At 50.7% G+C, this 63,838-nt stretch overlaps 3 protein-coding genes across 8 annotated transcripts in view; 2 read left to right on the top strand and 1 right to left on the bottom strand.

The window, feature by feature from the left end:
* ZSWIM9 (zinc finger SWIM-type containing 9) overlaps positions 1 to 21,192 on the bottom strand; it is a 25,662-nt gene extending 4,470 nt beyond the window's left edge. The window contains exons 1-3 of one of the 4 annotated variants that reach the window (XM_082437363.1): positions 20,461 to 21,192; positions 19,163 to 19,438; positions 10,529 to 10,841 (exon numbers count right to left, since the gene is read on the bottom strand). In XM_082437363.1, the coding sequence (XP_082293489.1) occupies positions 10,529 to 10,841; positions 19,163 to 19,438; positions 20,461 to 20,645 (774 nt within the window). In that variant the 5' untranslated portion in view covers positions 20,646 to 21,192. Of the gene's footprint in view, positions 1 to 10,528; positions 10,842 to 19,162; positions 19,556 to 20,460 lie in introns of all 4 variants that reach the window. The other 3 variants (XM_082437362.1, XM_082437365.1, XM_082437364.1) reach the window with 3 other exon arrangements.
* A 9,597-nt stretch (positions 21,193 to 30,789) lies between these two features.
* LIG1 (DNA ligase 1) lies at positions 30,790 to 60,361 on the top strand. Of its 2 annotated transcripts, XM_082437369.1 has the most exons (27): positions 30,806 to 30,863; positions 33,052 to 33,141; positions 35,587 to 35,725; positions 36,802 to 36,928; positions 38,731 to 38,832; positions 40,386 to 40,493; positions 41,561 to 41,677; positions 41,884 to 41,959; positions 42,669 to 42,749; positions 43,041 to 43,097; positions 43,891 to 44,063; positions 46,959 to 47,125; positions 47,547 to 47,623; positions 48,478 to 48,569; positions 48,797 to 48,896; positions 49,901 to 49,986; positions 50,469 to 50,584; positions 51,598 to 51,693; positions 53,818 to 53,928; positions 54,491 to 54,562; positions 54,987 to 55,131; positions 55,286 to 55,368; positions 56,959 to 57,111; positions 57,238 to 57,291; positions 57,921 to 58,064; positions 59,844 to 59,936; positions 60,096 to 60,361. In XM_082437369.1, exons 1-27 carry the CDS (start codon positions 30,847 to 30,849, stop codon positions 60,177 to 60,179), a joined length of 2,760 nt encoding a protein of 919 aa, XP_082293495.1. In that variant the 5' UTR covers positions 30,806 to 30,846; the 3' UTR covers positions 60,180 to 60,361. The 2 variants fall into 2 exon arrangements, with proteins under 2 accessions (XP_082293494.1, XP_082293495.1); XM_082437368.1 differs by lacking the exon at positions 41,561 to 41,677 and having other exon boundaries at positions 30,790 to 30,863.
* A 3,305-nt stretch (positions 60,362 to 63,666) lies between these two features.
* The window catches only part of CABP5 (calcium binding protein 5), a 12,151-nt gene continuing 11,979 nt past the window's right edge, over positions 63,667 to 63,838 (top strand). For both annotated transcript variants that reach the window (XM_082437484.1, XM_082437483.1), the window contains exon 1: positions 63,667 to 63,838. This exon is cut by the window's right edge. The gene's annotated coding sequence lies outside the window, so the exon portion shown is untranslated.

The following is a 63,838-nucleotide window of genomic DNA, read 5'->3' on the forward strand; positions in this document are numbered from 1 at the left end:
CCCCAACCAGGGATCAAACCCAGGCCCCTGGCAGTTGAAGCGTGGAGTCCTAACCACTGGACCGCTAGGGAATTCCCTCCTCTGGCATTTTAGCTTCAGTTTCCTTTTATGCAAAATGGGAATATATGTCTATTTGACGCTTGTGGTGAGGCTAAATAGAGATTATCCGTGTCCAAAGCTTGGAATGATGCCTGGCATGTATCAAATCCCAGCTATCGTTACCATCTTACTTGAGTTCTCAGCAGCATTCAGTAGTGACCCTGTCCCCTTTCTGGAACGTAGGTCTCTTTTGGCTTCTGTCACCCTGAAAAACTCCTGGCTTTCCTCCTTCCTCCCAGCCATCTCCTCTGCAGTCTCCTTTGCTTGCCCCTCCTCCTCTGCTCCCTCTAAATGTTGCTGCGCTGCAGGGCTCGTCCAGGCCCTCTCCTCTCCTCTCTCGTGTCTCTAGGCTCAGCCAAGGTGATCTCATCCAGTTACATGGCCTTTAGCATCTCTAAGCTGATAACTCCCAGTTCTGTATCTCCAGGCTCCAGACCCACCTACTTACCTGTCTCTGCAGCAACGTGGACCCTTAGACAGCTCACGTGTCCCTTGAGACTGATGGCCCGAAGGCACCCTTGATTCTCACTTCCCACCAACCTGCCCCTCCTTGGTCGGCTGCCTCTTCCGCAATGGCTTCACCATCCACTTTATAGCTCAGGCCCCAGCACTCAGGGCTGATTCTTGGCTCCGCTGCATGCAATCCATCCCCAAATCCTAGCAGCGACCTTCAGAATCTGACCCCTTCTCCCCACCCCCATGGCCACTGGTCAGAGCCATCACCACCTGTCACCTAGATTATTGCAGCCGCTTCTGCCTGGGCTCCCTGTCTCTCCCTGTCCCCCACACGGCTGCTGGGGGGCATTTCCAAGACTCTGACCAGATCAACCCCTCCCCTCCTTAAAAACCTTTCCCAGAATTTCCCATCACCCTTCAAGTCAAATCCAGAGTTCAGGCCACAGCTGTGCACTGGGCGATCAGGCCCTTGGACCTCATCTCTGTCCCTCTCGTCTGCCTTGGCCTCAGCCGCTCTGGCCTCATTATTTTTGCACAAAAGCCACTTAATGGGGTAGGGAGATTAGCAGCGATGAGCTAGGGTCCCCTATACCAGGCAGACGGCTAGACTGTTTCAGCCAGGCCCTGCAGAGCTGACCCACGGCTGCAGAACCAGGATTGGAATACAGTTTAAACACAGATCTCTCCACAAACCATTCTGCCATAATCTGACCTCGTCCTATGAAACCAGTTAAAATGCAATGCACAGTTCTCCACTTTCAAGACCAAAAAAAAACAACAAAAACAAAAAACAAAACCCAAAAAGCCAACAACAACAAAACAACTCTATTAAAAAAAAAAAAAAAAGTCTAGTGGAGTCTAAAAAGAGCAAGAAAATTGCTTTCCTCACCCTAAAATTATACATTCAGCATCTTAAATAGAAGAGGCATTCAATAAATTTTATGGCAAAGCCTAGTCAGCTTACCACTGAATTGGTTACAATACCACTATCTTTTTTTTTCAACCATCATTAATTTTTACACCTACTATTACTTTATCATTTAATTTATCTTAGCAGATGTTTCCATCTAGGACAGTTCTGTCCAATACAGTAGCCATTTACATTTAAATTAAGATTTAAAAAGATATAAAAATTCACTCGCTCAGTCACACAGGTCATATTTCACTGCTCAATAGCCACGTGAGGCTAGTGTCTACTCTATGGGGCAGTGCAGATAGAGGACACTTCCATCACCACAGAAAGTTCTATTCGACGGTGCTGGTCTAGAAACTAACGTAAAGATAAAAGTCATCGGATATTAACTAGACTTACTGGGGTGATCATTTCACAATATATACAAATATCAAATCATTATGTTGTACACCTGAAGCTAATAGAATGCTATAGGTCAATTACATCTCCAAAAAAAAAAAAAAAAAAAGGATAAACAACAAGGTCCTACTGTACAGCATAGGAAATTATATTCAACATCCTGTGATAAACCATAATGGAAAAGAATATAAAAAAGAATGTAGGGCTTCCCTGGTGGCGCGGTGGTTGAGAGTCTGCCTGCAAATGCAGGGGACACAGGTTCGAGCCCTGGTCTGGGAAGATCCCACGTGCCGCGGAGCAACTAGGCCCGTGAGCCACAACTACTGAGCCTGCGCATCTGGAACCTGTGGACCGCAACAAGAGAGGCCGCGATAGTGAGAGGCCCGCGCACCGCGATGAGGAGTGGCCCCCACTTGCCGCAACTAGAGGAAGCCCTCGCACAGAAACGAAGACCCAACACAGCCAAAAATAAAAATAAATAAATAAATAAATCTATTTAAAAAAAAAAAGAATGTATATGTATGTATAACAGAATCACTGTGCTGTACAGCAGAAATTAACACAACATTGTAAGTCAACTATACTTCAATTTAAAAAAAAAGAAAATTTTTATAGGCATAATGGGTTAAAAAAAAAAACCTTACATGTTTCTATAGTATTAGGTAAGTTCTTACCTTTTTCTCCTTGGGAAAAGGAAGAAGAGAAAAGTTAAAACAGCAAAACTTATTTGCTTTGAGAATTTTCTGGACCTGGCCAGCACTTGCCTAATTAGAAACTGACTTTCATTCTTAAAGAGAAAACTTAGATTTCTGATCTTGAGTTTTCTTTCTAAAGAGGGCACGTAAGCTTTTCTTGCACAGCCGTTTGTTCATTAAACGGCATTTACTAAGCACCTACTGTGTGCTTGACACTGTGTTAGCCTTGAGGAGACAGAAGAGACTGAATGAGGCAGGCACAAGTCCTGCCCTGTTGGACTGGCCAAGTCTCCATGAACAATAACACAACTAGTGTTGCTTTCAGCCGAGAGGCCCAATGACTGGATAGTTAAGGGTTCCTGGACCCTGGAGCCAGACCGTAGGGATCCAAATCCAGGTTCTTCCTCTTACTAACTGCGCAGATTTATGCATCAGCTGTGTGACTTAGGGAAAGTGTCTGAACTTCTCTGTGCCTGAGCTGTTCCCATCCGCAAAGGTGGGGAGTGTGACTGCATTGGCCTTATAAAGTTGCTGTGAGGATTAAATGGGTTAATCTGCATGAAGCATGGAGATCAGTGCCCGGCACGAGGTCAGTGTGTATTGAGTGATAGCTGTTATTATTATTATTATCATCCTCTGAGTGTGGAGGACATGCTAAAGAGAAAGGCTACTGGGGCAGAGGTTGGTGTGTGGTTGCTTGTGGGATCTTAGTTCCCCGACCAGGCATCAAACCCAGGCCCACGGGGCAGTGAAAGCGCCGAGTCTTAACCACTGGACCGCCAGGGAATTCCCAGTGTGGGGTCCTCTGATTGAGCGAGGATGATTGCTGAGAGGGGAACATTATTTTCCTTATATGGCAGATAGGGAAACTGAGGCTGAGAGATTCCAGGTTTGCAGTAAAGGATTAACTCAGCAGGTCTGGGTTGTCCAAACCCCACATCTTCCAAAGAAAGGTCTGGCTCTTTCCTGACTCCTAGGAGACAGCCTCTAAGCCCTTGGAATGTCCTGCCCGATAGAGTGTCTTTGTTCACTTGGGGGCCTTGGGCCACTCTAAATAGTCTCTTGCTAACAACTGGTTTATAGTGGGGGCCTCGGGCTTGACCTCCAGCGGGGCTGGAGACTGAGGTCAGCCACCCAGGCAGTCATATCTACATGACCAAACCCCCAAAAAAACCCCTGGACTCAAGGCTCGGGTGAGCTTCCCTGGTGGGCAATACTCCGTGCATGTTGTCACACATTGTTGCCGAGAGGAATAAGCACTGTCCGTATACCTCCACTGGGAGAGACCACTGGTCTCTCCTGGACTCCACCCCATGCGCCCCTTTGCTGATTGTACTCTGCATCCTTTAACTGTAATAAACTGTAACCGTGAGTATAATGGCTTTGCTGAGTTCTGTGAGTCCCCATTGAACCTGAGGGTGGTCTTAGGGTCCCTGACTACACCAGGGAGGTGACTTGTTCCAGATCATGGTGCTAACAAGCAGCAGGGCTGGGATTCAAGTCGAGGTCATACAGGATGGTGGTGGGGGGAAAAAACAAGGTGTGGACGGAGATGTGTGGGTGACACTGGAGGGCTGTGGTGACGTGTGATGAAGGTGGGAGGGGGATACATGAATGAGTGAATTTCTCTACCAAATATTTACTGAGCAAATCAGACATGCCAAGTGCTGCTCAAGCACTGAGGAGGGCCAATAAGACACCTCTGAGCGGGAAGAGAGAGCCTGCAAACCAAAGGTGAATAAATAGGAACGGGAGATTTCACGTGTGTAAAGTGCTGGGGAGAACTAACCCCCCAGTTCCAAGGCATTAACTCTTTCAACCTCCACAACAATCCTGCACAACAGGTCCTGTTATTACTATCCCCATTTTTCAGATGGGGAAACTGAGGCACAGAGAGGTTCAGTTGCTTGCCTGGGGTCACACGGGTAGTAAACGGCAGAGCTGGGATTTGAATCCAGGCAGTTTGGGCCCAGGGCCTGTGCAACTGACCACCAGACTCTTCACAAAAGTGATCGCACGGGCCTGACACACAGGCTTCTGGGTTGAGGCACAGAGTGGATGGCGGGGCACAAGTGGGGATGGAGCAGCCCAGGGAGGAGCAGACTGGAGGATGGGAATGATCGTGGGTACCGTCTTAGACACACAAATCGGTGGCACAGGGATGCATTAACCATAGGCCAGATTCCACAAACACGGACATCAGAAACCATGCCACGCAACACTACCTACCCACACCTCTTCCTATATTCAGGCACACAGCCTCCTTTTTCATGTAAACAGAATAATACTATTCTCTAGACTGTTCCCCCGCGAAAAACGAGGGAATAAATATAATAGCTAAATAGCTAAACCATACAGAGCTTCCTACTTTCCGGGCACTGTTCCTTACACACACACACACACACACACACACACCCTCACACACAAACACACCCTCACACAACAACCCTAACAACTATGAGGTAGTGTCTATTATTATCCCCATTCTATAGATGAACAAACCAAGGTCTGGAGAAGTTACACAACTTGTTCACAACTTACTGGATATTACCCAGCCAGAAAACGGCACAGCTAGAATGTATATAAAGTTTTTAGTGTATATCTGTACAAATAAAATCAAGTTTTTAGCTGTTACTGTATCACCCCCAAAGTGGCTGGTCTGATGTAAAAATAGGCTATTGGACACAGAGAAGATTCCCTTGGGGAGCCAGGAAGAGGCAGAAAGGCTGAGACTGAGCCAGGGTAACTACAGAGCAGGGGAAACACAAGCCCCAGATTCAGATAGGGCTCTGGGAGACCCTCAGTGAAACAGCTCTATAAGCCTGTGGTTGTCTTTTTCCCTGTGCCAAGTAATGGTGGGTTTCTCCTGTCCGGGGCACTTGGCCGGACTGCATCTCTCTGCCCCTCTGCAGTTTGCCACAGTCATGTGACTTGCTTTGGCCAATGAGCAAGAAATAAAGTTCAGTGAGGTAAGCCACTGAGATTCCAGGGCTGGTTGTTACTAAGGCAAAACCCAGGCCATCCTGACTGTCACGTCTTAGGACACTCATGGCTCATCCCGAATTTTTCTTTTCTAGAGAGAAACAGATCAGTGTGGCACATTGGGACTATTGTCTATTTTTTATCTTCTCTTTTAAAATGAATTATTCAAATGTGCCAAAATGCACAAGGTCCCAAAGTCAGATAATATAAAGCTATCCAGCATTGGGTCCTCTTCCTACTTCTATTTTCTAACCACTCGGTTGCCATTCGCTATTCTTATGTCCATCCACATCTCTTGTTGTTCTTCCAGATTTTCTTTATGTGAATACAAGCAAGCCACCTTTATATTCTTATTTGCTCCATTTTATACATACAACATACCATGTACATTGTTTTGCTCCTTGCTTTTTTTTTTTTTTGTAACTGAGAAATCTGTTCAGATCAGTTCCTAGAATTGTGCTCACTCTTGTTTAAAGCTACATAGTATTCCAGTTATGTAACCATTACCCATGGGTGGGGTTTGGTTGTTTCCAATCTTTTACTTTCACGAACCCCAATGATTAACCTTGCTTGGAAATCATTCGGCATCTGTGCAACTACATCTGCAGGATAAATTCCCAGCAGTGGGAGAGGGAGTGGTCAAAGGGTGAGTGACTTGGTCGTTTTTACAGATATTGACAAAGAGTCCTCTGTTGAGATTGTACCAGCGGACCAGTTAGTATTCTTAAAAGTAGCACACTCAGAACAACTTTCACCTTTCTCAGAAGGCAAAGCGTACACGTGACAGAGGGCTGCAACGTTTCTGTGCAAGATCCATCTTCACCCAGAAAGCCAGCTTGCTTGCTGGTTACTCTGGAGCCTGCCACAAAGGAGATGGGATTAGATACCTCAGCCCATCATCACGGCCTCAGGGCAGATTATAAAAGGTCTTAACACCTCCTTGGTTGAAGCGGCTACTCAGTCTTGCCCACAAACGGTGGTTGTGGCTTTGGGGTACACTCTTCTTGTCTGACCCCCTCCCAAGACCAAGTGAACGACCTCAACGCAGGGGGTCCCTGGCATTCAGCTTCTCAAATATAATCGCTCCTTCAGGAAACTGCTGGAAGCAGAGAGAATAATATCCAGAACTCTTTTGCTATATCTTATAAGTGAAAAAAGCCAGGCGAAACTTCCGTGTAAAGGTGACAGACTGAACACATCCTGCTAATTTCACTCCTTCCTGACCTTCAAGTACCTCTAGAGAAGAGGGATTTTTTTTTTTTTAAGTTATAGAGGCATTAGGAAAGGAGACAACAGGACCCAAACTTCAGAAGTTGGAAAGCAGATGGACAAGCTGACCGCCGCTCCCCCCAACAAAAAAGAAAACAAAACCAACCCCCCAAAAAAACCCCATCAGTTGGGACCAATAGCAGAGCCCTCAAAAGGAACTGGCAAATGCTGGCAGTGTGGGGAGGTTAAAACGAAGGTTATGAGGGCTGTTTTAGAAGCAGTTAGAGCTGTTAAGCTCATGCTTTTTCTCACCCCCAGGTGGCTGGAGATTTATTCTGTGGAGGCGGTAAAACAGAGAGGGTTGCTGGCCCCGGGGACATCGGGCCCATCTGCTGGCAGGGCAGGGGGGAGTGGTAGTTCCGTGCATCTTGCTGGTGGAGGGCCAGCTCCCCAGCCCTCTTCCCCAACATGGCTCCCAGAAGCTGGCAGCCTGGCCTTTACCTGCCAGCCAGACAAGTGGTTGGAGTTTTCTCAGGGGGATTTGACCGGCCCCAGAGGAAGAACAAAAGATGCTAACATCTGGCACGCCCCAGTATACAAAGCAAGATGCAGAAAAGTGGGTATAACGTGCTACCTTGCTGGGGGAAGGGACAAGGGGAAATAAGGTTAAAAATAAAGACATGCAAATGTATCTGTGTATAGAGCTGTGCCGTTCCATCCAGAAGCCACTAGCCACATGGGACTGTCGAAATTTCCATTAATTAAGTTAAATTAATAATTCAGGGGACTTCCCTGGCGGTCCAGTGGTTAGGACTCTGTGCTTCCACTGCAGGGGGCGCGGGTTCGATCCCTGGTTGGGGAACTAAGATCCTACATGCCGTCCATTGCAGCCAAAAAAAAAAAAATTAAGAATTCAGTTCCTCAGTCATACTGGCCATATTTCAAGCACTCAATAGCCACACGAACTACCCTACTGGACAGCGCAGACACACATCATTTCCAGCATCACAGAAAGTTTCACTGGACAGCACTGGGCCATAGAACAGAAAGATATATAAAAGATGGATAAGCCACTGATACTCCAGCGGCCTCTGAGGAGGGGACCTGAGGGGCAGGAGGTGACAAGGGTACTTTTCACTACATACCCTTTTGTACCTTTTGAATTTAGGACCAGGTGAATGTCTTACATACTCAAAAAGCCAATTTAAATTTTTTAAAAAAGGAATAACCCTTTCACTTGGTCTGTCTCTTGGTTTTCTAGAACGTCTTCATTTCTTCTAAAAATATTAAGGTGGGCCAACATATGACTCTGCAATCCCACTCCTGGGCATATATCCTAAGAAAACTCTAATTTAAAAAGATACATGCACCCCGATGTTCATAGCAGCACTATTCACAATAGCCAAGATGTGGAAGCAACCTAAATGTCCATCGACAGAGGAATGAAGAAGATGTGGTATGTATATGCAATGGAATGCTACTCAGCCAAAAAAAAGAATGAAATAATGCCATTTGCAGCAACATGGATGGACCAAGAGATTATCATACTAAGTGAAGTAAGCCAGACAGAGAAAAACAAATACCATATGATACTTATATGTGGAATCTTAAAAAAATGATACAAATGAACTTATATACAAAACAGAAATAGACCCACCGACATAGAAAACAAACTTATGGTTACCAAAGGGGAAAGGCAGGGGGAGGGATAAATTAGGAGGTTGGGATTAACATATACACACTACTATATATAAAATAGATAACCAACAAGGACCTACTGTATAGCACGGGGAACTATACTCAACATTTTGTAATAACCTATAACGGAAAAGAATCTGAAAAAGAATAGATATGTTTATATGTATAACTGAATCACTTTGCTGTACACCTGAAACTAACACAATATTGTAAATCAACTGTAATGCAATTAAAAAAAATTAAGGTGGGGCAAATCACAGATCCAGGAGCTAAACTTGGTTTAGGCTAGATTTCATGACAGCGTCCAAACTGGGCGTTAAAAGGATGATCCCTTGACATTGAAAGCTTTCTATTGTGAATATGCTGCTTCTTGCAGGGGCGACCCTAAATAGGGTGTTTCCAGGGTAGAGCTAGAACTGACCAGGAGGGGCCTGAACCTCGTTTCCAAACTGGGGAATAGCAGAGTGGTGAAGAGCATGGCCTTGGATCCAGACTGTGCGGGTCTGAAGTCCAGCTCTGTGGTTAAGTAGCTGTGTGACCTCGGGCCAGTTACTTGCCCTCTCTGTGCTTCAGTTTCCTTATTTGTAAAGTGAAGATGAGAATGGTGGATTCCTTTCTCATAGTGTGCTAGTGGGATTTAAATGGATTACAATTTATAAAGCACTTAGGGTAGTGCCCAGCACATAGTAAGTGCCTGATAAACGTTTCCTAAATTATTATCAATACTATGTGTGGATAGAGGGCTGGGTTTCTGTTGGTGGCTTGAAAGAGGGCTGGCTACTGGGCATGAGATGGCGATGGGGGAGTGCTCTGGACTTGATTCTGCAGAGTGGGTTCACACCTCATCTCTACCCTGAGTTGGGACCTCTTCCATGCATGAGAGAAAAGCACAGCCCGAAGGAGAAACCAATTTTCTTTCTTTCCTTCCCTTCCTTCCTCCCTCCCTCCCTCCCTCTCCTCCTTCCTTCTTTCCTTCCTCCCTCCCTCCTTCCCTCCCCTCCTTCCTTCTTTCCTTCCTCCCTTCCTTCCTTCCTTCCTTCCTTCCTTCTTCCCTTCCCTCCAAGTCCACCCTGGCCCTGAAGTTGGATCAAAGCAGCAGAAAGATTCCTCGTGGAGGAGCAGTATTCTCACCGTTCCTCCAGCACATGAATCTCGCTCCAGCCTCTGAGCCTTCGCACTGGCTGTTCTTTCTGCCTGGAACTCACTTCCTTCTGAAGACAGAACGGGGGATCCCTTCCCTCCAGTCTGTCTCCTTTGCTTCACCATCATGTCCTCACTGAGGCCTTCCCTGACCACTCACATTAAAATAGCACCCTTACAATTGTCCACGCCCTCGCCCTCTTCTTCTTCACCATTCTCCTCCCCAATCCATCGTATTATGTCATGTAGCACCCTCCCTACTAAGACGTGATCTGGGTGGTGGGCACAGGGGTGTTTTTAACTTTGTGAACACTCACCAAACTCTATACTTATCATTTGTGCATGTTCTATGTGTGTCGTTTCAGTTAAAAAAAAAATTTTTTTTTTTTTAAATAGCACTTTCCATCACTCTGGACCCTCTTCCTCCTAGCCCCAACCCTAATGACCTGATATCATATTTGGATGCATCTGTCTATGATTGGTTTCTCCCCCGACAACTGCAAGGTTGTAGTAGCCAATCGCTGCAAGTGGCTATTTACATTTCAATTCGTGAAAATGAAATACCATTTAAAAATTCTGTTCCTCAGTCCTACTGGCCGCAGGGCAAGCGCCCAATAACCACGTGTGGCTTCGGGACTACCATACTGGACAGCGCGGAATCACAAGGCATTCGCATCACCGCAGAAAGTTCTAGTGGAGGGCGCTGCCTTACGGGATGAATTCTCTGAGGGTAGGGACGGGGCCATACCTTGCGGGCGGCCGCCCCCGACCACCACCCCGTGCCTCGATACATCTTGAATGAATACGCGAAGGAATGAATGAAAGGCGTGAATGGATGAGTGGGCGGATGGATGAATGAATGAACGGCCCGCGAGTCTTGGGCGTGGCTCTCCCCCGCCGCGCCCCGCCCCCCGCCCCGCCTCTCCCGAGACCCCACCTTGGCCTCGGGGTCGGTGCGGAAGAGCCCCTCGAGCACGTGCAGGGCGTCCAGGACGCCGTGGTCGCGGCCCTTGCAGTAGGAGAGCAGGCGGTGCACGTCGGCCGGGGCCACGAACTGCTTGGAGATCTTGTTGGTGGTGCGCACGGGAAGGCAGGCGTTGGCCAGCAGGTGGCCCGGGCGGAAGTAGTAGGCGAACTCGAGCGGGCAGGCCGGGTGTGAGTGGGTCAGCTGGCACTCTGTCACCACGAGGCGGTCCCGCAGCGGGCTCAGCTTGACGATGATGAAGGCCGGGCAGCCGGGCTGGGGGGACCTGCGGGAGGAACGACCACGGCCGCCAGTCACATCACCCTGCTGCCTGCCCTCTTCTGCCTTCTCTCTCCTCTCTCCTCTATTCTTATTATGATTTTTTAACATTAAGAATTGTTTCAAGGAGGGGAAGGGATTCATTAGGAGTTTGGGATTAAAATATACACAGTACCATATATAAAATAGATAACCAACAAGGAACTATACTCAATATCTTGTAATAACCTATCATGGAAAAGAATCCAAAAAAAAGAATACATATATAACTGAATCACTTTACTGCACACCTGAAACTAACACAACATTGTAAATCAATTATATTTCAATAAAAATTTTAAAAAAGTTGTTTCAAGCATAGAGAAGAGTAGAGGGCCTTAAGAATATGCCAGCTCTGTGACCTTGGGCAGGTCCCTTCAGGTCTCTGGGCCTCAGTTTCCTCTTAAAAGGGAGCAATAAACATCATACCTTTCTCATAGGGTTGTTGTGAGGATTAAAAGAATTGATACCTGGAAAGCACTGAAAAACATTGTCTGGAACATGGGGGAGCTCTGTACGTTTGCTAGAATTCTGCACCCACCACCCCCAGCTCTATTAAAAGTGAATGCATAGTTTATTATACTTACCTCAATCAACTTTAAGAAATAAAACATTTCATATACTCCTGTATCCGCTTTTGATTTAGTGATAACAACATTGCAAGCTGAGGCCTTCTGTGAACCCTGTCCCAACAAAGTCCCCTCCCTCCTTCTGACCCCAGAGGTAGCCACTACCCAAATTAGGTATTGAGCATTCCCACATATGTTTTAATGTATCTATAAACACGTGCCACGGAGCAACTAAGCCCGTGTACCACAACTACCGAGCCTGCGCTCTAGAGCCCGCGAGCCACAACTACTGAAGCCCGCGCACCTAGAGCCCGTGCTCCGCAACAAGAGAAGCCACCTCAATGAGAAGCCCGCGCACCGCAACGAAGAGTAGCTCCCGCTCACTACAACTAGAGAAAGCCTGTGCGCAGCAACGAAGACCTAATGCACCCCAAAATAAATAAATAAATAAATTTTAAAAAACACACGTTTAAAAAATAAAACAGTGGAAGGTATGTTACCAAGTTTTAAAACTTTGTACACATGAAAAGGGGCTCAAACTCATTAGGCATCAAGGGAACACATATCAAAACCCTAGGGTGGTATATATACACAATGGACTATTACTCAGCCATAAAAAAGAATGAAATAATGCCATTTGCAGCAACACGGATGGACCTAGAGATGATCATACTAAGTGAAGTAAGTCAGACAGAGAAAGACAAATATCATATGATATTGCTTATATGTGGAATCTAAAAAAATGATACAAATGAACTTATTCATGAAACAGAAATAGACTCACAGACATAAAAAACAAACTTATGGTTACCAAAGGCAAAAGGGGGGAGAGGGATAAATTAGGAGTTTGGGATTAAAATATACACGCTACTATACATAAAATAGATAACCAACAAGGACCTACTGTATAGCTCAGGGAACTATACTCAATATCTTGTGATAACCTATAATGGAAAAGAATCTGAAAAAGAATATATATATATGTGTGTGTGTGGGTAACTGAATCATTTTGCTGCACACCTGAAACTAACACAACATTATAAATCAAGTATATTTCATTAAAAAAAAAAAACCCTAGGAAGAGGCCACTTTACACCAGCAGATAAAAGAGACTGATAACATCAACTGTTGGCGAGGACGTGGAGCAACTGGAACTCTCAGATGTCGTTGATGGGAGTGTGAAATGGTACAGTCACTTTTGAAAAACTGAGTGGCAGTATCTACTGAAGCTGAGCATGTGCCACCTCTGTGAATAGCATTTCCACTCAAGATAAACGCCTGCAGATGAGCACCGAAAGATGTGCACTAGAATGTTCATAACGGCACCATTCATATTAGCCAAATACTTGAAACAACCCAAAACAACCCAAACACAGAATAGAATAGGAAAACAAGTTGTGATATATTCCTAAAAATAACATACTAATCAACAATAAGAATCAGCAAACCATTACTCTCCCCCCAAACATGGATGATCTCACAAACCTGCTGGATGAAAGAAGACTGACAGAAAAGAAAACCCACCACATGGTTGTAGTTTATAGAAAGTTCAACAACAGGAAAAGCTAACCTCTGCTGGCCAAAGAGTGGACAGTGGTTACCCTGAGTGGTTATGGGGGGCATGGTGGAGGGGGGCTTCTTGGCACTGGATGTATTCTGTCTCTTGTACTGGGTGCTGGTTACATGTGCATTTTACTTGGGGAAAATTCATCAAGTTGTACATGCAGGATGTGTGCACTTTTCTGAATGTGTTACACTTTTTTTAAAAGTATACTTGGGGGACTTCCCTGGTGGTTCAGTGGTTAAGATTCCATGCTCCTAAAGCAGGGGGCCTGGGTTTGACCCCTGGCCAGGGAACTAGATCCCGCATGCCGCAACTAAGACCCGGCGCAGCCAAATAAATAAATAAATATTCAAAAATAAATAAGTAGAAGTTTACTTGGGAAATTCTTGTTTTCCAGCATGATGTCGGGCGGAATGACAGCCCCCCCAAGGATAGTCACATCCTAGTCGCAGGAGCTGGGCAATGTTACTGTACCCGTCAAATGGACTTTGCAGACGTGATTAAATTCGGATCTTGAGATGAGGAGAAGATACTGGGCCCAAGGTAATCACAAGGGTCCTTATAAGGGGAAGAGGGAAGCAGAAACGTCAGAGTCAGAGAAAGATTGAAAGATGCTACGCTCTTGGCTTTAAAAGTGGAGGAAGAGGCTGCAAACCAAGGAAAGTGGGTGGCCTCTAGAAGCTGGAAAAGGCAGCAAAACGGATTCTCCCCTCAAGCTTCCAGAAGAAACGCAGTCCTGCAGACACCTTGATTTAGCCCAGTGAGACCCGTGTTGGACTTCTGACCTTCAGAGGTGTTAGGTCACGCATTTGTATTATTTTAAGCCGCTACATTTGTAGTTATTTGTTACAGCAGCAACAGGAAACAAATATAAGCATCCCACTCAATATATCCTTTTGTAGCTTGCTTTTTCACTCCTCAGCGCTTCAAGACTTTTATGTTTCATTACTTGCTGCCTAATATTCCACTCTGCAACTCCGCCAACTGTTATGTCGTCTCCAGTTCTCCCTTCTTACAAACAACACTTGAGCGAACACTCTCTTATACATCTCTTCGTGTGTGAGCAAGAGTGTGTCCCGGACAGTGGTTTTCAAACTGAAGGGCATGGCCCATCACCTAACATCAATTTAGGGAGTGACATCCAGTATGGTAGAAAATGAAAGAGCGCCGCAACTACTGAGCCCACGCGCCACAAACAGAGAGAAGCCCGCGCACTGCAACTAAAAATCCTGCGTGCCACAACTAAGACCTGCAACCAAGACCCAATGCAGCCAAATAAATAAATAAATATTTTCAAAACAAAAACAAAACAAAAAAAAGAGAATAGGGGAAAAGAAAATCAGAGTATATTTCCCTGATAATATTTAAATTGACATCTGCTGTCTGAAAGCGGGTCCATGTTTCTCCAAGGGGAGGTGAGCTCAGCATTTTTGGTAGATTTCATGTTTATAGAGCAGGGGTCAGCAAACTTGTTCTGCCAAGGGCCAGACGGCAGATATGTCCTGTTGCTATACTGCAGACACAGCCATGGGTGATATGTAAACGAATGGGTGTGGCTGTGTGTCAATAAATCTTCATTTACAAAGATGAGCTGCAGGTTGCATTTGGCCCAAGGGCTCCTAGTTTGCCAACCCTTGTGACATAGACCATCTGGGGCCTGGCATATAGTTAAGAAGCCTGGCTCCCAGGGGGTAAATGCCAGTAGCACACCCCACCCCCAAAATGCTCCTACGTTCTTTCTAAACAGTCCCTGAGGAGGGGGGCCCTTTTTAGGATCCACCCTGAGAACCTCCAGTCTAAATACTTAGGAATTGTCTTTGTTAAATCAGAAGGGGATCCTTGACACACCCCTTCTCTCCTCTATGCACGAAGTAAAACCCTGGAGCCGGACAGATTTTAAAAATCTACATGAGCATTTGAGACTTTTTGCCTAGCTTAAAGTAACAAAAATAATGCAAATTCAGAAAAATCGAAAGTGTAAAATCATTCTAAGTAAAATACAAATGTGGAGCCACCATGATGGTATCAGATGCAACTCAAACAAATTTCCAACACACAGCCATTTCTGACCTACCAAAATGGCAAGTTCATGGGGTTCTACCCAGTACATTTGTCTAGAAGAATTCACGGGCTTTGGGGAAACTCTCTGGTTTGACCTCTTTGGGCCTGGGTGTTTCAGCCCCTAGAACAAACCCCCGCTCAGGGGAGGTTACCTCTCCTGGGAAGCCGTGCATCTTACCAGAGAATGGCATGTCCCCTCTGCGGGTTCCCAGTATCCCACACAATGGTCTACGGCAGCCTCAGCAGGCCATTTCTCTCCATCTATCTGGGGGAATAATACCACCACCGCCCTGTAACTGTAAACTCCACATGGGCAGGAATTTTAGTCTGTTTTGTTTACTGCTGTATCCTCAGCACCTAGAACAGCTCCTGGCCCCTGGGAGGTGCTCAGTTCAGTAAACAAATGATGAGTGAATGACTGTATCCCCTTTTCTGAAACCCAGGTACCCAGGCACACCACTCATCACTCGTCCCACCAAAACCACCCATCACAAGTCCTGCCCATCATGCCTTTTAAACTCTCCAAATCATCCACTTTTTTCACATTTCCATTGCAACCAACTTACTGTAAGTTTTCCCTCTTCAAGAAACATCCTTCTCCCTTCATCTAGTTAACTCCTACTCATCCTTCACAACTCAGGGCCCACGTCACTCCTCCAGGAAGCCTTCCCTGACCATCCCCAGGCAGATTCCATCACATATTGGGGGTGATGATTTGATTGATGCCCATCTGCAATGAATGCTCCCCACTGAATGTGGAGCACTCCCCCTGAAATCCCAGCATCTAAAACATACACACCCTGCACATAGTAGGTGCTCAAAACGACCCTCTTGGATGAATGAACAAACACATGGTACCAAGGACCAAAATGTCCTTAGGGTGTCGGCACATTCAACTCTCATATTAACGATTCATGATTGAAATAAAGAGAGAGGAGAGGGAGGGCGAGAGGGAGAGGGAGATAGAATGGTAATTAAAAACATGGGTTTTGTGGTCAAACTGTGTGGGTCCAAATCCTGGTTTTCCTTCTTAGCAGCTGTGTTATCTTGGGAAAGTCCTTTAACCTCTCTGTGCCTCAGTTTTCTGGAAATTGGGGCTAATAATAATACTGACCTTGCAGGGTTGTTGAGAGGATTCAATAAGAGGATTAAATTATGTATATGGCTAGAAAAGGGGCTGGCGCCTGGTAAACAGTTAAAAAAGTCACTGCTATGTTCAAACATCTTTTTTTCTTCTAAAAGTACCATTGCTAGGACTTCCCTGGTGGCCTAGTGGTGAGGATTCCGGGCTTTCACTGCCGCGGCCTGGGTTCAATCCCTGGTCCGGGAAGATCCCGCAAGCCACACGGTGCAGCCAAAACGACTTAAAAAGTACCATTGCTTTGTTTTGCACTCCACTTGTCCATTTCTTCTGGATCTTTCAGGTTCTCAAGATCTTTGTGTTTCCAAAGGCTGGTGTGTGTTGGGAAAGGTTGGCAATCCTGTTCTAGCAAGGGAAGTGCCGTGAGAGGCTGGGGGAGAGTGGGAGAGCGCTGGAGATGGAGGGGGAAAGGGGCAGGGACGGTGATTTTGAGGTCACTGCGCAACCTCCAGGAAAGGCGGAAGGAGCGGCCGGAAAGATGGCCCTTCTGTTTGTTCCCTGGACCATAGCCCCGGCTACCTCCCTGGCCTCTGGTTTCTCTCCTCCAGTCCATCCCCTATGAGACCCCAGAGGGTCTTCCTACCCCCAGAGCTGACCCTGCTCACAGCCCTCCCAGGGGTCCCCAGTGCCCTAGGATAAAGTCCCAGCCCTTGGACTCAGCTCCGCAGGTCTGGGCCTGACACCGTTCCAGCCACATCTCCTGCCTTTCCTAATATACTATTTCTCCAGACTCTGTCCTCGGTCCCTGGGCTGTGACACTGGTCAGGCCCTGCCTGAGCAGCTAGAGGGACGGAGGGGCTCAGAAGTGATGGGCTCCACGCCACCAGCCACCAGCTCACAACCACCTCCACTCCCAGGCTCCCCATCCAGGGACCATCCCACTGTCCACCCAGCCACCAGGCCCAAGCCCAAGGCACTGTCCTTGCCTCCTTGCTGGCCTGTCACTCCCTCCCATCCCTTCTGCCCCCTGGTTCCCCTCTGATATTTGTAGAGGGACAGTGCCTGCATGTAATATGTGCCATGTGTTTTAAGTCAAATACTGTACATACACAAATACATAAACAAAGAAAATCCTTCAAGGCTCCACTTACTGGTCACCTCTTCCAGGAAGCCTTCTAGATCCACCCTGGAAGCTCTCAGTAGAGCAGACCATTCCTCTTTTATCCTCCTCCATCTCCCTCTTCAACATCTTTCTCACTACTTTGGGCCATTTTTTTTGTGGGGAGTGTCTTTGTCTCCTACAGTAGATCTTGACCTGCTCAAGGGCAGAGACCTGCTCTCTGGGTTCCACACGCCCCTCGAAGAGCATGCACACAGTAGGGGCTCAGTAAGTGTCTGTTGCTTTGCATTGGGTTCTGTTAACAAGGAGAGATTCCAGACTGGGCCTAAGCTTCCGGCAAGCTCTCGTGTTCTAGGTATCTGGGTGATGATGGGTGTTTGATCCTGTTCTGCTTCCGGATCTCCAAGTCTGTTTCCAGAATAAGCAGTGAGTAAGCTACTGAGAACCGTAATTCTCACAATAGATGTTTAATTAACTATGAGTGAGAATCACTGGTACCGAGCGCTCACCTGGGCTCTCTTCTGAATGACGGGCATGTATGTGCTCATTTAATCCTCACAAAACCTACGCGATCAATACTATTACTTCTCGCCTTTTCCCAGGGCGGCAGCTGAGGCCCAGAAAGGGGACGTCACGAGCTCAGTGTCATAGGCTGGGCAGCAGTGGAGCCATGGTGGGCACCCAGGCTGCCGGCTCCCAGGTCTGTGCCCTTGACTCCTGTAACAGCCCTCCTGTACCCAGCCGCCCCATGTTCCAGGCACTGGGTAAACGCTTTCCTGCTCACGGTAACCTCTTAACAGCGCCACGAGGCAGGTACTGCGCTAACCCCCTTTCGGAGATGAAAAAACTGAGGCTTGGAGATGTGAAGTCCGTTGCCCAAAGAGACCCACCCAGGAAGTGGTGGAGCCGGTCTCGAGCAGCCAGCAGGCAGAGCCTGTGTTCTTAAGTGCACCCCTCTGTCCATGGCTCCCACCCAAGGGTCTCCAACTCACACACAGACAGGGGCCAGACAGGCAAAACAAGGATGTAGCAAAGGATGAGGTGGCAGAGAGCAGCGGCGTCTAGGGCAAACCTGAGCACCAATGCCCCGTCTAATTGGGGTGGCCATCTGCACATGAGAACAAGGTCTCAGCCTCTTCCCGAGCTTGAAGGGAAGCTGGAAACCCAACATTGTACGCGGAATGTTTAGGGTTTAAAATTGGGGTCAATTAAAACACCCCTGGCCACTTGGATATGTTTCCTAGCCCTCTTGGATTCCTCAAGCCCTTTGTAGCATTACAGTTGGAGGGAACTATTTGTGAGCTTGTTCATATCATGTCAGTCTTCTGTCCGGTATGAAAGTTCCAGAAGGGCGGGGAATCTGTCTGTCTTGCTAAACTCCCCACTCCCCCAGGTGAAATATCCCTAGTTCCCAGCATGGGACCTGGCCCTGTATTTACTGAATGGATGGATTTTTTTTTTTCCTATTTTTGTCCTGTGGCTTTCTCTGCAGCTCAGCCTCTGATCTCTTTGTAGGTGTCCCAAATCTGGCTCTCACCTGTTTTTCTGGCTGGCTGGTGTCTCTGGCGCCATGTCTCCATGTTTCTGGAATTTTCTTTTTTAATGTCTCTTGGGTGTGTCTATCTCGCTCCCTGCCTCTCCACGGGTCTCTGTTAAATCTCTAAGTGGAGCCCACCCTCTGTATGTGCCTCGGTCCCTCCAGCAAACTGGCTCTGTCTCCGTCTCAGGAAGCTTCCCTCCTTGACCCTCTCGGCTTCTCTTCAAGGTGTATTTAGCGGTTTTACTTGGCATCTCTCCCCTCCCAGTCTCTGGAGTGAGGGCTCACTGCCTCCCCCTCCCCCGGGCCGCCCTTCCCCCCCAGCCCCCAGCAGGACAGGAGGCTCAGCTCACGCACCCCACGGCGGGCCGGCTGGGCGCGCGCACGTCCTTGCACACCAGCCGCACGTAGCTGTACTTGAGCACGTCGATGAGAGTGTAGAGCGGCGGCGCGCTGGCCCAGCGGCAGCGCGCCAGGTGCATGGAGCTCTTGACGAAGAAGAGCGCCAGCCGCTGCTGGCACCACGCGTCGAAGAAGCGGCTGAACTCGGCCCACGAGAAGAAGGCCCTCTCCCGCAGCTCCTGCTCCTCCTGCCCCGTTGCCGTGCCGGGTGGGGGCTCCATCCTGGGGCGCCTGGGTGGGAGGGGTGGGGAGGACACGTGGATATCAGATCCATCCCCTCCCAAGGCGTCCTGCTTCCTCCATTCTCGGCCTGCCTCTTCGGTGCTGATGCCTCTATCCAGGTGGGGCCTGGGGCGGGATACACCCGTTAATCTCTATACATGAACCTCTAGCCCATCTTTGGCCTCCTTCCACCCCCCTGCTTTATTCCTGGGACAGCTGGAACCTATCATCCTGATCTCTAACTCTCCAGTTCTGGTCGCCTCCTCCATAAATGTGATCCCTAGGCACAGTTGGGGTCCCTCTCCCAATATATGATTCTTAAACTCAATTGTGGACACCTCCTCCAATGTGTTCCCGGCTTCCAGGTAGGACCTCCTCCCCTTCCAGATGTGCCTCCTACATTTGGCGGTAACCTCTAGTGCCTCCATTCATCTGGAACTCCCCCTTCCATGAGCGTACACAGGGGCTATAACCCACATCCAGCTGTGCCCGCCTCTAAAGATGCTCCATCTCCGGATGTGTCTCAGATACTGGGCAGCTGTTGCCCCTCTCCAACATGTGACCCCTATACGGGTTGCCACATCCAGCTGGACCTCTGCTTCCCAGAGATGCTCCCATATCCAGACTTACTCCCCACATCTAGTATGGCCCCTTCGCGTACAGGTGTGTGCCCCATTCACTTGTGGCCAATTCTCAGAAGTGTCACCAATATTCATCTGTGGTCCCCACCTGCCCAGATGCACCGCCCAGCCCAGCTGTGGCCCCCTCCTCCCATCTACAGCTATCATCCTCCCCCAGATATGCGTCCTCGTCCTAGACATGGCCCGTCGTCCTTAGATGGGCTTCATCAACACAGATGCTCCCCCACGTCCAGCTGCGCCTCCCTCCTCATTAAGCCCCTCCCAACCGGCTCCAGCCTCCGCAACCCCTCCCAGCCCCGCCTGCCTTGGCACCTCCCATCCCGGCTGTCCCACCCAGCTGTGCCTCTCCCCTCCCCCAGATGTGCACCCTTCCCGCCCCTCCCCACTCACCTACCCGCCCCGGAGCGGCGTCCACATCCCACAATGCCCCGCGCCGAGGACCGGCCCGGCCCTTGCTCCCGGGATGCCCCGCGCGGCCTCCCGCCTCTCTTCCCGCCGTGCGTCGCGCAGCGGCTTCCACCGAATCTCCCTTTTCCCGCCGGTCGCTCCGCAGACCCCCAGCCACACCCACTCATCCAGAGCAACAGAAGGCTCGGGGCTGTTTCCCAGCGTGCTCTGCGGGAGGGCTCGCCCCACTTCACCCCCTTTCCTGGCAGTCTCGCGTCCGGGAGACTACAACTCCCAGCGTCCTCCGCGCGGCGGCGGCGCGGACTCGCCCCGGCCCCGCCCCTCGGCTCGGCCCCGCCCCCGGCCCCCGAAGTCTGCGCGCGAAGTCCGTGGCGCGAATTTGAGACTGCAGTGTAGCGCTGAGCGGTTCCGGGTGTGACGCTCAGGACAGCGGCGCGCGGGCTCGGCGCGAGGCAAGTGGAGCCGGCCGTGAGGGTCTTCAGGGTTGGGGAACGGCGCGCGTGTCGTAAACTCGGGGCTCATGCCTTCGCCTGGTCGATCGGCTACAGAGAGTGGACGTAGGGGACGCTGAGGCGACGGGAAGCGCGCTGCGGAGGGGAGAGCGCGGGCAGTAGGCCGCTGGAGGGGGCGGGGCGGCTTCCGCTGGAGGTTCAGGGCCGGGTAGAAGGTAGACGAGGGCCGAAACCCTTGTACGTGACAGGGTCTGAAGAGAGGCCTGGAGGGGCGGGACTACCTGGAAGGGGCGCGGTTATATAGGGATGAGGGGCAGGGAAAGACTGTCGGTGGGCGGGGCCATCCGGAAGTTGGACGGGCCGGGGGAGGTGGGCCCACCTGGAAGGGGGTGGGGCTAGGGAAAAGTTTAACAGTGGAAGCGGCCGGGGGAAAGGTTGAAGGCGAGGGGTCAGCTTTAAGGGGTGAGCCCAGGTAGATGGAGGTGGGGCCAGAGGAAAGTCAGTGGTAAGAGCTAGGCCTAGGCAAAGGCCTTATGAAAGGTCTCGAACCTTCTGGACGGGGGGAGGTCTGGCCTTGTGTGTGCCTGATGAGGGGGCGGGGCCGAGGGAAGAGCAGTGAAGGGGCGGCTGGACGGCGAGGAGGAGGCCAAGGCCTGGGAGGGCGTGGGGCCGTAGAGGAGGTTAGCTGAAAGGTCTGGGCTAATTGTTACCCGAGATGGTGGAGGGAGGGCCAGAAGAGCTTGGGGAGGGAAGAGGGAAGGATCTTGAGGCCCTTAAGTGAGGGGGAAGCTTCAAGGGTAAGGGGGAGGGTACTTGGGAGGAAGAGGGGGCCTTTGGAAAGGAGAGCTGGCGTCTGAAAGCTGAGGGGAATCAGTGAGGGGAGCCAGCAGAAAATGGGATTAAGGACATCACTCCTTGGCCACCATCCCCTTTTCAGCCCGTTTGAATTTCTGACTTATTAGGCAGCCTGAGAAGAAGGCACGAGGAAAAGGCAGGAAGGACGTGTTAAGTAAGACCTCCTTAATTTCATCTTATCTTAGGATTCCCTGGGAGCTCGGTAGGCCTGCAGACTTTCCCCCTCCATTCCCAGGATTCTGATTCAGTAGGTCTGGGAGTGCGGCGGGGATATTTTAAACGTGAATCCCTGGCGGTTCTCAGAACTGGCACCCTTCGTTTATAGTATCCGTCATTGACCAGCTGTATGGCCCTGGACAAGGCAGTTGCCCTCTCCTGTCTCAGCTTCCTGAGTTGTCTTTTGGGGGAATGCTGAGTTGTTTTAAACCTCAGAGCAGGAGGGAGAGTAGCATATTTAGGGGAAAGGTGTAAAATATTTCACAGGAGTGGGGTGAGGATAGGGGACAGGTCAGGAAACGTGAGCTTTTACTAAATAGAAGAAATGCAGCCTTGAGCCTTCTGGCCTGTCATCCTCAGACCATTCACTCCTAAACACCCTTTTACATCCCCCTTGTTACCATGGTCTCCAGGTTTGAAAGATCTTGCTTATAAACCCTAAATTCTTTAGTAATGTTTTTGTTATCCCAATTTTTAGTAATCAAAGGAGTGTGTGTGGGCCAGTGCGTTCAGTGCCAGCACTGTTTTAGGTCCCGTGGCCGTATCTTTGAACAAATAGACAAAATCCCTATCTTTATGGAACTTACATTTGAGGCCTGCACTGCTTAATGCAGTAGCCATTAGCCACGTGTAGCTATTGAAATTTTTTTATAAGTAGGTATTACTTTTATTATTTTTTTAATTTAATTTTTATTTTATACTGGGGTATAGCTGATTTATAATATTGTGTTAGTTGCAGGTGTACAGCAAAGTGATTCAGTTATACATATATCCATTCTTTTTCAGATTCTTTTCCCATATAGATTATTACAGAATATTGAGTAGAGTTCCCTGTGCTATACAGTAGGTCCTTGTTGATTATCTATTTTATACATAGTAGTAGCTATTGAAATTCAAGTTAGGGCTTCCCTGGTGGCGCAGTGGTTGAGAATCTGCCTGCTAATGCAGGGGACACGGGTTTGAGCCCTGGTCTGGGAAGATCCCACTTGCCGTGGAGCAACTAGGCCCGTGAGCCACAACTACTGAGCCTGCGCGTCTGGAGCCTGTGCTCCACAACAAGAGAGGCCACGATAGTGAGAGGCCCGCGCACCGCGATGAAGAGTGGCCCCTGCTCACCACCACTAGAGAAAGCCCTAGCACAGAAAGGAAGACCCAACATAGCAATCAATCAATCAATCAATCAATCAATCAATAAATCTTAAAAAAAAAATTCAAGTTAATTAGAAACAAATGAAAAACTCAGTGTCTCAGTTGCACTAGCTGCCTTTCAAATGCTCAGAAGCCACATATGGCTAGAGCTCCCTTTCTGGACAATGCGGATAGAGAACATTTCTATCAGGCAGAAAGTCCTGTTTGAAGCACTGCTCTAGAGGGTGAGACAAATTCTAATTTATAAGGTCAGGTTGTGCTATGTGCTGTTAAGAAAAAGAGGAAGGGGACAGTACAGCAGGCCAGGGGTGGCGGTAGCTGGACCTGAATCATTGGTAACTCCATTGATTTTTTTTTTAATAATAAAAAAAATTACATATAGTAAAATTTACTCTTAATTTTGAAACATTTAGAGTTATGTCACCACCACCACCACAATCAAGGTACAGAACCGTTCCATCACCCCTAAAAATGATTCTGGGGCTCCCTTTAAGCCCTCCGTCTGGCAACCACTGATTCCTCTCCATTCCTGTAGTGTATCAGTAGATCACTCCTTTTTATTGCCGAATAAGCGTAAACACAGTTTAGAACATTCTACAATGGAATACTAGCCAGCAATTAAATGCATTGTATGATGTACCACAATTTGTTCATCCATTCACCCATTGAAGGACATTTGGGTTTTTTACAGTTTTTGGCGATTATAAACAGACCTGTTGCTGTAAACATTAGGTTACAGGTTTTTGTGTGAGCATTGGATTGCACTGGGTAAATACCCAGAAGTGGGATTGCTGGGTCAATATGGTAAATGTATGCTTAACGGTTTGAGAAACTGCCAAACTTTTCCAAAAGTGACTGGACCATTTTGCATTCCCACCAGAAATATATGAGAGTTCCAGCTGCTCCCCATCTTCCCCAGCCCTTGGTATTGTCACTTGTTTGATAATTAAATAATAGGTATGTAGTGGACTCCAAGGTTTTTGACCTGTGCAGCTGGGTGAAAAAAGCTACCAATGCTGAGATGGAGAACATTGGTTGGAGGAGGGATAAAAGTGTGTGTATGTCTTTTCTAAGAGTTTGGATTTGGTCCCATTGAGTCTGAGTTGTTGGTTAGATATCCAGATGGAGATAGCAGCACAGAAAACTAGAAATATGAGTCCTTGAGTTTAGAGGGGAAGTCACAGCTAGAGGTAGACATTTTGGGGTCGTCATCATCCCAGAGTATGTTTAAGCCATCCAACTGGATAAGGTCTCCAATGGAGTGGGTGTAAATAGGATAGAGAGGAGGCCTAGGGATTGGGCCTTGGGCACTGCAACCGTTAGAAAGTGAGTTGCTACATTTTCTGTTGCTGCTGTAACATATTACCAGGAACTGAGTGGCTTAAAACAGCACAAATTTTTATTCTCCTACAGTTTCTGAGGCCAGAAGCCTAAAATTGGTTTCCCTAAAATCGAGGTGTTGGCAGGGCTACATACCTTCTGGGGGCTTTAGGGAAAATCATTTCCTTGCTTTTTCCAGCTTTTAGAGGCCACCTGCATTCCTTGACTGGTGGCCCCTTCCTCTATCTTCAAAGCCAGCAAGGTAGCATCTCCAGTCTCTGACTCTAAGCCCCTCCTTCCACTTACAAGGATCACTTGTAATCACTTTTAAGTGATTACACTGGGCCCACCTGTATAATCCACAGTACTCTCCCCACCTCAGAACGCTTAATCACATCTGCAGAGTCTCTTGCCACATAGAGTAACATATCCACAGGTCCAGGATTAGCGTGGGGACATCTTTGGGGGCACTTATTCTTCTCACCGCAGTGGCTAAGACCCATCGCAGGAATCCAGGAAATAGTAGACACTGAGGTGAGGGTGTGGTTTGAAGGAAGAATTTCAATGGAGCAAGGAGTCAGATGTTTCTAATGCTGCTGATGGGCCAAGATGAGGAACAAGAAATGACTTTTGGATTTAGCAGCCCAGAGGTCCTCAATCATCTTAATGAACAAGGTCCAGCTGAGTGATGTGGGGAAACTTAAAAGGTTCAAGCGGGGATGGGAGGAGAGACACTGGAGGTGGTGCCTTGGGACAGTTCTATGACTTCTCTGAAAAGGGGAGCAGAGAAATGGGGCGATAGCTGCCAGGAGCACGTGGGGTCAAGAGAGGGGTTTTTGTTTGTTTGTTTGTTTAGATGGGAGGAGTCACAGCAGAATTGTAAACCGATAGGGATGGTCTAGTAGAGAGAAAAGTTGATGATGCAGGAGAGAAGGGAGAGGCGTGCTGGAGCATGGGGTTTGAGGAGGTGAGAGGGCGTAAGATCTGGTGCGCAGGTCGAGGGTCTGGCCTTAAATGCGGGCACAGCTGGGTGGTCGCAGTACCGACAGCTGGGAGTCGGAGCGCCTGCGCGCAGGCGCAGTTGCGGAGGCAGATAAGGTGGTGGGAACTTGTCTTTCTCCCGATTGCTGCCATTTCCTCGGCCGAGGAGGAGAGTGGAGGCGGTGCCGGCGGCTGGAGAAGCCGGTGTGAAGTACGTTCTGGGAGAGCAGGAGGGTTGAATGGTCCGGGGGAATGGAGGGACTTGGACCGCAGTCCGAAGGACCTCTGGGGACCAGTCCAGGTCCGTTCTGCGGGTGCAGGCACGGGGTAGGTGGAAAGTTGGCTGGAATCAGCAGCTTTGGGGTTTTGCACGGTGAGACGGAGGGCGGGAGTTAAGAGCAAGAGAGCGACGAAAGACGGTAATGGTGCCCCGGCATCTACCCGAGTCAAGGCAGGAAGGGAGGACGTGATGCGGAGGGAAAGTGAAAAGGAGGATTGACAGGCTTGTAGACTTAGGGAAGGGCTGGGAAACTTTTGGAGTTGGGTTCCTAAAGGAAGTTGGCTGGCAACTTAGGGGTGGTGGTTGGAGAATAAATAGGCTGTTTGAGGTATAAATCAGCATATAAATGGTATTTAACGCCAGGGCCCTGAGCCCTGAGCCTCGAATCAAGAAATTGGGTTTTAGTCGAGTTCGTTAATTTGTTTGTTCGTTCCTTCATTTTTTCCAGTCTCCTTGTTGGAGCGCTGAGTCCTATTTCATCCTTATTTACTTTGAACATTTTTTTTTTTTTTTTTGGCCGCGCCGGCGAGTGGGCGTCTTAGTTCCCCCAGCAGGGATCGAACCCTGTGCTCCCTGCATTGTTAGCGCGGAGCATTAACTATTGGACCACCAGGGACGTCCCGTACTTTGCATATCTTTGACAGTGGGGCCCGTGAGGTTTTTCAAGAGCAGGGACTGGGTTTCCTTTCCTGTATTGTCCCAGAGACTGAAAGCCTTGGGAGCCCTGCAGTGACTTCTGCGTGAGGCTCTGTTCTCCCTTGTGTGGAAGTGAATTTAGGGGCTCCCTGGCTGGTTGGGAAGAAAAGATCTTGACTTTGACGGATAATTCATGTCCAGGATAGGTTAGAACTTTCTCAAGTGAGGGACTCAGACCAATACTTGTGTTTTTTGAGGGGAAACGGGCTGGGTTATTCACTACCTTATTGATTTTCATGAATTCTGAGCTTTGGGCTGTATACGCAAATTATATTTTTATTTCCAATTTTAGGTTACTTTTTCATCTTTGACTCATAAAAACTTTCAGACAGAAAAGTAGAGCAACTAGGATAATATGCCACCACCTCGATTTTACAGCTGTTAACATTTTGCTATGTTTGCACCATCTAATTTTCTGAATAAAAAAATTTAACGTTTATTGTAGAAGTTTCAAACATACACAAAAGTGGAGAGTAGTGTCATGAATCCCTGTGTACCCATTACCCAGCCCCAGGAATGATCAAAATATGTTCATTCTTATTTCGTCTATATGCTCCTTAATTCCCCCCAAAAACCCTGAATTATTTTAAAGCAAACTTCAGGCATTTGCTGAAATATTTGAACTAGTTTACAGACATCATGACATTTTGTCCCTATTTATTTCAGCATGCTTCTTTAAGCAATAAAGGCATTTTCTGATTTGAGTTTCACACATTAAAAAATTAACAGAGGGCTTCCCTGGTGGCGCAGTGGTTGAGAATCTGCCTGCCAATGCAGTGGACACGGGTTCGAGCCCTGGTCTGGGAAGATCCCACATGCCGCGGAGCAACTGGGCCTGTGAGCCGCAATTACTGAGCCTGCGCGTCTGGAGCCTGTGCTCCGCAACAAGAGAGGCCGCGATAGTGAGAGGCCCGCGCACCGCGATGAAGAGTGGCCCCCGCTTGCCACAACTAGAGAAAGCCCTCGCACAGAAACGAAGACCCAACACAGCCATAAATAAATAAAATTAAAAAAAAAAATAACAGAATTACTGAAGGAAACGAAGTGGTGTATGGGTATGACATTAAATAACACTAACGCTCATAAGGAGAAAGTTAATCCCTTTATATTCTCTTTCAGTTTGTCTTAGAAAGGCTCCGTTTGGTGCAGGGTGCCTTTCACAGCCCCCTCTAGCACTTGGCTAATTACCGCTTTGAACAAACAGAAAGCAGCAGGTCTGGGCTCAGAGCCTCCAGCAGCCAATGCTTTTAACTAGAACCTAATCATCTGGTTTTGTTCTTTTTATTTTTGCGGCTGTCTCCTATTTGTGACAAGCGATGCTGTTCTGTCTGTGGGAGTGACGGAAATGGGAGTGCAGGGTGCCTAGGATCTGGAGCCAGGTTGTCTGAATTTGGATCCCCCGTTTGCTGCTTACGAGCTCTGTGATTCAGGATAAGTGATTTAACCTTTCTGTGCCTCACTTTTCTCATCGGTGACATGGGGATAACAGTTGGAAATGCTTGAGTGGGTGGTTGGGAAGTATGGGGTCACATTATCGTTGGTACAGTTGTTATCTCAACAGCCCCCAGATCTAGGGCCACCTCCATCTCCCTCGATCCCAATATGGAGAGACCCCTTCCTTCCTCACCCTCAGAATGTTAGTGGTTAAGGACACAGACTCTGGAGCCAGACACCTGGCTTTGGATCCTGGCTCTGCAACTCATGAGGCTGTGTGACCTTGAGCAGGTTACTCGACCTCTCTGTGCTTCCGTCACCTCATTTGTAAAATCAGGACAATGATGAATTGTAATAGCTTTTGCATGAATTAATTCATATAAAGTTTTGGAAGAGTGCCTACCGCCCACTAAGCACCCCAGTTCATAAGAAGTTGATTCTTTCACAGAAAAAATAATTCAGTGAAAAAAAATTCAGGGTTTACCTAGATATGGTGGAAATTGCCAAGGTGGTATGAAGAATGTCTGAAGGTTGGGAAATAATTTTTGGAGGAGATGGGAGTGAACCAGGCACAGCCCCATGGCTCCAGAGCCCCACATCTGATTGGAAAGTTAAACTCTGAATGTAATCTGGGGACCACGGGGTGGACGCAGTAAGTGTGATGAGAGAAGTACTAATTAACCACCATGAGAGGCCAGGAGAGTGAGCTGCTCTTCCAGCAGGTGCCCCTGGGAGGCTTCCTGGCGGCCCATCAGCTCAGAGCTGGGCCAAGGGGACTGGCCCTTGTTGGGGGGGTGGGTGGGCAGGACCTCACCAGAGGGAAGAGCCAGGAGGAAGGAGTGGGGGGCTGAGAAAGAGAATTAGAAAAGTTATCTGGGGCTTAGATTTACTATTTAAAAAAAAAGTCGAACAGGTAATAAATGCGTATGGTTCAAAATAAAATCAGGACAGAGGTAAACAGTGACCAGTTCGGCTCACAGCCTGTCACCTTGTCGGCCCCAGCCACTTCTGTTGCTTTCTTGGTTATCTTTCCAGAGTTTCTGATTGGCTGATATAAGCAGTACTAATGAATATGTATGTTCTTATTTTCCCTTGTCTTGCAAAATCAATAGCATATTATATCCACTGTTCTGCCTCCTTTATTATTTATTGTTATTAGTTATAATGTTACTTACTAGATCTAGGCTTTCTTTCTATAGCAGTAATAGTGCCTTCATTCTGTTTTGATTTTTACTTTTTATTTTGAAATAATTAGAGGCTCACAGGAAGTTGTAAAAATAGTACACCCATCTTCCCCCAGATGTGACATCTTTTTTTTTTTTTAAATTTATTTTTAATTTTATTTTTGGCTGCATTGGGTCTTCGTTGCTGCACGCGGGCTTTCTGTATTTGCGGCGAGCGGGGGCTACTCTTCGTTGCGGTGCACGGGCTTCTCATTGTGGTGGCTTCTCTTGTTGTGCAGCATGGGCTCTAGGCGCACGGGCTTCAGTACTTGTGGCACGTGAGCTCAGTAGTTGTGACGCACGGGCTTAGTTGCTCTGCGGCATGTGGGATCTTCCCGGACCAGGGCTCGAACCCGTGTCCCCTGCATTGGCAGGCAGATTCTTAACCACTGCACCATCGGGGAAGCCTTATATTAGTGTAATCCAGTATTAAAACCAGGAAATTAGCCTTGGACAGTGCTGTTAGTTGGATTCTAGCCCTTGTTCAGTTTTTACATGCGCTCCTGTGTGTGTGTGACTGTCTGTGTCTGTGCAGTTTGATCCCATGCGGAGATCTGTGGACGCACCACCACAAGTGAAGTACAGAACTGTGCCATCTCCCCAGAGGAGCTCCCTGTGCTACCTACCCCTTCATAGCCCCGCCCCCTGGCAGTTGCTCATCTCCGTGTGAGTTTTGTCCTTTGCAGAGTGTCATGTAAATGGAATCATCCAGTCCACACCCTTTTGAGATTGGTGTGCCCCCCACGAGGGTCTGCCCTTTGTTTTGGTTAACAATATACCTTAGAAACTGCTTAACGGCTGATTTATTTAGCCCTGTGGGTATGATTTAATGAACTGCCATGTCTCACAGCCATTTTAGGATATTATATAATCACTGCAAAAATATTTTTCACTAACCTGAAAACTTAGCCAAAAAAAACCCCAACTGAACAAAACCTTTTTGTCTTCAGTATGTCATTGTATTAGACAAAAAGCAGGCTTCCTACGGTAAAGGAAGCACCTTGTTCTCTGACTCAGACCCCTTTTCTTCACTAATAAATCTCACCAGCAAATCATTTTGGTCTGTAGAAACGGGAGTTTCTTCTTGATGGGGAAACTCGTGTTTCTGATTTTGTAGGGTTTTTTTCTTTCTGAAAAGAAGTGTCAACGTAAATAATTGAGAAACGATCCATAATGGGAATAGAAAAAAAAGTTTTATTCAAGCCAAACGGAGGACTGTAGTTCAGGAGACGGCCTCTCAGTTCTGAGGAACTGCTCCAGAGAAGCATGGTTTTCAGCACAGTTTTATATCTTGTTGGAACAAAGCACGTACACGACCGGGAGTACATTCCTTCAAGGTTTCAAAAAGAGGGAAAAAAAAGATTAGCATGCAGACACAGTGAGTCAGTATGGCCGTGGCACCTGGGAAGGGAACCTTGTCTTTGAAGGGCTACTAGCCCGGCTGTCATAGGAAGGGAGACATTTATGCCTATCTTCGGAGTGGACGTTCTTTATTTCTGGTAAATGCATTCTCTTCTTTAGTTGGTTAAAGGAGCTGCACGTTGTACGTTTGACAGGCCATATCATGGGCTGTTCAGCGAGTGTAAAGTTCAAGCCGGGTGATGTAGATTTCAGGGTGATTTCCCCAGACCTCAATGTGTGAAAGTTTCTGTTTTGATCTCTGCACAATCAGTATCCTCACCAAGTATTTGGATGTCTACTTCAGGAGCTGCCCGTTGGAGAAGAGGAGGAGGAGAGGGGAGGGGAGGATTCTGACGCCGTCATGCAGCGAAGTATTATGTAAGTGCCCTCCCCACACCCCTGCCACCGGCTTACATCCTCCAAGTTCTCTGCTCCCCTCTCTGACTCTGCGCCTTATCTTAGAAGAACTCGGGTTAGTCTTCACGCAGGGATTTCCAGGAGTTGAGCAGTATGGAAAGTGGGAAAGGGGATCGGAAAAATGGGTAGTGCAGTAACCAAAATTTTTAGTTGCAAGGTTCAGAGACCCTGACCCCTGGTTCTCAATCAGGGGCAGTTTTGTCCCCCAGGGAACCACAGACATTTTTGGTTGTCACCACCTGGGGGGAGAGGGAATTCCCCACTAGTATCTAGTGGATAAAGGCCAGGCAGGCTGCTAAACATCCTACAATGCCCCGGATAGCCCTCCGCAACGAAGAGTGATGTGGCCTGAAATGCCAGTAATGCCCGGCTTGAGGAACCCGGTACTCAGTCAGGCTGGCTTCAGGAGAAACAGAAAAGGAATTCTTTGGCTTGTGTAGTGGAAACTTGGCTTTAATAGTCAGATCCAGTTGTCCAGACTTTCTCACTGGGACTCTGTCTCCATCGTTTAGCTCTGCTTTCTTGGATGTTGTATCACTCTGGCAGGCTGTCTTCCTTAGGCTTTTAGTACCCTAGAGTCAGCAATCCTGGTGGAAAGAGGTGGTGTCTCTCCCAGCTGTCACAACAATATCTAGAGTTAAGTTTCATTGGCCCACCTTGGGCCGCATGCCGGTCCCTGAACCAGCCACTGTCGTAGCCCCAGGGATGCAGGGCCTTGAGTGGCCAGGCTCGGGGCATGTGCCCTGGTTATGGGTGAAAGGGCAGACCCACGCGAACCATAGGGGCTGAGAGAATGTGGGGGAACGGGCATCACAAGAGGAACGTGGAGGGCTATTCCCAGAAGGAGGGGATGGACTCTAGACAGATCCAGACCTGGGTGTCACCACCAGAGACCTGGGAGTTGGTGGCTTACACAGATCCCAGGCTGCATTTTCCTCAGGTGATGAGAAATCTGGGGACAGTCTCTCCTGGGATGATAGCACTTTTGATTGCTTTCTGTCACCTTGCTTTATTTTATCCTTTTTTGGCCGTGCCGCGTGGCATGTGGGATCTTAGTTCCCTGACCAGGGATCAAACCCATGCCCCCTGCATTGGGAGTACAGAATGTTAACCACTGGACCATCAGGGAAGTCCCTATTTTATTTTTTAAAGATTAAGTAAACTTTTAATTTTGGAATTATTTTAGACGTACCAAGAAGTTGTAAAGATAGTACAGAGAGTCCCTGTATACCCTTCACCCGGTTTCCATTGTTGACACTTTACATCACTGTGGTCCATTGGTCACAATAAGGAACCAACAGCGATACATTCCTGTTAACTAAGCTCCAGACTTCATTTGCATTTCACCAGTTTATCTGTTAATGTTCTTTTCTGTTCCAGGATCTGATTTGGAGCCATGTTGCATTTAGCTGTCATGCCTCCTCTGGGTGACAGTTTCTCAGGCTTTCTTTGTCATGACACCTGTAGCCTTACCCCCAGTTTGGTTTGTCCGATACTCTCATAATTAGCCTGGGGTTTTGGGCACTGAGGTGAGGTGCCCTCTCATTGCCTTATATTGGGGGTGCACGACGTCCCCAAGACATCGTAGGCAATGCTAACCTTCCTCGCCTGGCCAGGTCCCTGCGCCGTCAAGCCCCTGTTTTTCCCCTCTCAGTACTCTGCTCTCTGGGGCAAGCCACTCAGCCTAGCCAGGCTCAGGTAGAGGGGAGGGCACCTTTATCTTTTTCAGAGCACATAACGCCCTTGGACATTTTATATTTAGCTACTTGCTAATGTCTGCCCACCACACTAGAGTGTCAGCCCCTCCAGGGCAGGGGCATATGTGTCTGGGTCATTGCCCTGCCCCTAGCTTCCAAGGACAGGCCTTGGCACATAGTAAGTGCATAGTTAATCCCTGTGGAATGGAAATCGGGATGTGTGCTGTCTCTCAGGTGAGTGGCGAGTTGGGGCAGAAAAATAAGCAGGGCGTTGCCTCCTCCATCTGATAAGCCTCAGTTTTCCTTATTGGTCTAAGGGGGTTGTTTGAAGTCTTCTGTTGCGTCCTGGGATGGGGACGGGCATCGGAAGCTGTGGAATGTGGTGTGTGTTAGAGGGGTTATTGGTTCTGTTATCATTCCCTTTCCCCCCCCCCCCCCCTCTGCTCCTCCAGGTCATTTTTCCAGCCCACGAAAGAGGGCAAAGTGAAGAAGCCAGAGAAGGAGCTATCCAACAGCACCAGAGAAACAGAGTCCCCTCCAAAGTATGTTCTGGGGCTGGGATGTGGTGAATCTGTTCCTTTTATCAGTCAGGACCTGACTCAGAATATCTCAGGGCCCCACAGGGAAAGTTTTGACTCCAGAAACTGGGCAAGCCAAAGGTAGGGTCAGCTTCAGGCACAGCTGGATCCAGGGCCTCAGAGTTGTCTTCAGGGCTCCGTCCCAGTGTCTTGACTTCATTCTGGAGCAGACTCCACGAGGCGGAGACCCTGCCACTGGCCGCATCTAAATAGAAGAGAACAGTGTTCTTTCTTCCAGTGTCCTTGTCACACATTCTCGGGAAGACCCTGCCCCTGGACCGGTCAGCTTTCCAAAGCATGCACTCAGGGTAGATTTAGCTCACATCCCCAGTCTGGGAGCCTGGGCAAGTAACTTCACTTCCTGTACCCCAGTTTCCTCACAGGTAGCAGGGTATCATCATGATCTATATCAGGCTTTCTGTGTGGATTTGATGCATTAACACACTAACAACTTATAGAACAGTGCCTGGTTCATAAAAGACGCTCAGTAAGTGGTAAGAATCAGGTCATAATTTATCAACACTCTCGACTTTTAGATCCGCCCCTTTTGTGTTTGCACTGCTATATATACACACTTATTGTATGTGGTTTTATTTTCTGTGACATGTTTTAATGTCTTGAAAAATAGAGATCATACTGTGTATATGGTTCCTGAACTTGCTTTCTTCAGTGACAGTATGACTTAGAGATTTTTTCCACTCCTGAACACAAAGGACCGTCGGATCCCTTTTACCCTCTGCTTTTGTTCCATTTTATGGATGTACTGCAGAAATTATTTAACATCCCCCTACCGATGGATATTTAGGTTGTTTCCACTTTTTGGCTGAAACAATCCATGCTGCAATTTAGTCTGTATGTGTGACTTCTTGGGCACACGTGCAGATTTTTTTTTCTAGCATAGATACCCACGTGTGGAATTACACATGGTAATTATTAATACATCAACTCAGAAGTAGGTAAATAAAAATTTGAAGTGCTTCCACTGTTTACTCTCCAGAGAAACTACTATTACCAATTTGAGGTATATCCTTCCATACCTTTTTTCTATGCATAAAAACATACGTGCACCTAATACAGTTAGTTATGACACATCGTAGGTGCTCAATAGATAATTGTTGAATGAATAAGTGTTTCTCACACTTATATATTGGATGGCAGGGGCTCTCATTTTGGTCACTGTTATATCTCAAGTAGCTGGCACATGCCTGACATACAACAGATAGTAATACACATCTTTAATTTATTTTTAAATAGGAAAAGCAGAATTATTCTGTATGCAAGTTGCAGGTACATATGGGCAAACATTCATGTATCTTTTACATTCATGGAATCATACTGTATAGATTCATTTAGTCAACAAATATCTACTGAGAATCTACTATGTGCCAGGCACCTAGACCCTGTGGGTTTAGCAGTGAATAAAATCAACAGCAACTCCTCTCGCAGATTTGACAGTCTGCTTTCTCTCCCCACAAAAAAATGTCTTAGAGCCGTGCACTTCATCTAAACTCACTTTATTCCCTTTAATGTTCCGTGACAAGAGCGTGCCGTCATTGACCTGAGTAGGGAGGTGTTTGTGTGTATCTTGGTCTTTGTCCAGACCGCGAGCTCTCTGAGTGCAGAAACCAGTAGGAATCAGCTGTGTTCTCAGCTCCGTAAGTGACCTCCATCAGCAAGCATATTGGCTGTATTTTGACGGCTGTGTCTGTGCTCCTCACCAGACTGGGAGTGCCTCAGCTGGTGTCAGGGGAGTCGTTGGGCTGCTTTACCAGTAACCAAAGTCACGGTGACTTGGTTAAAGTTAACATTGCCTCTTTCTCACTTGAAAGATTCTGAGCTGTTTAAGCAGTTTGGGGCAGCTAGGCGACTCTGTACCAGTTGGTGGTCCCGGGACCCAGGTTCTTTCTCTCCCTCTCTCTCTGCTCTGTCCTGCCCTCATCTGCATTGTCAAAGGGGGTCAGCAAGTCAAAGTTCTAGGGATAAGAGAGCAGTGAGGACAAGCAGTCAGGAGCAGGTTGCAGGCATCAACATCCTATTGGCCAGAACTCATCACATGGCCATACCTGGCTGCAGGGGAGGCTGGGAAATGTAGTCCGTACCTAGGGGACTCAGGGGCTTATATGACTGAAAGAGCGTCTGCAAAGGGATGTTGGAGGCCAGTCTCCGCCCTCAGTAGGGACTTCACGTGCTCCTCAGCTTCACCCATCACAGGGTGGGCACACAGGAGGCCTCCAGAGAGCGGGATGGGTGGATGGGTGATTAAGAGTATATGCTGAGGAGGCCCCTAGAAAATGTTCATTGCATGCTTGAAAGGCAAGGGAATGAAACATAATGAAGGGGCTGGAGAATTTGGGAGTAGTGTCCCCACTCTATCTGCTGGAAAAACACCTCCATTTTCTCATCCTCCAGGGTGGCGCTGAAGGAGCGGAATAGAGTGGAACCTGAGGGCGACTCTCCAGTGAAGAGGCCAGGGAGGAAGGCGGCCCGGGTCCTGGGCAGCGAAGGGGAGGAGGAGGAGGAGGAAGCCCCCAAGCCCCCCAAAAGCCAGGTAGGGCCCCAGCAGCCTGCCCACGTTTACCAGAAGAAACCATCATTCCCATTGGCCTTTGGAGCTGAGTGCAGTGGCTGCTCAGGAGAATTCTAGAGATGCTGCCCCAGGGGGTGGAGGAGTTGAGTGGTCCTCCCTGGTTTCTGTGCTCCTAACCCCGCCTCTGCCCTGGGGCTGGGCTCGGCTTCCTGGCCTGGGACCCCTGGGCAGCCTCAGCTGGAACGAGCAGCTCCCTATAGATAGCCCTCGCCTCGTAGGGTGGCCGTGAAGGTGCAGCGAGTCTGTTCACATACGGATCGGAGAAGAACGCCTGCTACAGAGGAAGGGCTCGGAAATCCGTCCAGTCTCTCCTGTTGCGGGAGGGCTTTCCATCTTCAAATGCATCAGCTCACTTGCTCCTCTCATTTAAGTCATTTCATGCCTGTTGGCTGCTCTGAGGGTAATGTCTGAAGTGCAGCATTTCTCAGTCTGTCGATGGTGAAGTGAGATCCTGTCTCCGCCCCTGCTGAAACCCCCTGGCGTTGCCAGCTCAGGCCAAAGGTGGTCCTTACAGAGCCTCCAAGGCCCCTCAGAAGCTGCTTCTTCCTTGTCATCTTCATCTTTTCCTCGGCTAACTCTGCCCCAGGGTGCTTCTATACTGTTGCTTGCCATCCCTAGGTGCCCTTGTCCAAGTGAATGCCCACATTGAGCCAGTGGGAAGAGCAGGGCACTCCACTTCCCTTTAGGTGAATGTTATTTGAACCACGGGACCCTGGGAAGTGTAGTCCTCAGACTCCTGAGCACACCTAGCTGCAAGGGATCCTGGGAAGTATAGTTTTTAGTTGGGCTGTATTATGCTTAGCTAAAAATCGAAGATTCTATTACTTGAGAAAAAAAAGAATTTTTATTGGGGTCCATGATAGGGACAGTCTGGGACCGTGAAACTACGCAGGATGGTGGAGGGATGGCCCGGGTAAGAAGGGATGCGGCCTGAGCGGGGCTGAGTCCCCCTGTGCTCTCAAGTGTTTGGAAAATGGCACAGCTGGGTGCTCCCTCCCTCCTCTCACTCAGGAGTTGCTCTTTCTCTCCCCTTCCAGAAGCCTGCTCCAGATTCCCCACAAGTCTCCCCTCCCAGTCCTGGCACACCGCCTGAGAGCAGCCCTTCCCACCCCAGCACCTCACCCACGGCCGTCTCCCCATCAGGGATCCCGAAGCGTCGCACGGGTAAGGACCCCCTGGCCTCGCCCTCTCAGTTGCCTGTCTTTGTCCGCACTTGGATTTCCGCATCATTCAGCCATCCTCGTGACAGCTCCGATCTTAGCGTTGTGGTTAAGAGCACGGCTCCACCATCCACTGGCTGTGTGACCTTGGGCAAATGACTTCCCTTCTCTGGGCTTTATCCGTAAAACGAATGATAATTACAGTACCTCCCACCCAGAGATGTTGGGAGGATTAAAAGTGAATACGTGTAAGGGCTTGGAACTGGGCCCAGCCTACAGTAAGCGCTCAGTAAATGTCGGTTATTGTCACTGTGATGTGTGCAGTGCTGGAGGCCACACAGCTCACTGTGGGAGCCCAGGGGAGGGCCCCTGACTCGAGGGAGACTTCTAGAAGAGAGCTTAACCAAGCTGAGCCCTGAGGGACAGAAGAGGAGTGAGCAGGGACTGAGGAGGGGAGAGGGTTCTAGGCTGGGGGAGTGTGAGTGGAAAAGGCCTTGGGGGCACTGATGGCTAGGTGTGTTGGTGCTCAGAGCGCGGGGTTGGGTTCAGCGAGCAATGAGACTAGCGAAGGTCCGTGGAAAGCCCGCCTGAGGAGTGGCGCCTCTGTCCCCAGGGGGGTTGGGGAGATTTTTGCACAGGGGAGGGACAGGGGAGAGACCCCCACATGACGCAGGGTGATACGGCCTGCTGAGACCCTGAACCATGGTGATTGAGGAACTAAATTTTTTTTTAAATTCTTATTGGAGTATAATTGATTTACAGTATTGTTAGTTTCTGCTGTACAGCAAAGTGAGTCAGTTATACATATACGTATATTCACTCGTTTTTAGACTTTTCCTGTGTAGGTCATTACAGAGTATTGAGTAGAGTTCCCTGTGCTGTACAGTAGAGGAATTGAATTTTTAATGCTACTTTAATTCAATTTGAATTGGAAAGCTGACTCTAGTTTCAATTATTGAAGCCTTGCCATAATTTGATCAACTTGGATATTTGAAGCTACTTTGTCAACGGTAAATTCCATGAAATCTAGACACATCGAGTATTTCTGATGAATATTTAGTGTCCAATTGAGATGTGCTTGTAAGTGCATCGGATTTTGAAGACTTAGCGTAGAAAAAAGAATGTTACTCATTTGTTTTAATATTCAAAACATGTTGGAATCATCATATTTTGGATTTATCGGGTTAAGTAAACGATATTATTCAAACAATTCTCCTGGTTCTTTTTCCTTTTCTCAGTGTAGCCACTAGAAAGTTAAAGATGATGTATGTGGCTCACTGTATATTTCCACTGATGGTGCCGGTATAGGGAAAAATAGTGGTAACGCTGGACGCGAGGGGAGCTCCAGATTGAGGTGGCCCAGAGGAGGTGCCATCTGGCCTGAGTCTTGGAAGATGGGTTAGGGTTGGCTGTGCTGAGAAAGGGCGGTTGGAAAGTGTTGCAGCCAAGACAGCCCGTGCAAAGGCCTCGAGGCGGGAACAGCACGGCACGTGGGGGAATCCCATACACCTCCGCGTCTCTGGGCAATAAGATGCGATTTGGGGAGCAGGGAGGGTTTGAGGATAGTGTGTGGCGAGAGGTGAGGCAGAGAGGAGGGTGGCTGCTGGCTCCTAAGATTCAGGAACCTGCTCGGGGTCACACAGCCAGGAAGCAGCAGAGGCCTGCACAGGAGCCGTGGCTGTGGGCAGGCGGAGGAGGGCAGGGGCCCAGAGCCTTCTCAGGGCCCCATCATCGCGGGATCTGAGCTCACTGGCGTGGGGCAGGCGGGCCGGCAAGGAGGCCACACTGAGCCCTTTGCCTTCCCAGCCCGGAAGCAGCTTTCCAAACGGACATTTCAGGATGTCCTGCAAGAGCAGGGCAAGGACGAGGACGGGGGAGCCAAGAAGAAGAAGGAGGAGGAGGAAGAAGGTGAGGCCCTGGGGTTGGGGGGTGGGGACGGACTGTGTGTGTGTGTGTGTGTGTGTGTGTGTGTGTGTGTGGTGTGTGTGTGTGTGTGTGTGTGTGTGAGTGTGATCTGGAGGGGCGGGGGCCTGTCTGAGAGCGCAGGGTGTGAGGACCCCACTGATTTGACACCTCTGTCCAAGAACCCACACGAGTCCATCAGAATCCCACAGCCCCACCCGGGGAATTTTGTCATGAAAACATTCTGGAATACATTCGTTTGGCCATCTTAATTCAGTACAAATTCATATACAGTTTCTCATTTTTCTCTTCTATTTCTATGTTTCTCATATGGAATATATTTTCCTCTAAGTGGTTTGTTTTTTGTTGTAAATCTTACCAGAAAGCAGAGAGGTTCGCAAACTTCCAGGGCCCATGGTGCCTTAGTAACTTTTTCACGGTGCCTCAAGGCCAATACCTTTACTGTTTGGTTTGTTAAGTTGTTATGTCTGAACAACTATTTATTTATGTTCTAGCAACTTGGGCATTTGAGAAAATAATACATATAACGTTGAAAGGAAAAATATTTTATTTCACTGTTAAATAATCATAATTAGTTACTAATTGTGATGTCTGCTGGGCACTGCACAATTGCTCAGACTTTGGAATCCAGTTGAACACTGCCACTTTCCTTGTTGACTTTTGTGCAGTACTTGGTTTTTATCACACCACCAGTGAGTACCCAGCCTTGCAGAAAGCTAACGTCAGGAATTGCCAAGAATGTGATCTAATACTGACAAGTAAAATACCCTGAGCTAGTAGGTCATACGGTGTCCAGCAGATGTCACCAATTTCCCTTGAAAATGTAAAATGCCCTCCGTGGGAAACACAACCATAAAGACCTGATCCATTGATCATTTGGGGCTTGTACGAGATTATAATAATCGGAGCCTTTGCCACTGTCAATTTGTTTGTTTAATAAAAGGTCCTTATTAGGTTTATCTTTCCCAGGGAAGATCTGAGTTTGGTGGAGATTTGATTTCCAGTTGGCAATTTTTAGTAACAAATTTTACTATAAATCATGCAGTTTTAGCCATTGTCTGTGTCTGGGGATTTTGGGGGGTGAGGTGGGGCTTCTTTCTACTGAGGCAGATTTTTCCCAAGTTAGTTGATGCAGTTTTTATTATTACCCTGGAGGTGGGGTTTTTGTTTTTGTTTTTCCAGTCAGCTTAAAAAAAAACACCTTTATTTTTATCTCTAACAAGTTACTGTTGGCATTTTGAACCCTTTCCAGTTCTGTTTTGCAGTAAAAAATTCTAAAATAATGGTTTATAAGAAAAGACTGGCCCTCTCTGTTTCTTAGCTGCCCAGATGAGCATCCGGGCTGGTTTCCCTCGAGGTCCCTGCCTGGTTCAGGGCTGACCAGGAGCGGGCTCTCACGCCTCCCGTCACTTAACAGATGTTCAGTCAGCACAGCAAAGAAAAAACGGGGGCAGAGTGTCTTGGGAATCGAAATGCCCTTTGTGGGGGGCGGTCATAGTGACTTTTTGCCACCTGGCTTTTTTTTAATCGGTCCTCAGAATTAGAGACACCAACAGAAAGCCTCACAGAGCCTGAAGGGGGCAAGAAGAAGGAAGCAGAAGAAGGGGACCAGCCCAGGTCACCCCCTGAGCCCCTGAAGACCTCCAGTGAGTTTCTGGTCCTCTTCCTCCCTGAAGCCCCATCTCTCTGGTTTTGGGGGTCAGATGTCTTTGGAGGACAGTTAACTTAAATAAGGCTCAGATAAGATAAAACTTAAATAAGATTCTCCAGTGTGTTGTCTAAATGCAAATTCTAGGGGAAATTATAGGTTCTATTGCTATCATTATTATTATTATTTTTTAATATTTATTTATTTATTTGGCTGCGCTGGGTCTTAGTTGTGGCATGCAGGATCTTCATTGCCGAGTGCAGCATCTTTTAGTTGCATCATGCAGGATCTAGTTCCCTGACCAGGGATCGAACCCGGGCCCCCTGAGTTGGGAGTGTGGAGTCTTAACCACTGGACCACCAGGGAAGTCCGCTATTATTATTTTTATTGTTATTTTTCCTCCGTGCATGTGAGGAAAAAAAGAGCCAGTCATCCTCCAACAAAGTATCTTTCAGAAATTGTAGGCACTGTATGTTATTAATTGAGCAATAATTTAAAATTTTTTTAATTAAAAAAATTTTTTTTGGCCACACCACACGGCATGTGGGATCTTAGTTCCCCAACCAGGGATCGAACCTGCTCCTGCGGTGGAAGTGCAGAATCCTAACCACTGGACCACCAGGGAAGTCCTGAGCAATAATTTTTTTAAGTTAGGTAACCAGGGGGAGTTACAAGATTTTAGAGGTTAAAGTTACCCTCCCAGGCCATAGGGCAGCTCCTGCAGTGAGGTGTCCAGAAGGCTCCCGTGGCAGAAAGAACGCTGTGGGGATATTTTTAGGATGCAGGATCGTATCTGATTTTCTGCACCTGCAGAAGTGGGAATATTTTCTTATCGTACCAAGATTTTTTTCCCCACCATCCATGAGTCTCCAATCTCAGGCCAAATGCTAGAATTCCACTAGTTAGTCCTGAAGCATCAGGCCTGAGAGGCTCCAAAATGAAACTATGGAAAGGAAAAGGGCAGAATTGATTATGTCTTCCATCTTCAGGGTCAGAATGACCTTGAGGTTAAAAAAAATAGTCAAAATAGTTTGCATCACCATCTGACCTCTCTCGCTTTCAAAGCAAAGCCCCCAACAGAAAGCGTTTCAGAGCCCAAGGTGGCCGTGAAGCAGGGACCACAGGAGGACGACCAGGCTAAGCCTCCCCCCAAAGCTCCCAAGACGCTCAACAGTTTCTTCTGTGAGTTTCTCCCCCTCACCTTGCAGGGTTGCACCGGGGAGAGGCGGGTGGATCTTTCTCCAGAGAGTGCGGCCTTCCCGTGGGTTAGAAAGTCTAACTTGGTTAGAAAGTCTAACTCGCCTCTCGCAATGCTGGCTGGAGAGTGGTTGGCAGGCAGGGGCTGTCAGAAGGAGAAAGGACCCACCATTTCCCTGCTTCATTCCCAGCTCCCCGGAAGCCAGCAATCAAAAAAGAAGCGAAAGAAGAGGAACCCAGCGCTCTGAGAAAGGAGGAGACCAAGGGGTGAGTCAGGATCTATTGTAGAGATGACAGCGGATTAAACAGAATAAGGCAGTGAGTCCAAGATCTCTCTGATCTGATTGTAGGTAGGCCTCCGAAAATGAGACCGGTAGTCACCAAACATTCAGCCTTAAAATTTTGTGATTAGGGTTTAATTATTCTAATAAAAATGTTGGGGGGATTCTTAATGGCAATTTTGTACCCCAGTTGAGACCTAATTAGTGAGATTAAATGGCCCCATTTCAGCACGTGACTGCCCTGTAGGAACGGTCGGCTCCTGTTCTTGGACATCTACTATGTGTCAGATCCGGTGCTGAAGGTTTCTGTTATGCCTTTTTACTTCATCTCTGCAGTAGTCCTGCGGAGGAAGCAGGTATTTTAGCCATTGCACAGACATTGAGACTAGTAGCCCAGAGAAGTTAGGTCATCTTCCCTGGGTCACACAGGGAGGCGGGGGTAGGGCCAGGCCTGAAACCTGGGTCCACTTAGGTTTTTTTGTTTGTTTTTTCCCCCTGACTCTTCCTCTGGAATGTGAGCTCCAGGTTAGCAAACTTGTTTTCATTCACTTCTGTGCCCTTGTGCCTAGAATAGGTGCTCAATAAATATTAGCTGGAGGAATGGCACTTAGTAGGTGCTCAATAAATATTAGCTGGAAGAGTGACTTCCCTTCGACCCAGGCATCTACCCTACAGTCTCCCTTTTCCCTCCACAGACACCTGGACCCATCCAGCTACAGTCCTGCCAAGAACAACTACCATCCCGTCGAGGATGCTTGCTGGAAGGTGGGCCAGAGGTGAGGCTTGGCCCTCCGCAGACTGTCCTTCGCCAGTCCCTGGCACTGCGGGCGGCCCTGTCTCCGGAGGCTTCAGTGGGAGAAAACTGGCAAATTTCTCCCCTCCGTGTTTTGGGGAGACCATCGACAGCTCTGAAGGGGTCGGAGAGAAAACCCTAGGCAGTGGCTGGGTGGGGTTGCGTGCCTCTGGGGATTTCGCAAGGCTGTCCCCAGGGAGGCGTGGGGAGGAAGGTGGCTGGAGGGACGACATGGGTGTGCGCACAGCGCTTGTTTTCTCTTTTCCTCCCGCAGAGTCCCTTACCTGGCTGTGGCCCGGACATTTGAGAAGATCGAAGAGGTTTCCGCACGGTAATTAACCAGGCCGGCCTGGCCGGGGCCACGGGGTGAAGGCCCTTCCGGCTCTGTCTCTCTGGCAGCGTCTGTGCCTCCAGCTGCTTAATCCTTTTAACCTCTCCTCTCTCAGCTTCACCCTGACACATGAGATCACAGGCCACAGGCATGGCCACGAGAGCGGCTGCAGGCCCTCTGGAGGCCCAGGCTCAGGAGGCCCAGCCATCATTTCTGCCTCATTTGTTGGTCAGAGCAAGATGTGAGGGTGAGCCCAGACCCCTGGCATGAGGAACCAGCCCCCGCCTCCTGGAGGCAGGAACGGAGTCTAGCCTAAGTAGTCAGAAGTAGCTGCCACCTGGCTGACGTGCCTCGACGTTAGAGGAAATCCAGGTCTTGTTTGTAGCGAGAACCCCATCTCAGCCTGATACTAGCTCTGTGACCTTGGGCAAGTTACATGATCTTTCCACGCTTCCGTTTCTTCGCCTGTAAAATCAAATAATATCTAGCTCAGGGGAGCTGTGAGAATTCAGGGAGTTAGAGAATGCAGAGGGCTTAACACCAGTGCCTGGTACCTAGAAAACAGTCCGTACGCATCAGCTGTTACTTCTCTATAGATGACGGTCAAATGGAGTTCCTTTTCCCCCAGCAGCCTGTGATGGTGCCCGTGGCTCGGGTCACACACCGGGCGCTGGTCGTGAGCCCTCTCCTTGTCTCTGTTCCTAGATTCCTTTTATCCCGCCACCGCCGCCCCACTTTGGTCCTGAAACGCCAGGTGGTCACACACACACCCCCGCCCTGTCCCCTCCTCCAGGCTCCGGATGGTGGAGACACTGAGCAACCTCCTGCGCTCCGTGGCGGCCCTGTCACCTGCTGACCTCCTCCCCGTCCTCTACCTCAGCCTCAACCGCCTGGGGCCGCCCCAGCAGGGCCTGGAGCTCGGCATTGGCGACGGCATCCTCCTCAAGGCGGTGGCCCAGGCCACAGGTGAGGAGGGGGCTGTGGTGGAAGCCCCCGCGGTGGCGGGGGGAGCTTCGAGGGAGGGAGTGGAGAGGCCGGGAGCACCTGGGAGATGATGGAGGGGGATTGGGAAGGTGGAGAGACGGGGAGAGCCAGGGCAGAGAGCGGGGTGCGGGGGGAGAGCAGGACCAGGTCTGCGCCGAGACCCGGTCGGGGTGGGAGGAGGTGCTGCAGGCCCAGAGCAGGTCGGGAGCTGGGACTGAGGGCTGGGGCTTGCGGAGGTAGCAGGGCTTTGACCAGCAGAGTCGCGGGGGGAGATGAGGAAAGAGCAGGGTGTGGGCGGGGCCGGCAGCCTCCAAGGGCCGAGCTCTCGGTGCTTAGGAGAGGCTGGCCATGTGGACGGGGCCTCCTGCCCACCAAGGGCCTGGAATGCTCCATGTTTATTGTGACGGTGTCGGGGAGCTGTGGAAAGGTCCTGAGCGGGCAAAGGGCAGGGCCGGTTCTGGGCCCGTGTGCAGGCTGGACAGGAAACCAGGAGGCCGGGCAGGAAGTGGGGGCAGAGGTCTGGGGGGAGGAGGAGCTGACGCCAGGGTAGCTGTGGGTAGCAGAGCAGAGGGCAGGAGAGGAGAGAGACGGGGGCCAGGAGGGAACTGCCCGGCTCAGGGGTCAGGGATGGAGGAGGTGAGAAGAATACCCCAGGATCCATCATGCTGGACCCACCACCAGGACAGGACACCTTGAGGGGCAGGCCGGGTCAGGGGAAGTTACTAAATTCAGCTTGGGACCAACCTGTATCTGTGGGCCACCCGACAGTCGAGGAAACGAAGCTCAGCAGGTCTGGATCACAGAGCAGGATCTGGGAGCCCTGAGCTTCGGAGGCCTGGTTACGTGCTGCCCAGTTCTCGCGCCCGGGGAGAGGGTCTCTGGGGAGGAGAGGGGCGGGGCTTTGAGTCACACCTTGGGCAGCACCAGCGCTTAAGGAAGAAGAGGTTTGAGGGTTTCGTGAGAGGACAAGGTGCCTGAGGAAGATTGACTGGGAATGGAAGAGAGTCATGGGGTCGTCGGAGCCAGAGGAGCTGAGATCAGAATCCTCCCACTCGTTCACTCAAGACACATTCATTAGGTGCTGACATCGCAGCAGACCCGCTGCAGACTGTGTCCATTAGGAGACTTCCCTCTGCCAAACACAAAACCCAACCACGCTGGTGCAAAGGAAGAAGGATTTCTTCTTCTTACATAGTGAGGAGTGGGGAGTAGGCGGCAGCCAGTGCCACCCGGCCTCCCGCCAGACGGGACCGAGGGGCCGAGGCCGTTTCCACCCTTCCGTGTTCACGCTCACACGTCTCCTCAGGGCCCCCTCAGCTGCCCGGCCCAAGGGGTGTAGAGAGTTGGTCAGGCGATACCACTTCCAGGCACGGGGCCTGGCAACTCGGTCGTGTGTCCTCGTGGCTTCCAGATAAAGCTTTGGAATATAATTGTTTGGGAAGTGAGTTGGGGTGGATCCAGACACCGGAACCTGCTTTGTGTTTTGCGTATCAGCGATGCCATGGAACAGATAAGTGTAGGTTGTTGTCAAAAAAAAAAAAAATCTCTCTGGCCAAGTGGCCAGAGATTGAAATGCGTGCTGTTTCTTTGTGAATTGCTTTCCCTCTGTTTCTTTCGTACATGAGTTGGGGCATTGCGCCGACGTGATATGTGTGGGTAAGTTGTGTCACCTCTGCATTTCTTCCGGAGTAGAGAGAAGTGACACAAAATGCCTGTCCTGGGAAGGGCCTGTGGTTCTGATAGGTTGAGAACTGCCGGGCAGAGCTGTTGTGATAACTTGCCTCCACCTTCCCAGCCTCCTGCTCTTTTAAAAATGTATTTTATTGCAGTATAGTTGATTTACAATGTTGTGTTAATTTCCACTGTACAGCAAAGTGACTCAGTTATACATATATTGGGTTGGCCAAAAAGTTCGTTCGGTTTTAAGTAAAAATAAGACACATTTTTTCATTTTCACCAAGAATTTTATTGAACAAACTTTTTGGCCAACCCAATATATATACATTCTTTTTCATATTCTTTTCCATTATGGTTTATCACAGGATATTGAATATAGTTCCCTGTGCTGTACAGTAGGACTTTGTTGTTTATCCATCCTATATATATAATAGTTTGCGTCTGCTGATCTCAAACTCCCACTCCTTCCCTACCCCATCCCCTGCCCTTGGCAACCACAAGTCTGTTCTCTGTGTCTGTGAGTCCGTTTCTGTTTCGTAGATAAGTTCATTTGTGTCATATTTTAGATTCCACATATAAGCGATAACATATGGTATTTGTCTTTCTCTGTCTGACTTCACTCAGTATGATAATCTCTAGTTGCATCCACGTTGCTGCAAAGGGCATTATTTCGTTCTTTTTATATGGTTGAGTAGCACTCCATTGTATGCATGTACCACATCTTTATCCATCATCTGTTGATGGACATTTAGATTGTTCCCATGTTTTGGTTATTGTAAATAGTGCTGCTATGAACATAGGGGTCCAGCCGCCTATGTGCCGCCTCTTGCAGCAAGGGGCGCCCGTGGGACCCAGCCTACACAATAAGTAAGGCCAGAACACCTACATTGTATTTAAATTGATGACTTCAAAAGGATAAGGTGACAAAAAACAAGCAAAGGCCCATTGGGCTCTGCCGGAGGATGTTAATGAGCAACTAGAGGACAGGCAGAGGGTCCCTTGGCCACCTTCTCCGTCTATATTTGCTCGTCTGGTGATCTCATTCCACCCCAAGGCTTTAAATCCCGTCTACACACTGACGACATCACCCCAGACATCCCCTCTGGTGTAGACGGGTTCATCATCCAGGCCGCCTGGAGCCGGGAGCCGGGTGGCCACACCCCTCCTTGCCCTCAGCACCCTCTCTCTCCGCCCCCCAAGGCCGGCAGCTCGAGTCGGTCCGGGCCGAGGCGGCCGAGAAGGGCGACGTGGGGCTGGTGGCCGAGAGCAGCCGCAGCACCCAGAGGCTCATGCTGCCCCCGCCCGCCCTCACCGCCGCCGGCGTCTTCACCAAGTTCCGGGACATCGCGCAGCTGGCCGGCAGCGCTGTGAGTGGGCAGGCGGCTCACGCCCTCTCCAGACCCTTTTCCCCTGGGGACCCAGAAGGCTCTGGTTAGCCTGTTCAGGGCTGGATCGCCTTGGTCCTGCTTGTGGGATCAGAGCTTCCTCTCCTTCTGCCGCTCTCAAGACCGAGGGAACCTCTTCCTGAGAGTCTAGCCCTGACCTAGTGCGGGCCGTGGGACACAGCTCCATAAACATGTGCTGAGCAAAGCTAGGGTGGGAGGCAAGAAGAGAGCGAGCTTTTCACCGCGCTGTGAGCGCGCGGCCGTGGGATGGGGGAGCAAGGGGGGGGATGGGGGGCAGGTATTCCAAGGGTGGCAGCTCCCCAGGCAGCATGGATGGCGGTGAGGTGTGGTCCCCTCCCCTCCCTTCACCCAGGCGCTGACTGCCCTTCCCCCATATCTTCAGTCCACAGCCAAGAAGATGGACGTCATCAAAGGCCTCTTTGTGGCCTGCCGCCACTCAGAAGCACGGTTCATCGCCAGGTGAGTGTGTGGGCCTGTGAGGGTGGGGAGAGGTGAAGGTGGAGAGGGCCTGGCAGCTGTATCACTGCTAGTGCCCCGACCGCCCTTGGACGAGAACAGCGTGAGTGAGGAGCCTGAGGGGCGGGATGGGAACATAGGCTTCCTTTCACAGCCGGCTCCTCTTCTCAGTAGCACTGCCTGGACAAGGGTGGGGGCTCGTGGGTGAAGAGTGCCGCGCTTGATTAGTCATGTCTGCCTTGGCCTGAGTGGGGACGGTAAGCAAGGTAGCCAAGCGGTAGCCATCCTTGAGGTATTTCTCCGACATAGTCGTTGGAGTGTTTCTTGGGTGCCCTGCCCCATGCCACGTGCTTTCTTCCTCCCTGCAGCTCTTGGAGGTGGGCCCTGTTAGCCTCACCCCCGTTTACAGAAGGGGAGATGGAGGCCCAGGGAGGTGAAGCTTCCTGCCTGAGGTCGCTGGCTCACATGTGGCGGGGACAGGTTCCTGACCATCACACTCTGGCACCCCTGGGGCAGGCTGCCTTCCAGTTCCAGGCCCAGCTCTGGCCCTGCCCCACCATCCCTGAGCCGCTCCAGTTTCTCAGAGGGCAGCTGAGGAGAGAGGTGGAGACGCCTGCAAGGCCCCTAGTTTTGTCCACAGGCGCTGCCAGTGGTCGCGGTGGTTACCGGCCGGCCTCAGTTTCCTCCTCTGTTAAGTGGGGCTGTGTGATCTCAGGTCACTTCCGGCTCTGGAGGTTGCTCTGGTTTTGAGGAGAGGGTCGAGGTGGGGGAGACCAGAGGAGGGAGGAGCAAGGGGTAGAGGGCAGGGTCGGACAGATACGGACAAGCCCACTCCCTGTTACCTGCTGTCTCCCCAGAGCCCTGAGTGGACGGCTGCGCCTCGGGTTGGCAGAGCAGTCGGTGCTGGCGGCCCTCGCCCAGGCCGTGAGCCTCACCCCGCCAGGTCAAGGTGAGCCCCCGTGGCCGGCCCCGTGCCCACCACTCGAGTTAACCTGGCTGCCCTTCTCCTTGTCAGAAGTCCACGCCCACGCCCACACATGGTTCCCACCTCCCGCTGCCACTCCAGGCTTCTCTCCCCTGCGGACACTGTCCCCGGTACCACCACCCACTGTGGACTCGGGTGGCTGAGCGGGGTCGGGCCCATCCCAAAGCCTCTTCTGCTGGGGCTTGCCTTAGAATTCCCCCCAGCCGTGGTGGATGCTGGGAAGGGCAAGACAGCAGAGGCCAGAAAGACATGGCTGGAGGAGCAAGGCATGATCCTGAAGCAGACGTTCTGGTGAGTTCCAGGGGCCCTGGGCAGAGCAAGAGGGGCGGGGGGAGCCAGAGGGGGGCGGTGGGCAGGGCCCGAGGGGTCATAGGTGAAGTGGGAGGGGCCAGCAGCCAGCAAGCATCCGTGACCATCGCGGGGCTAGTGACAGAGCACTGGGTGGTGTTCCAGACGAGACTGGTGCTGGGCACAGGGAGGACGACAGAGACCGGGAAGACGGCCAGCAGTGAAGGGTCAGGGACACGGGGACAGGGAGGGACGCTGACACACAGAAGAGGAGGAGCTATCGAGCGGTTTCCAAGTTCCAGACAGGACTGCGCGTGTGGAAAGGCCGCGAGAGCCCCCGGTGGGGGCTGGTAACTGACGCACAGTGAGGGGTCGTGACAGTCACGGAGTGATGGTGAGGGCTCCAGAGAGAGCCACACGGAGGGACCTGGCTAGCTCCCGACCCAGGGCTGGCCACAGCGGGACGGTGACAGCCCAGATACAGTGTCAGCGGCAGGAGGGCAACCGAGCCATTCCACAAATGCCCGCGGGGCACCTGCTCTGGGCCAGGCCCCTTGGGTGCTGGGTACACAAGGCAAACAAGCCCTGCAGAGCCTCTGGGGCCAGGGCGGCAGCCTTAACTCTGCCCCTGCGTGGACACTTACAGACTGTCGCTCTCAGGCCTGCCCAGGCCAGTTAAATCAGAATCTTTGCAGGCGGAGGCTGGCCTTGAAGAAACACTTTTTCGAACACATCCTTGAGTGGCTGTGACATGTAGCCCAGGTAGAGAATCACTCCTCTCGTGATGACAGACTGGGGAGCGATGGCGGGCCCGGCTCAAGGGAGACAGAGTCAGAGCGATATATAGTGACACTGAGGGAGGACTCTGACAGAGACAGGGCGACGGGGGAGTCGGGGACAGGCCGGAGCAGACCCTGGGACCAGGTGGCAGGCAGAGCTGGATCTCGCAGCCAGAGAGCAGAGTTCTAGAAACACATGCCCCACCTTGTTCTCGCCCCCCACCCCAGCGAGGTGCCCGACCTGGACCGGATCGTCCCCGTGTTGCTGGAGCACGGTCTGGAGCAGCTCCGGGAGCACTGCAGGCTGAGCCCAGGTACCCGCCCCACGGGCCCCTCTGGAGTCGGTCTACAGCCTCACCCTGGGCCCCAGCGCTGGGCTGGCCGCCTTCTGGCTCCGCCCCCTCCACCTGGCCTTGGCTTCTGCCCTCCAGGGCGGCCGTGGGAGGGCCCGCTGCTCAGAGAGCACCGTCTCAGGAGCCGCGGGACCCTCTCCTCCAAAGTCAGCCCTGTCCCCTGTGCCAAAAGCCGGTCCTTTCCTGCTCAGACTTCCCGCTTCTGTGTCAGAGCTGCCACACCAGAGATACCCCAAAAGGCGAGGCAGGCAGACAGACAGACTCTCGTTTTCTTGTACATAAGAGTCCAGAGGGAGGCAGGAGGCCAGGGGGTGCTGCGCGGCACTCCAGGGCTCAGCCACCCACGTTCCCTCGGTCCCGTCACTTCGTCATCCTGAGGTTGTCACCCTAATGTGCCCCCCCACCCCGTCTACCTGACCTCACTCTCATCGTAACCCCCCCAGGGGTCCCCCTGAAACCAATGTTGGCCCACCCAACCCGGGGCGTCAGCGAGGTCCTGAGGCGCTTTGAGGAGGCAGCTTTCACCTGCGAGTACAAATACGATGGGCAGAGGGCACAGGTAAGGGGGTGGACACATCCCTTCTGCAGAAAGGGGCACGCCGTCGAGCAGGGCCGTGGGGTCCCTCAGACCCGAGTTCCAGGCCGGCCGGCCTCTGCCACGACTGCCCGTCTGGTTGTGCGCATCTCTCGGGGCCGTAGTTCCCATCTCCGGGCAATATGCGATCATAGCCACCTGACTGGCTTCTCTGAGAATCAGTTTTGATAATGTCACAGCCCTGACCCACGGCAGTGGGAGCTCAAGCAGTGTTGGCTGCGCTCGGGCCCTGCTGGTGGGTGTATTAATGTAACGGGTGCCTCCCAGGGCCGGAGATGTCCTTGTCCTGGGCTGTAAGGATGCTCGTTGTGGCTCTTCTGTCCTGGGGGGAGTTGGGGCCGGCTCCGCCCTGTTCCTCACCTCGGGATGGATAAGCGAGCTTGGTGGGCGCCACCCTGTGGTGCCTTGAGGAGGCTACACACAGTGGATTCAGTAGACGCTTAACAACACAGATGGATCTTTGAAATACAGTGCTGAGAAGAAAATGAACAAAATGAGTTACCATAGTGACAGTGATTTTAAAAATTATATATATTTAAACTCATATATTACATCATACACACACACTACTATTTCTTGGGATAATATACGTGTTAGGTGGCACATATGTAGCTCTACTCAAGGACTGTGGCCCAGACGTAGTAAAATGAATAAATTAAAATCATAGAAACCGGAATGATGTTTACGGCGTAACAACATCCAGACAGATCCACACATACACGCAGAGCAAAGTGCCTGTGCTTGCAGGGGGAGGAGGGTACGGATTGGAGACGAAGCAGAGGTGGCGGGGACTTCCACAAACAGGGCTGGGAGGTGCTGTTTGAACCAAGGAGAGGATTCACTCAGGTCTCTGCACCAGTACTTCCTCCAGAGCTTCTAGAACCTTCTGCCAATGAACGTGAGGTCAAGAAGAGAAAGGAGGGGCCCCTGGGGGCGGACCCGGCCCTGAGTCCCTCTCTGCTCCCCCGCTGTGGCAGATCCATGTTCTGGAAGGCGGAGAGGTGAAGATCTTCAGCAGGAATCAGGAGGACAATACCGGAAGGTACCCCGATATCATCAGCCGCATCCACAAGGTGGGCACCTGCCGCTGCCTCTCACTCAGGTGGGGGCAGGGGCTGCACTTACGGGTGCAGGGAACTGAGGCCCAGCCAGGCCAGCTCGGCACAGCAGGGGTTGATGGGAAGGAGACTGGAGTGCATTGGGCTGCAAATAACGGAACAACTGCAGGTGTTATTTTTTTCTCAAATCTGAAGGCGGGTGGCCCTAGGCTGGCTCAGCTGAGCACCAAGGTCCTCCCAAACCCAGCTTGGTCCTCTGTCCTCAACTGTCCTTGGCTGGTTCCATTTCATCCCAATGCCTGTCCCCTATGGTCTCCAAGTAGCCACCACGCTTCCAGACAGACAGGAAAGGGGTTCCAGCTTCTATGCCTTCCCACAAAGAAAGTTAGTGCTTTTCTGGGTACCTCCTACCACCCCCGGCTGACACCAGCATGGGGGTCCCTGTCCAGCACTGGTTGCCATGGCCACTGTGGTGCAGCAGAGGCTGGGGAAGCCAGAATCGTGCTCTCTGACAGGGAGAGGGTTTGGGATGAGGGTGAAGGCAGCCTGCAGACTGGCCCCACAGCCTAACTAGGGCCGGGTCTCAAAGGCCCTGGAGCCGGGGGCGTCTCTGCCCCCAAGGGGGCGGTTTGGGGCCTTTTTTAGGGGTCTTCCATCAAAGAGCCATTCTCTTGCCTTCCCTAATTAATTAGGAAATTTGTTCTTTCCTAAAGCAGCAGGACAGAAGTAACAGTACAGCACAGGCATTAAAGGAGTTCCTGTTACATGCCAAGCGCTGTTGTTTTAAACCAGCTTAAGGTGTAGCTTTGTAAAAGGTTCTGATAGAGTTTGAAGAGTTTTGACAAGTTCATACCCCCACATAATCAGCATGTAAAACGTTGCCGTGTTTTCGTCACTCCAGAATGTTTCCCCGTGCCCCATACCAAGTAGGCCCCTGTCCCCACCCCCATCAGCCATCTCCTGAGGCAACAACCACTGATATGCTTTTTCGTTGGGACAGGTTCATTTTTGCCTCTGCTAGAGCTCCACATAAGTGGTGATAGTACAGGGTCTTTTGTATCTGGCTTCTTTCGCTCATTCATTCAACAAGTATTTGTTGGGCGACTGCCCTGTGCTGAGCCCTGTGCTGGAGGCTAGGGCTTTAACAGAGACGGCGGGGCAGGCAGATCTTCCTCAGAGTCCCGCTGCGGCCTCTATGAGTATACTCAGAGATCGGGCGCTGAAGAAAAAGTCCAGCATTCTTTGAGCCTTTAAAAGAATAAGGCTTAGACTTGGTGTCAGGAAAGCAAGGCCATCACCAAGCACAGCCCAGGGTACAGTGGGAATGGTGCCCCTGGAGTCGTGCAGATTCTAGAGTAAACAGCATGTGCAAAGGCCCGGTGGTTGGAGGGGCACAGCCCATTCAAGAAACAGGCTAGTGCATCGGGGTACAGAGCGTGAGTCTGAGGGGGCCAGGTGAGGCGAGGGAGGGCCACGGGCTGACCAAGGAGAGGTCCCACAGCTTTGGGGAGCCACGGGGTGGTTTTTAGCAGGGATGAGAAGTGATCAGATTTGGGGTTTGCCAAGAGCAGCCTGGCTGCTATGAGGGGAGTGGATTGGACGGGGTCAGTGCAGGGGCGGGGAGACCAGTAGGACGCTGTGGCTTAGGCTGGACCGGGCTCAGCAAGGTGGTGACAGGTGGACAGCTTAGCAGTTTCGGAGCGGAAATGGACAAGTTCATGGGGTAATTGAGTGTGAAGTGGGAGAAAGAGGAAGATGACAAAGGCTCCTTGGTTTCCAGCTTGTGGGACCAAATAGTAAGTCCTCAGAAAACATAGTTTTTTTTCCCCTCTCGGTGGGGAACAAGAGAAGGGGTCTGGGTTCACATGTGTCTCTTTAAGGTTGACGTCAGTTTGTCAGTGGATCTTCAGAGCTGCAGAAGGAAAAAGATATTTGTTTCTCTGTGTCTGTCTTTTGGCCTCATCCACCACCTCTCACCAGCCCTGGGTCTCCCTCTTCACCTTTCAGATTAAAATCCCATCAGTTTGTCAGTGGATCTTCAGAGCTGCAGAAGGAAAAAGATATTTGTTTCTCTGTGTCTGTCTTTTGGCCTCATCCACCACCTCTCACCAGCCCTGGGTCTCCCTCTTCACCTTTCAGATTAAACTCCCATCAGTCACATCCTTCATCCTGGACGCGGAAGCCGTGGCTTGGGACCGGGAAAAGAAGCAGATCCAGCCATTCCAAGTGCTCACCACCCGCAAACGCAAGGTAGCCTCTGCCCGCCCCCGTCCCCCCCCCGCCGCCTCCACCGCCTGCCCTCATCTTCCACCCAGTCCTTTGCAATCCCAGAGAGACAGAGCTATCAGTTGGGTTGTAGTTCTCTCAGCCTTTTGCAGTGTGGCTGCCATAGCTCCAGCCATCACATTCTTATCCCAGCATGCCAAGTTGGAAGGAGGGAAGGCCTCTTTTCCAACATCTGTTTTATTATGAAAGATCTGTTTTAGGAGCCCCCACAACCTGCACCCCAGCAACCTTCTTTACTCTCATTGGCCAGAGTTGTGTCATGTCACCCCCATTAGCTGTGAGGGAGGCTGGGAGAGTAAATACCTAGCAGAGGTGAATGAGGTGGTTGGGATTAGCCAAGAGCCATCACAGTTTGGTGCGTGTGGCTGGCAGCATTGATGCCCTCACAGGTGTGCGGCCTGTGGGCTGGGGAGAAGAGGGGGATGGCAGGTGACCGGGGTGTCTGCCTCAGGCATGATGGGAAGGGACCCAACTGGGCCCCGTCTTACCTTCCCCCTCTCCTGGTCTCCATCCTGCCCTGACCCAGGAGGTGGACGCGGCAGAGATCCAGGTGCAGGTGTGTCTGTACGCCTTCGACCTCATCTACCTCAATGGAGAGGTGAGTTTTGGCATCGTGTCCGGGTCAACTGGGGCATGACTTGAGGTGAGGGGGAAGAGCTTGGGAGCCAGCGGTTAGAGTTTCATCACTGAGCCCGGAGGCCACACTCTGGCAGTGGTTCTCAAAATGTGGACCGTGAGGCCCTCCCTTTCCCAGCATCTGTGTGAGGGGGATTTTCTTCCTGTCCTGCAACCTGAATGACATTTTGCAGCCGTCCGAATGCAGAAGGAGATGTGAGAATCCAGCCTCTGTTACGCCAGACATTAGAGAATTGGCAAAAATATAAAATAATGCCCCTCTTCACACTCATTTCCATAAGCCACATGATGACTTGTGACCCATCCGCTTCCTGCTTCTCCGGAGGTCGGAGTTTCTTCTCTTTATTTCCACGATGATGTCCCATCTCTCTCATCCTGCCCCACAGTCCCTGGTACGTGAGCCCCTTTCCCGACGCCGGCAGCTGCTCCGGGAGAACTTCGTGGAGACAGAAGGCGAGTTTGTCTTTGCCACCTCTCTGGACACCAAGGACACGGACCAGATCGCCGAGTTCTTGGAGCAGTCGGTGAAAGGTGAGGGCATCCACCAAGGTCTGCGCCCCCTCTGCCCACCCCCCGAGATCTGCACCCATCCCAGCCCTACCCTGGACGATTGGACCAGAACCCTGCCTGCGTCTGTTGTGAGGCTGTGAGCCGGGGCTTCACAGGGCTCTCATGTGTCCCCCAGACTCCTGCGAGGGGCTGATGGTGAAGACCCTGGATGTGGACGCCACCTACGAGATCGCGAAGAGGTCACACAACTGGCTCAAGGTACCGCCTGCCCACGCCCCCCTTTCTTGCTGAGCTGGGGACCGGAAGCCTGCCCCTGCTGGGTGGTCCCTGCCCAGTCCCCACATTCACCCTGTTTGAGCCCCGGAGCCCTTTGCTCAATCCCTCCCGCCTCCCACTGCAGCCAGCCTCGGCTCTGCTCCCCTAGTGAGTCACCATGAGCAAATTCACCAAGGACTGGTGGAGAACCGCCCGGCTAGGCACCCCAGATGTGGGGGTGAGGGAGCCCAAGGAGCTTTCTGTTCCCTCTGAGCTTGCCTTCTGTCAGGAAGTCAGCCAGGATGCAAACGGGATAAAGTTGGGGAGTGATGAGTGCTATGAAGAAAGCAAGTCCACTTGGGGCCAAGGAGGGTCTGCAGTACTTTGGGTGATTGGGAAAAGCCTTTCCAGAGGCAGTGTTTGGGTCGAGACATGGATGATAGGAAGTGGTCAGTCATGTGAAGATCAGGGGCGGAGCAGGTAGGTGGGGGTTGGGGGCGGGCAGCAAGTGCAAAGGCCCTGGGGTAGGAACAAGCTCAGTGTGTGCAGGGGTCGAGGACCATCGAGGCGTGAGGTGAGGTCAGGGCAGAGAGTGGGTCCCAGCTCACCCAGCAGTGGGTGGTAAAAGAAAACTGGGTTTTCCTCCAAGGGTTTCAGGAAGCCAGCAGAGGTTTTAAGGGGGAAGTCACCTGGTCTTATTGTTGTTTGGCACAAGTCCTCCGGCTGCTCTGTGGGTGGTGGACAGGTGGGGGGGTGCTGGGCAGAAGTGGGAGCAGGCAGGCGGAAGGCAGCTGTCCGGTAAGAGGTGATGGGAGCTTGAGCAGAGAGGCAGCAGTGAGGAGGGGGCCAGGAGACCCAAGCGAGAGATAGCTGGGCGCTGAGCTGGCCGAGCCTGTGGACAGGGTTTCCCTGTGTGTGTTTTTTTGTTTGTTTGTTTTTTAAAATATTTACTTACTTATTTTGGCTGCTCGGGTCTTAGTTGCGGAACATGGGATCCTCGTTGCGGCATGCGGACTTCGGTGCGGCATGCCTGCGGGATCTAGTTCCCCGACCGGGGATCGAACCCGGGCCCCCTGCATTGGGAGCGTGGAGTCTTACCCACTGGACCACCAGGGAAATCCCTCCCTGTGTGTTTTTTAGTTGTTTATGGTCCGTCTCGCCCCCACTAAGCTGTAAGCGGCTGTGCAGGTACAGACCTTTCCAGTCTCAAGAAATATTCGCTGTTGTATCCCCATGGCTGAGCTCCTGCCCGGCACACAGTTGGCACTTAATTAATCTTTTTGGAATGAATGGATAAACGTTCTCTGTGTGAAGGAGTGGAATGTGCCTCCATATCGAACGGAGGGGGGATCCGGGGTGACCCCCGAGGTCTCCCCACCTGACCTGTCCCCTCGATCCCGCCTCCTCTTCGCATTTGAGTCCCCTCTTTCTCATCAGCCCTTTCAGCCTAGAAACCTGTTCCACGTCCAGTCTCCTCCCAGTGACCGTCTCAGGTCTTCTCACCCAGCCCCTCCTCGCGCTGCTGCTTAACCCCCAGCGGTGGGAGCCACACCCGAGCATCCCACCCTCATCCCCCGCCTTCCCTCCTCGCAGCTGAAGAAGGACTACCTCGACGGCGTGGGCGACACCCTGGACCTCGTGGTGATCGGCGCCTACCTGGGCCGGGGGAAGCGGGCCGGCCGGTATGGGGGCTTCCTGCTGGCCGCCTACGACGAGGAGAGTGAGGAGCTGCAGGCCATCTGCAAGGTGCGGGGAGCCGGAGGGGGGGGGACCGCGGAAGCAGGAGGGGAGCGCATGTGACTCAGCCTCGGGGTGGGGGGCGGGAGCTGGGAGGAGGTGGAGCCTCTGACCCCCCTGTCCTCCTCCTGGCAGCTCGGAACGGGCTTCAGTGACGAGGAGCTGGAGGAGCATCACCAGAGCCTGCAGGTGCGCCCTCCCTGCCTGTGTGTGCCCGGGGCTCTCGCCCTCCGGGGCCTCGGGTGCGGGCCGCTGCTGCGGGGCCGGCTTCCCAGCCCAGCACGTCCAAGTTCACGCCCCAGCCCTGCCAGCTACGGGCCGGAGCCTCCGGTCCGGGAGCCTCGGCTCAGGGAGGGCGTGTTGCCCGTTCCCCGAGTTCGCCCTCCGGATGCCAGTGGAGCCGCTAGTCGTCGGGGTGTTTGCCGTCCTGGTCCCAGGCATTTGGGGCGTGCTCTGGCTTTCCTGTGTGTTGGTGTCTCTGGTCCTGTCTGTCCCATTCTTGGTTCTCCCTCTCTCTCTCTCTAGGTCTCTGACTCCCCGTCTCTGGGTCTCGGTTCCTCTCCCTGACTCTCTCTGCCTTTAATTTCTTGTCTCAGCTCCCAGGGTCTCTGTCATTTCTTCCTTTCTCCCGTTTCCCCCATCGCCCCCCAGCTCCACCTACCACCAGCTTTTTACTTTGAGGGGCACCTGTATCTATCCCCTTCCCCCGTCTTCCTCCCTCTTTCCTCACTCTCCAGTCCCGCCCCCCGCAACCCTCCCCTCAGCCTTGACTTTGAGATCCAAGACCCTCTCTCCCTTATTCCCGCCACTGGCTGCAGGCCCTGGTGCTGCCCGCCCCACGCTCCTATGTCCGGGCCGACGGCGCCGTGGCCCCCGACCACTGGCTGGACCCCAGCGCCGTGTGGGAGGTGAAGTGCGCAGACCTCTCCCTCTCCCCCATCTACCCGGCTGCCCGGGGCCTGGTGAGTAACTGGGGGGCCCTGGAGGAGACCCTCCGAAGGAACCCCAGCTGGGGGGGTGGGGAAGTGGGGGGAGGGGATCTTGGAGCCCATGTCCGAGCTTCCTGGGTGATGCTTAGGAAGACGGGAGCTTGCGTTTTATTTGGGTTTCAGATAATGAGATCAAAGTCTCGTTAAAAAAAAAAAAAAGAAATTCCCCAGGAGTAGAAAGAAAACCGTGAAGTTGCTTTCTTTGATTTTTAAAATTTTTTTATTACTTTTTTTAATTTTATGTTCTTATTGGAGTATAGTTGATTTACCATGTTGTGTTAGTTTCAGGTGTACAGCAAAGTAATTCAGTTATATATATATATATATATATATATATATATATATATATATATATTCTTTTTCAGATTCTTTTCCCTTTGTTACTGCAAAATATTGAGTATAGTTCTCTGTGCTATATAGTACGTTCTTATTGTTTATCTACTTTATATATAGTAGTGTATATCCATTAATCCCAAACTCCTAATTTATCCCTCACCCCCCCTTCCCCGCTTTGGTAAACCATAAGTTTGTTTTCTGTGTCTGTGGGTCTATTTCTGTTTTGTATATAAGTTCATTGGTATCATTTTTTTTTGAACTCTCTTTCTTAAATATCATAATCTCACATTCCACTCTTAAGTAATTTTTGAAAACAGTTCTTTTCAGTAAAAATTTAGGATACTTCCTGCTGAGCATTTAGGTCCGCTACTGCGTTTCTTTCTCAACTGTAGTTAATTTTCACGCTACCAAGTTTTAACATTCCTAGGCTAATTTCTCTCATAGTGGTTCTGTCCTCCGCATGTGCTAGAGGATCAGTGTCCCGGGGGAAACGCTCCCCCCACCGGCACTAGGACAGCTCTTAACATCCTCCTTCTGAAAATCAGGAAATCTTTTTTTTTTTTTACTGTTACAGATATGTCTTTTATTAGCACAAAAATTCAGCTTATTATCAACCAAGGTGTCCAACCCTAAAATCCACAGAGATCCCAAATCTTAATAACATTGTCAAAAATGCAAATTATATTGTTTTCTCTTTATGGATTCTTAGAAACATCAATTTGGAGGTTTTTTTTTTTTTTAATTAAAGTATAGTTGACTGAGGAACAGGAGCATACTCCCTTTCGGGATTTTTTCTGATCTTTCAAAAGCTAGCATGTGCTTTTCTGCTTAGCAGCTGACTTCCACGCAAAGGCAAAACTCATACTTTTTATCTAGTTTCCTTCTTGAAATTTCTCACTCCTGCACCGTCTCAGGAAGTCGGGGGCCCCTGGCAATAAAGAGATGGGAACAGCATTCATCGAGCATTTAGGTGAAGCAGGCATGTCACTTGTTCACACTCATCCTCACCAAGACACTGACCATCCCATTTTACAGATGGGAAAATAGAGCCCCAGGGAGCGTAACTGGCCCAGGGTCATGAGGCTCTTGAGAGTTGGGAGCTGGGATTTGAACCTCACAGTCTGGTTTGAGAATCCACCCCTCTTGGCCCTAATAATAATAACAACAGCCTAAAGCACAGCCACTGCAGCCTGTGTTTCTTACACGCTCCTGCTCCAGGGGAGCGGCCCCAAGCACTAAATGACCTTATTTAATTTTTACAACGACCCATCGCTTAGCCCCATTGTATGGATCAGGAAACAGGCCTGAGGCGCAGGAGTGGGGAGGAGACTTTGGATGGGGAATTACCGCCGGGAGGAGGCTGGACTGCTGCGTGGTCCCCATCACCACTCTACCCACCGCGCCTCGCCTCCCCAGGTGGATAGCGAGAAGGGAATCTCCCTCCGCTTCCCTCGGTTTGTCTGCGTCCGTGAGGACAAGAAGCCAGAGGAGGCCACCACCAGTGCCCAGGTGAGGCCGGCGGTAGAGGGTGGGTGGTGGGCCCAGGGGTGGGCTTGCCCGGCCAGGCCTGCTTTTTGGAGGAGGTGGGCTCTGGCCTGGCTTGGCATGGAAGGGGGTGGGGCAGCCCCAGGGCTTCTGACCCTCCCACCACCCACCCTCTCGCTTCAGGTGGCCTGTCTGTACCGGAAGCAAAGTCAGATTCAGAACCAGCAAGGCTCAGAGCCAGACTCTGACCTGGAAGAGTTCTACTAGGCCCCCTGCTCTCCCCGGGGGGCTGGGGGCGGAGGGGACCCAGGGGCGTCGCCTCAGGTGCTCAGCAATCTGGTGTAGCTGTGTGCGGGGTTTTGATAATCAGGTGTGTGTGTGGGAGGGGATGGTTTCAGCCGGGGTCTGGGGTTCTGTCATTCTTTTCAATAAATAATTGTTGATCACCTGCTCTGTGTCCGTGCTCGGCTCTGGGGGTACAGCCATAACAGCCCACCCTTTGATAGCGTGTAACGGTGTGTCACAACTGTCGAAACCAGGGCCTTGCCATAGAACTCTCTGCAGTGATGGAAATGTGCCACGTCCGCGCTGGGCGGTGTGACAGTCACCAGCCACGTGTGGCAGGTGAGCACTTGAAATGGGGCCAGTACGACTGAGGACTCAATTTTTAATTTTCACTTAAATAGCCACATGTGCCAAATGGCTATTTTTTTGGACAGTGGCTGTCCAAACTCTCTATATTAACTCCTTTAACCTGCCAGCAAGCCTACCAGGTAGGCATGTCAAGAGCCTGTTTCACAGATGAGGAAGCACACAGAGGGGAAGTAGCTTCCCCTGGGCTGCTGCTGGGAGGACCACACCAGGCTTCTGACTCAGCAGTCTGGCTTCAGGCCCCACACCTTTCCAGGACGGTCCCCATCCTGTTGGGAGACTGTTAAGTGCGGTGACTTGTGTGTGCGACTCCCATCTCTGCCACCCGCCATCTAGTGACCACGCCTGGCCTCTGAATCCTCAGCACAGCTTTCCAGACCCGACCAGTGAGGGCAGGCGGTGGACATACCTGTTTTCCCCATCCTTACATCCCCCAGCCCATAGCACAGTGCCTGGAGTATAGTCAGTGCTACTTTTCCTGATCAAAAAGGAGACCTGGTTGTGGCAGTCCTTCCTTTCTTCCTGCCCTGACTGTGGGTGTGATGGTTGGTGCTGGGGCTGCCACCTTGTGATCATGAGGAACGAACCAGCAGAGACAGAGAAAGCCGCCCTGACAACCCTTAACCAATGAACCAAGGGCAGCAGCTGCCTAACCGAGTTTCTTATCCTGGGAGTGGGGTGGAGGTGGGAGAAAAAAATAACAAAATCCTGTTGTGATCACACCACTGTAAAAATGGGGTTTGTTTCTCATAGTTGAAAGATTTCTTCCTTAAAGGATTGGCAATTAATGTGCATCCGTATTTATCAAGTTCAAATAAAACATTTAAGGCAAAATGTTTGATTAGGCGTTAAATACTCTATGTCTGGGGATTCCAGTGGCAGTCCGGCTCTGCATGGGTCCCCACGGTTCCCTTAGGCAGGGACCGGGGTCTTCCTGAGGAAAGAGGGGCCAGGGACATGCCCTTCCTCCCCATGCCCCTGCAGGGCCCCTGTGAACACACTCAACCAGCCAGGGCTGCCATGTCCCTCTGCCAGGGCTGGGCAGGGATGTCCTCACTCATCAATGACCCTCATGACAACCCCGCTAGGTAGGTGCTTTTATTGTCCCCATTAAGCAGATGAGGACACAGGCACAGGGATGTAAGTTACTTTCCCCAGCTCTACCATCTAGGGAATGGAGGGCCAGGGTTTGGTCTGGGCAGTCTGCAAGAGGCCCTGCACTCAGCCCCCAACTAAATAAAGTGCCTCGTGGGAAGCCCGGCCTGTGTGCCCCTGGGAGGATGTGACCTTATCCTGCAGTCAGAGAAGCGACACAGTACGGTCTAGGGGTGAAAAGATCATGCTGACAGCTGGATTTCGCAGACCCTGAAGAGATGAGCCTGGAGCTGAGGGGAGCAGTGGAGACCATGTTCCCCCTGGTGAAATCCTGTTCCTCCTTCTAAAAATTGTTGGAACCAATCAAGGGGAGATGATTCTTGGAGCTGGGCTCTGGGAAAAGAGTCTGCAGGAGGGGAGCCAGGGAGGTTTGCAGGAGCAAAAATTCATAATTGCATATGGATTGGAATGTGTCGTCTTGGTTGGTTATGTTACTGATGATGTTCATTTTAATCATTTAAGAAAGTGTCTGCCAGGGACTTCCCTGGTGGTCCAGTGGTTAAGACTCCGCACTCCCAATGCAGGGCGCCCCTGTTCGATCCCTGGCCAGGGAACTGGATCCCGCATGCCCTCAACGAAGATCCTGCACGCGGCAGCGAGGATCCCGAGTGCCGCAACTGGGACCCGGCACAGCCAAATAAATAAGTAAATTATTTTTTTAAAAAAAAAGGAAAAGAAAGTGTCCGCCAAGTTTCCCCACTATAAAGGGACTCTCCGGGCTTCCCTGGTGGCGCAGTGGTTGAGAATCTGCCTGCCAATGCAGGGAACACGGGTTCGAACCCTGGTCTGGGAAGATCCCACATGCCGCGGAGCAACTGGGCCCGTGAGCCACAACTACTGAGCCTGAGCGTCTGGAGCCTGTGCTCCGCAACAAGAGAGGCCGCGACAGTGAGAGGCCCGCGCACCGCGATGAAGAGTGGCCCCCGCTTGCCGCAACTAGAGAAAGCCCTCACACAGAAACGAAGACCCAACACAGCCAAAAATAAATAAATAAATAAATAAATAAATTTACAAAATAAATAAATAAATAAAGGGACTCTCCTTTGAGATTAGTATTTTGTGAAGAGGTACTTTGAGCTATGTAAATATCAAACTTTCCACTTATCTATATTTGTATGGACTCCTGGTTTCCTATGTATCCTATATAATTTGTTTTCATTTTCAAATGGCCAGTGGAACTTCTTCAAGCTGACCTCTGTGTTCTGTTGACGTGCCCCCGTAACTCTCTGAGCACATTCTTGCTTTATGGCGCAACAAGATGTAAATTTTAGGCTCATCTTCTAATATTAACACTTGTCCTGCTCCAGACGTGAAATCAGCCATTGCTTCTAGGAGACTTGGTTCCTGTTTAGTGGGGAATGGTATTTAGAAGTCAGGATCTGGATGGCAGAGGTGTTCATTAATGCCACGGTGTCACTGCTTCCGTGTCCTCTTAGCTAGAGAATATATGTTCCCCTACACACGCAGTGACGTCTGTGTTTCTTTGTATATCCCTCTCTGTAAGTTGAAATCCACGAGCATATACCAATCCCTCCCATTCCAATCCAACACCACAGAGCTCATCCTACCTTTTCCCCTTTCTGTACTGTATTAGGAACTCCCTTTTCCAACAGCGAGCAACCTGATTCCCATTATCCTCAATACAATCCCCCGTGTAACCAGTCTCCCTTCTCCGTTGCCATCCCACCCCTGTGGGGATGCCTTTCTCGCCATGATCTGGCTTCAGCACCCTACACCGTGCTGCCTTCACTCTGCTCACAGCGCAAACCATTCCCCTAGGTGATGTGAGACTTGCGTGTAGATCTCCTCATCGCCCAGCTGGTGCTCCAGCGCTGCACCCCAGGCTGCTCGTCCATGGGTTCGTCCTCACCTTCCCAGGCCCTGACGCTCTGGGCGGGGCTGCACGCCACCTCCTCCACCCCCCCCCCCACACCCCCCTGCCGTGGGGACTCCCCCTTGCTCCACTCTCCTATTTTAAGGTCTCGTTCCCCACACCGATGGCCCCCAGTCCCCTCCCCATTCCGTGCAGGCACCCTTATCGCCTCCTTGGGCTCTGACCACCCCCACCAGCATGGATGGCTACCTTGCCCCTCCCCCCTGAACTATTCAGGAAGAAAGGA

Source organism: Balaenoptera physalus, assembly GCF_965194825.1.
Source record: "Balaenoptera physalus genome assembly, chromosome: 19".
Lineage (NCBI taxonomy): Eukaryota > Metazoa > Chordata > Mammalia > Artiodactyla > Balaenopteridae > Balaenoptera > Balaenoptera physalus.

Excerpts from the sequence above, each read along its gene's own strand:
- LIG1 (XM_082437369.1), top strand. Across the intron at positions 43,098-43,890 it reads ATCGAAGAGGTTTCCGCACG|GCTCCGGATGGTGGAGACAC; the intron begins GTAATTAACCAG and ends CCCCTCCTCCAG. Across the intron at positions 54,563-54,986 it reads TCATCTACCTCAATGGAGAG|TCCCTGGTACGTGAGCCCCT; the intron begins GTGAGTTTTGGC and ends CCTGCCCCACAG.